We start from the raw sequence: 53049 nt of genomic DNA on the forward strand, positions 1-53049 counted from the left end.
GTTTCCTCTCTAAGACTATATGTCAACATTACCAAATGTTTGACATCCAAAAGCTGATGATTAATAAATCAATGTGCTCTAGTGATGTTAAACAAAACTAACTTTATGATCGTTTTGTTATTCAGTATTTGTGTGTAGCCATGGTCAAAATCAAGGCCACAAGTTTAGAAGTCAAACTAAAACTATTGGCCAAATTCTCATTTGTCACAGAATAACAAATGTGGATGAATAACAAAATGTCAGCGGTTAAAATGCCAACGGTTTAAATGTCAATGGTCAAAATGTCTGGAAAAAACCCATCAACAGTCAAAATGTCAACTACATGTATTTCCCCACGATAACCCACATACACGCGTACAGGTTTACATTTTGACCCAGATACCACGTTGATGGTACAAACATTTTGTCCATTGACATTTTGTTCCACAACATATTGACCAATGACATTTTGTCCATTGAGATTCTGTCTGCACACCAACAAATATACATGTCGGAGGAAAAATCATTGTCGGACAAGGACGTGAAAGTGAAACTAAGGTAGCAGTATGCAGTTAGCTCCCCTGTACAGCCCGATAAATCGATCCCAAGTAGAATTGTGGTTTTGTCTGACCAGCCAATGTCAGAACATTTATTGTTAGGACCAAGAATGGTTTGCATAACTAAAATATTATGTTGTTGTTGGGGATTCACTGGATGGATATGTGACTGGGTGCGAAGATCGAGGCGCGTCCTTCAACTATGTAAATTTACTCATGATCATATGTTTACTTCCTGGAAAAAATACTTCCTTATCAGGCTTATGGGGCTTATCAGTTTTGTGGCATGTGAAACTGAAACTGAAAGAAGGTAGTAATTCTTTTTAAGTTGCCATATTGTGAAAACGTGAGTAGCTAAACACATGTTGAAATTGTGTGTTTGTTTTTATTATTATTATTATTATTATTATCATTATTTTAAGGTTTAGACGCTTAATACCTAAAATTTTAGGTATATATGTGTCATTTACCACAACTCTCGGTCGAGGATGACAAAAAGGTTGTGTTGAAATAACTATTATTATTATGTCCTGTTGGTCATTGATTTTAGACACAGTATTCTATTATTAGTCCCTTACCGGTCCAAATGGAGTGGACTAGTCTTGCCCCCATCCTGTCTGCCATATATATAATTATATATATATATATATATTTTTTATTTTTTTTCCCGGACTTTAAATTTCACAATGCGACCAGATATTGAGCTGAAATGTTTTATACATAGCTTTACCATATACTGTTACAGATCAAGTTTGACTTATGTGGCAATTTACCAATTTGTGAGAGAATTATGGCCCTTCAATTTAAGAGATATGAAAATTAGTTTTCTGAACTTTTTTTTTCCGCAATGCCTAAACATATTGAGCTGAAATTTGGTCTATAGGTTTATCATACTGTTACAGATTAAGTTTGACCTTCAAGGCTATTTACTAATTTTCACAGAGTTATGGCCTTTAAGCTTAGGAGATGTCAAACTCTGTTGACTCTAAAGATACCTGAACCTCTTTTGGATATAGGCATGTTAATAAAGTAACAGTAACAGTTGGCCCCAGTAGTGGACATGTACGTATTGCTTGAGGGTTTTCACTGTATAATATTAGGACAAGAAAAAGTATGTTTTAGCTTCAAGTATAGTTCACCAAGGTAAACATCTACGGTCCGTTTTTTAACATTTCAGCAAGAAACACCACAATAATAACACTGGCATAGGAAACGGGGAGGGGGTCACTTTTCAGATATTTTGCTTTATATTTGCTTTATAATAGTGTAAAAGTGTAAATATAAAAGTGTGCTCCCCCCCCCCCCCCCCACACACACTTTTTGGCACCTTCCTGAATAAATATCGTGCCGAAGCCATTTATCTTAATGAACTAGCTTCAAGTAGTGAGGCACAGACCTGCCCCCACCCCACCAGCTAGCACATCAGTTCCTAAAGTCGTGAGAATCCCTAGTATGTATATGTAATTACAGTATCAAACCTGATCAGGAAATGTAATTCATATAAAAGTCACTTGACCCATGATAAAAACTACATGAATTAACTCCCTGTGTTCTGCAATGTGCATTTACCCCAAAAAGTGTGTATTTAATGAAATAAGCACAGTTGATGAATTTATCAGGATACTTCTTTAAATAGAATATGTTTGAAATATCGCAGGTTTTAAGTGACAGATTTCAAACCAATACAATGAAAATTTATACATCTTATATTTGCTGTGTGAATGTTTTCAAAGATTCAATTAAAACACATTGCATTATAGTGTTATGATGTTATGATGAAGGAAGGAAGGAAATATTTTATTTAACGTCGCACTCAACACATTTTATTTATGGTTATATGGTGTCAGACATGTGGTTAAGGACCACACAAATATTGAGAGAGGAAACCCAGTCGCCACTTCATGAGCTACTCTTTCCGATTAGCAGCAAGGGATCTTTTATATGCACCATCCCACAGACAGGATAGTACATACCACAGCCTTTGTTACACCAGTTGTGGAGCACTGGCTGGAACGAGAAATAGCCCAGTGGGCCCACCGACAGGGATCGATCCTAGATCAATCGCACATCAGGTGAGCGCTGTACCACTGAGCTACATCCCACCCATGATGTTATGATGATGTCACTTTACATCAGTTTGAGTGTGAATGAAACGATGTTATGATGATGTCACTTTACATCAGTTTGAGTGTGAATGAAACGATGTTATGATGATGTCACTTTACATCAGTTTGAGTGTGAATGAAACGATGTTATGATGATGTCACTTTACATCAGTTTGAGTGTGAATGAAACGATGTTATGATGATGTCACTTTACATCAACTTGAGTGTGAATGAAACGATGTTATGATGATGTCACTTTACATCAGTTTGAGTGTGAATGAAACGATGTTATGATGATGTCACTTTACATCAGTTTGAGTGTGAATGAAACGATGTTATGATGATGTCACGTTATATCAGTTTGAGTGTGAATGAAACGATGTTATGATGACGTCACGTTATATCAGTTTGAGTGTGAATGAAACGATGTTATGATGGTGTCACTTTATATCAGTTTGAGTGTGAATGAAACGATGTTATGATGGTGTCACTTTATATCAGTTTGAGTGTGAATGAAACGATGTTAAGATGATGTCACTTTATATCAGTTTGAGTGTGAATGAAACGATGTTATGATGATGTCACTTTATATCAGTTTGAGTGTGAATGAAATGATGTTAAAATGCATTGCATTACCACCATTCAATTTTAATGCCATAGGAGCAGGACATAGCCCAGTGGTAAACTGCTTCCTGCGTGGTCGGTTTGGGATCGATCCCCATCGGTGGGCCCATTTGGCTATTTCTCATTCCAGCCAGTGCACCACAACTGGTATATCAAAGGCTGTGGTATGTGCTACCCTATCTATGGGATGGTGCATATAAAAGATTCCTTGCTACTAATGAAAAAATATAGGGGGTTTCCTCTATCAGATTATATATGTCAAAATTACCAAATGTTTGACATCCAATAGCCGATGATTAATAAATCAATTTGCTCTAGTGGTGTCATTACACAAAACAAACTTTATTTTTAACCAAATGTTTGACATCCAATAGCTAATAATTAATAATCAATGTGCTGTAGTGGTGTTGTTAAACAAAACAAACTTTTAAGTGCCATTAACACTGATTTCCTTACACAGATATAAGGAAATCAGTGTCAGGTTGTTTTCAGTGGGAACAAAGCTTAAGATGAAATATAACCCTGAAGATCTTTTCCTTTTGTAGAAAAAAGTAATCTTTCAAAGACACAAAGACAAGGATGACTAAATAACTGCATGTGGCTACAAGATGGAAGTTGACAATGACGATGTCGATCATCCGTTTATTGGAAGGGCATATTTCCTAAATTCATTACGCGATGCTTGGAGGAAATACCGAGTGTTTGGAATCTTTGGTCAGAAGTCTGTTGGCAAGTCGAGGACGGTGAATGAATTCTTGAAGAGACTTCAGTCTGATGTTGGAGATGGAGATGGAGATGTTGGCAGTCTGATGATCAGCTCTGTTGACCTGCAGGGTGTCACGTCCATGGAGACTCTTCGCTTGAAGATTTTACTTCTGCTAGGTTTCATCAATGAGGTCAGGAATGATGCCGATGACTGGGTCTTACAGATGTGTAACAAAATTAACACTGACATTACTCATGCCTACATACTGTCATTTGACAATGCTGAAGATTGCTTGAACCACACAACAATGAAGAGTGAATTTGTAGCAACTTGCAGTATGATTATAAAGAATTGTCAAAATACTAGAATAATTTTTTCATCAACAACCAAAATTGCCCATGGCTTTCCTTTTTTCTTCTGGCAAGAGTTACCTCCCATGAACATTACAGATGGGTCAAAGCTTGTCAAGTCCATTGCACCTGATGCTGATTTTGGAGAATATCTTGAAAAAATTGTTGAACTGTGTTGTGGACTTCCATTAGTATTAACTATTGCAGGTTTGTATAGCTTGTAAATCTGTGTGTCTGCACTCGGTAATGTTGATGAGAGGATAACCCTCCTGGGCTAATTTGAGAAAAGAATTATGCATATATAATTTTCTGTCTGTATCTCTGGTCTCTAACATTGTTTATGTTTATCTGAATCTGTGTCTGTCTCTCAAGCTGTGTTTATTTCTATCAACATTCTCCCTCTTTTGCACTATCTATACATGTATATATCTTTGTCTGCTAAATATGTCTGTCTTAATTCTGTTTGTCTGTGTGTGTTTTTAACATTTTGGCTGCCCTCTATTGCTTTGTTTGTATATATGTCACTCTATCTGCAAATTCTGTCTCTGTCTCTGTCTCTCTCTCTGGGGTTGTCTCTCTCTTACTTGCTATGTTTGTCAATATATATATCTACAAATTGTGTCTTGTCTTTATAATTGATCACTTTTTCTCTCAGGATGTGAGCTGGGCCAGCCAGAAGGAATATCGTTCACTCCAGCAGAGATGGTTGACATCCTCAGTCAGTGTAGACTTAGAGCACTCAGTTCAGAAAGCTATGCTTCAGAGGAACAAGTTGGTATGGTATCATTAGAATTATGTGAAAACATGGCACTCAGTTTCATATGAACTGCTCTGTTTGCAAACCTAAATTGACATTAACCACCATTAGTTTACCTGCTGAACCACTAAAGGTTGCAAAGTGTTTCAAATTATTTTCAAAAATAATTCTGAATACTTGAGAAATACAATATCATTTGCAAATCAACTTGTGTCATGATTATGTTACCAGTTATCCAATTATAATTCACTATTGGTTACCTACTGCAGTGAGGCGTATAATCATTGGCATGCAAAATAGGTGGCAGTGTCTAATGTGAACCCAACATAACATTAAAGGGCAGCCCTATATAGCAACCTCAAATATCATTACCAAATGTAAAATGTTAACCGATATACATTAGCATCAAGTTCAGCCAGTGATCGAATGTTACTCTAATGTTCATAAACTATTTGATTGGTTTCTGACGTGGCCATTTAGTTTACAGTGATGCATATAAACCAGTCTAGTGATCTGGCTGAACTGGACCTGGATGATTGGAGCAAAATTATTTGTTGCTACAGAGCTTCATTCTTTTCTCCATTCTGTCATCTTTTTACTTTTTGTCAGAACTTTAAATTAAAAAAATAAATTTATTAGCCAAATAATAACAATTAACTCAGAACTGTAATGTTGTCTTGGGTAACATTAATATGTAATAAATTATGTTCATTATGGAAATAATTGGGTTTTTTAACAGGATCTGTTTACAGGAAGTTTATTGAACGGCTAACGAGTGAATTCCAGCAGAGACTTGCAGTGTTGGGATACATTCCAGGATCCTTCACAGACGTGGAGGCCAGTCAACTACTGGGTATGTAATGTGTTGATCAACTACTGGGTATGTAATGTGTTGATCAACTACTGGGTATGTAATGTGTTGATCAGCTACTGGGTATGTAACGTGTTGATAAACTACTGGGTATGTAACGTGTTGATCAACTACCGGGTATGTAGTGTGTTGATCAACTACTGGGTATGTAATGTGTTGATAAACTACTGGGTATGTAATGTGTTGACCAACTACTGGGTATGTAATGTGTTGATCAACTACTGGGTATGTACTGTGTTGACCAACTTCTTGGTATGTAATGTGTTGATCACCTACTGGGTATGTGATGTGTTGACCAACTTCTCGGTATGTAATGTGGTGATCAACTACTGGGTATGTAATGTGTTGATCAACTACTAGGTATGTAATGTGTTGATCAAGTACTGGGTATGTAATGTGTTGATCAACTACTAGGTATGTAATGTGTTATCAGCTACTGGGTATGTAATGTGTTGATCAACTACTGGGTATGTAATGTGTTATTAGCTACTGGGTATGTAATGTGTTGATCATCTACAGGGTATGTAATGTGTTGATCAACGACTGATTATGTAATGTGTTAATCAACTACTGGGTGTGTAATGTGTTGACAAACTACTGGGTATGTAATGTGTTGATCAACTACTGGGTATGTAATTTGTTGATCAACTACTGGGTGTGTAATGTGTTGATCAACTACTGATTATGTAATATGTTGATCAACTACTGGGTATGTAATGAGTTGACCAACTACTGGGTATGTAATGTGTTGATCAACTACTGATTATGTAATGTGTTGATCAACTACTGTGTATGGTGTTTATCAACTACTGGGTATGTAATGTGTTGACCAACTACTGTGTATGTAATGTGTTGATCAACTACTGTGTCTGTATGGTGTTGATCAACTACTGGGTATGTAATGTGTTGACCAACTACTGGGTATGTAATGTGTTGATCAACTACTGTGTTTGTATGGTGTTGATCAACTACTGGGTATGTAATGAGTTGACCAACTACTGGGTATGTAATGTGTTGATCAACTACTGATTATGTAATGTGTTGATCAACTACTGTGTATGGTGTTTATCAACTACTGGGTATGTAATGTGTTGATCAACTACTGTGTTTGTATGGTGTTGACCAACTACTGTGTATGTAATGTGTTGATCAACTACTGTGTTTGTATGGTGTTGATCAACTACTGTGTATGTAATGTGTTGATCAACTACTGTGTTTGTATGGTGTTGATCAACTACTGGGTATGTAATGTGTTGACCAACTACTGGGTATGTAATGTGTTGATCAACTACTGGGTATGTAATGTGTTGATCAACTACTCTGTATGTAATGTGTTGATCAGCTACTGGGAATGTAATGTGTTGATCAACTACTGTGTTTGTATAGTGTTGATCAACTAATGGGTATGTAATGTGTTGATCAACTACTGTGTTTGTATGGTGTTGATCAACTACTGGGTATGTAATGAGTTGACCAACTACTGGGTATGTAATGTGTTGATCAACTACTGATTATGTAATGTGTTGATCAACTACTGTGTATGGTGTTTATCAACTACTGGGTATGTAATGTGTTGATCAACTACTGTGTTTGTATGGTGTTGACCAACTACTGTGTATGTAATGTGTTGATCAACTACTGTGTTTGTATGGTGTTGATCAACTACTGTGTATGTAATGTGTTGATCAACTACTGTGTTTGTATGGTGTTGATCAACTACTGGGTATGTAATGTGTTGACCAACTACTGGGTATGTAATGTGTTGATCAACTACTGGGTATGTAATGTGTTGATCAACTACTCTGTATGTAATGTGTTGATCAGCTACTGGGAATGTAATGTGTTGATCAACTACTGTGTTTGTATAGTGTTGATCAACTAATGGGTATGTAATGTGTTGACCAACTACTGGGAATGTAATGTGTTGATCATCTACTGTGTTTGTATGGTGTTGATCAACCACTGGGGTATGTGTTAGTTAGTTACTGGGTATGTGTTAGTCCGTTACTGGATATGTGCTAGTCAGTTACTGGGTATGTGTTAGTTAGTTACTGGGTATGTGTTAGTCCGTTACTGGATATATGCTAGTCAGTTACTGGGTATGTGTTAGTTAGTTACTGGGTATGTGTTAGTCAGTTACTGGGTATGTGTTAGTTACTGGGTATGTGTGTGTTAGTTACTGGGTATGTGTTAGTCCGTTACTGGGAATGTGTTAGTCCGTTACTGGGTATGTGTTAGTTACTGGGTAAGTGTTAGTCCGTTACTGGGTATGTGTTAGTTACTGGATATGTGTTAGTTACTGGGTAAGTGTTAGTCCGTTACTGGGTATGTGTTAGTTACTGGGTATGTGTTAGTTACTGGGTAAGTGTTAGTCCGTTACTGGGTATGTTTTAGTTACTGGGTAAGTGTTAGTCCGTTACTGGGTATGTGTTAGTTAGTTACTGGGTATGTGTTAGTTACTGGGTATGTGTTAGTTACTGTGTATGCGTTAGTTACTGGGTATGTGTTAGTTACTGGGTAAGTGTTAGTCCGTTACTGGGTATGTGTTAGTCAGTTACTGGGTATGTGTTAGTTACTGGGTATGTGTTAGTCAGTTACTGGGTAAGTGTTAGTCCGTTACTGGGTATGTGTTAGTTACTGGGTATGTGTTAGTCCGTTACTGGGTATGTGTTAGTTACTGGGTATGTGTTAGTCCATTACTGGGTATGTGTCAGTTGCTGGGTATGTGTTAGTTACTGAGTATGTGTTAATTACTGGGTATGTGTTAGTTAGTTAGTTACTGGGTAAGTGTTAGTTACTGGGTAAGTGTTAGTCCGTTACTGGGTATGTGTTAGTTACTGTGTATGTGTTAGTTACTGGGTAAGTGTTAGTTACTGGGTAAGTGTTAGTCAGTTACTGGGTATGTGTCAGTTACTGAGTATGTGTTAGTTACTGGGTATGTGTTAGTTAGTTAGTTACTGGGTATGTGTTAGTTACTGGGTAAATGTTAGTCTGTTACTGTGTATGTGTTAGTTACTGGGTATGTGTTAGTCTGTTACTGTGTATGTGTTAGTTACTGTGTATGTGTTAGTTACTGGGTAAGTGTTAGTCAGTTACTGGGTATGTGTTAGTTACTGGGTATGTGTTAGTCCGTTACTGGGTATGTGTTAGTTACTGGATGTTTGTTAAACAGTTACTAACCAATGCTATGTTGTCAGTAGTAAGGAGGCCTATATAGCATCATGACCTACTTTCTCATGACATTGACATACTTTTCCATGACTTTGACATTGGTGCAAGCCAGAGTCTGGTCCTTGGCATCAGGTGCACATTACTTTGAAGAGGACAGCCCTATAGCCCACTGATTACCTGTCTTCTGGCCTGGTAGCCCAATACTCTGCCGTGCGAGGGCTAGATGGACATTTGTACACTTATGGTTGCTTTCTACTGCCAGAGAAATCTCTACAGTGAAAACAGTGAAAACAGGGAATGGCTGACTACCACACAGTAGACAAAGATTCCTGCTCTAATACAAAAAAAATTCTAAGTTTAATGCTAAATACCATGACATTGATCATTTTAGAGTACACTGATAACAAATATTTTTCATAGTAACCACTAATACACACACGACAGGAAGAAAACTGTCAACAACACCTACATATTTAACTGTAGCATTATTAAACGGGGTGTGTTCCATACCAGGCATACCCACCTATGAAAGTGACTATGAAGAAGATGAAGAGATAGAACCTTTTCTGAAATAAGTAAGAAAGATGGAGCTTTGTGATACATGTAGTCTGATCTTTTAAAGTCAGGAGCAACTTGCAGAGACATTTGTGTTTTAAAACATGTGATGATGAAAAAGAAGAGCTTTTTCCCAATCTGGGCCTCCTTACTACTGTCATCATCCCAGTGAATTTGAATGGTCCATGGTATAATTTCCACACTACTATCTTAATTTATCTCATGCCACTGATTTCCTATTCAAGATAATCAAGTTTGACTCTATGTTTTCCCATGCAGCTCATCATACTACTAATGAAACCCGCAAGGAGACATTAAGACCCCTGCTGAGACGTTACATGATAGAGTTTCAACCTAAAACCAGGAGATACAACATCCATGGTATTCTACAAGACTGCCTTGAAGTTTATTTCAACATTGAGAACCTTGCTGGTAAGAAAGATTAAGCCTATAGCTACATGTATAACACCACTGCACACATCCAGAAGAATTGCTACATATAACAGGTGCATGTGCAGGAATTTATGCAGAGGGGGGTCTAGATGGTGGCAAGCAGAGAGAATCAAGACATCCTGACTGGAAAATACATTTAAAAAAGAAAATTCATTTGACCAAAAAACAAATGCAAATCGGGGAAGAATATTTCAAAATCTTAGGTAACTGGAATGTGGTTCAGTTGATGTTGACCACAAATTGATTGTTTGTTTGTACAAATTATATTTGCATTGTTTGGATGATCTTGAATTTTTAAACTTAATTATATAGAATATGAAGGTTCACCACAGGGAAGGAAGGAAGGAAATGTTTTGTTTAACGACTCTCAAAACATTTTATTTACGGTTATATGGCGTCGGACATATGGTTAAGGACCACACACATATTACGAGAGGAAACCCGCTGTCGCCACACCATGGGTACTCCTTTTGATTAGCAGCAAGGGCTCTTTTATATGCACCATCTCACATACAGGGTAGTACATACCACGGCCTTTGATATACCAGTTGTGGTGCACTGGCTGGAACGAGAAATGCATATAAAAGATCCCTTGCTACGAATGTAAAAATTAGCGGGTTTCCTCTATAAGACTATTTGTCAAAATTACCAAATGTTTGACATCCAATAGCTGATGATTAATAAATCAATGTGCTCTAGTGGTGTTGTTAAATAAAAACAAACTTTAATCTTTAAAGATCGGACTCTAAATGTTTTATAAGCATGGGCCCTGGAGTACCTGCAGTCCGGTCCTCAGTGTGATTGCTATAATCTGTAAATGTTTTATAAGCATGGGCCCTGGAGTACCTTCAGTCCAGTCCTCAGTATGATTGCTATAATCTGTAAATGTTTTATAAGCATGGGCCCTGGAGTACCTTCAGTCCAGTCCTCAGTATGATTGCTATAATCTGTAAATGTTTTATAAGCATGGGCCCTGGAGTACCTTCAGTCCGGTCCTCAGTATGATTGCTATAATCTGTAAATGTTTTATAAGCATGGGCCCTGGAGTACCTTCAGTCCGGTCCTCAGTATGATTGCTATAATCTGTAAATGTTTTATAAGCATGGGCCCTGGAGTACCTGCAGTCCGGTCCTCAGTGTGATTGCTATAATCTGTAAATGTTTTATAAGCATGGGCCCTGGAGTACCTGCAGTCCGGTCCTCAGTATGACTGCTATAATCTGTAAATGTTTTATAAGCATGGGCCCTGGAGTACCTTCAGTCCGGTCCTCAGTGTGACTGCTATAATCTGTAAATGTTTTATAAGCATGGGCCCTGGAGTACCTTCAGTCCGGTCCTCAGTGTGACTGCTATAATCTGTAAATGTTTTATAAGCATGGGCCCTGGAGTACCTTCAGTCCAGTCCTCAGTATGATTGCTATAATCTGTAAATGTTTTATAAGCATGGGCCCTGGAGTACCTTCAGTCCGGTCCTCAGTATGATTGCTATAATCTGTAAATGTTTTATAAGCATGGGCCCTGGAGTACCTTCAGTCCGGTCCTCAGTAGGATTGCTATAATCTGTAAATGTTTTATAAGCATGGGCCCTGGAGTACCTTCAGTCCGGTCCTCAGTATGATTGCTATAATCTGTAAATGTTTTATAAGCATGGGCCCTGGAGTACCTTCAGTCCGGTCCTCAGTATGATTGCTATAATCTGTAAATGTTTTATAAGCATGGGCCCTGGAGTACCTGCAGTCCGGTCCTCAGTGTGATTGCTATAATCTGTAAATGTTTTATAAGCATGGGCCCTGGAGTACCTGCAGTCCGGTCCTCAGTATGATTGCTATAATCTGTAAATGTTTTATAAGCATGGGCCCTGGAGTACCTTCAGTCCGGTCCTCAGTATGATTGCTATAATCTGTAAATGTTTTATAAGCATGGGCCCTGGAGTACCTTCAGTCCGGTCCTCAGTGTGATTGCTATAATCTGTAAATGTTTTATAAGCATGGGCCCTGGAGTACCTTCAGTCCAGTCCTCAGTATGATTGCTATAATCTGTAAATGTTTTATAAGCATGGGCCCTGGAGTACCTGCAGTCCGGTCCTCAGTGTGATTGCTATAATCTGTAAATGTTTTATAAGCATGGGCCCTGGAGTACCTGCAGTCCGGTCCTCAGTATGATTGCTATAATCTGTAAATGTTTTATAAGCATGGGCCCTGGAGTACCTGCAGTCCGATCCTCAGTATGATTGCTATAATCTGTAAATGTTTTATAAGCATGGGCCCTGGAGTACCTTCAGTCCAGTCCTCAGTATGATTGCTATAATCTGTAAATGTTTTATAAGCATGGGCCCTGGAGTACCTTCAGTCCGGTCCTCAGTGTGATTGCTATAATCTGTAAATGTTTTATAAGCATGGGCCCTGGAGTACCTTCAGTCCAGTCCTCAGTATGATTGCTATAATCTGTAAATGTTTTATAAGCATGGGCCCTGGAGTACCTTCAGTCCGGTCCTCAGTGTGATTGCTATAATCTGTAAATGTTTTATAAGCATGGGCCCTGGAGTACCTGCAGTCCGGTCCTCAGTATGATTGCTATAATCTGTAAATGTTTTATAAGCATGGGCCCTGGAGTACCTGCAGTCCGGTCCTCAGTATGATTGCTATAATCTGTAAATGTTTTATAAGCATGGGCCCTGGAGTACCTTCAGTCCAGTCCTCAGTATGATTGCTATAATCTGTAAATGTTTTATAAGCATGGGCCCTGGAGTACCTTCAGTCCGGTCCTCAGTATGATTGCTATAATCTGTAAATGTTTTATAAGCATGGGCCCTGGAGTACCTGCAGTCCGGTCCTCAGTGTGATTGCTATAATCTGTAAATGTTTTATAAGCATGGGCCCTGGAGTACCTGCAGTCCGGTCCTCAGTGTGATTGCTATAATCTGTAAATGTTTTATAAGCATGGGCCCTGGAGTACCTGCAGTCCGGTCCTCAGTATGATTGCTATAATCTGTAAATGTTTTATAAGCATGGGCCCTGGAGTACCTTCAGTCCGGTCCTCAGTATGATTGCTATAATCTGTAAATGTTTTATAAGCATGGGCCCTGGATTACCTGCAGTCCGGTCCTCAGTATGATTGCTATAATCTGTTTTTTTAATTGTGATGTGTAGAAATATACGCTAATGCTACTGTTGTATGTTCATTCCTGACTTAATTATCATTGCTATGTAGTCTCTCTTTTTTTTGCTTTTTTTTTTTGCTATGTAGTCTCTTTCCTTGAGATGTGTAAAAGTATGCAAGCACTACTGCCGTACATTCAATCTTGCCTTAGTATCATTGCTGTACAATCTCTTTCCTTATGATGTGTAAAAATATACAAGTACTACTGCTGTACATTCAATCTTGCCTTAGTATCATTGCTGTACAATCTCTTTCCTTATGATATGTAAAAATATACAAGTACTACTGCTGTACATTCAATCTTGCCTTAGTATCATTGCTATGCAGACTTCTTTCCTTATGATGTGTAAAAATATACAAGTACTACTGCTGTACATTCAATCTTGCCTTAGTATCATTGCTATGCAGACTTCTTTCCTTATGATGTGTAAAAATATACAAGTACTACTGCTGTACATTCAATCTTGCCTTAGTATCATTGCTGTACAATCTCTTTTCTTATGATGTGTAAAAATATACAAGTACTACTGCTGTACATTCAATCTTGCCTTAGTATCATTGCTGTACAATCTCTTTCCTTATAATGTGTAAAAATATACAAGTACTACTGCTGTACATTCAATCTTGCCTTAGTATCATTGCTGTACAATCTCTTTCCTTATGATATGTAAAAATATACAAGTACTACTGCTGTACATTCAATCTTGCCTTAGTATCATTGCTGTACAATCTCTTTCCTTATGATGTGTAAAAATATACAAGTACTACTGCTGTACATTCAATCTTGCCTTAGTATCATTGCTATGCAGACTTCTTTCCTTATGTGTAAAAATATACAAGTACTACTGCTGTACATTCAATCTTGCCTTAGTATCATTGCTATGCAGACTTCTTTCCTTATGATGTGTAAAAATATACAAGTACTACTGCTGTACATTCAATCTTGCCTTAGTATCATTGCTATGCAGACTTCTTTCCTTATGATGTGTAAAAATATACAAGTACTACTGCTGTACATTCAATCTTGCCTTAGTATCATTGCTGTACAATCTCTTTCCTTATGATGTGTAAAAATATACAAGTACTACTGCTGTACATTCAATCTTGCCTTAGTATCATTGCTGTACAATCTCTTTCCTTATGATGTGTAAAAATATGCAAGCACTACTGCTGTACATTCAATCTTGCCTTAGTATCATTGCTGTACAATCTCTTTCCTTATGATGTGTAAAAATATGCAAGCACTACTGCTGTACATTCAATCTTGCCTTAGTATCATTGCTGTACAATCTCTTTCCTTATGATGTGTAAAAATATGCAAGCACTACTGCTGTACATTCAATCTTGCCTTAGTATCATTGCTGTACAATCTCTTTCCTTATGATATGTAAAAATATGCAAGCACTACTGCTGTACATTCAATCTTGCCTTAGTATCATTGCTGTACAATCTCTTTCCTTATAATGTGTAAAAATATGCAAGTACTACTGCTGTATGTTCAATCCATCTTAGTATCATTGCTATAATTTCTTTTCTTGTGATGTGTAGAAGTACAAAAACATTACAGCTATACGCCCAGCTAGTCCTGCCTTTATTAGTATGATTGCTATGATATCTTTCCCTGTGGTGTGTAGAAGTACGAAAGCGTTACTGCATTACGTTCAGTCGGATTCTTCGTGAACTGAGTAGCCACAGTGAGACAGCGGAATACATGAAGGCATATGCTGTGTTCATCCAGGAATATCCCAACCTCCAGAAACTTCTGACCGATGTGATGCACTCAACAGAGGAGATGTTTCCATTCTACATCGAAATGGCGGCCACCTCCTCTAATCTCATCATCGAGTTCTTTGGCAGTGAGTAGATTTTAATACAGTACAACACTGAACACTGGAATGTCATTCAGTGGTAGTAGAATCTTTATCTTCATATGTACTCAGGTCTAAAGCTGTCATTTATGAGGTTACCATATATGATTTGGAAGTTAATAGAGTAGGTAGGAATGATCAAGATAATTTGTGGCCCTAGAAATGATCTCAGCTTGCCATATATAGTTTTGTAGATATATGTCTGGTAGTCAATAATATGCTGGCTTTTTGTTGTCAACTACTTTGGTAAAAAATGGTATGAAGTCTTAAACAAGTTGGGGTAGGTAAGTATGTGAAAATAATTTTTAATTTGAGAAATGAAGAAAAAGAAATCAATCCAAACATCACAATCGACAGGTACATTTGCATATTTATGTAATAGAAAACAAAGTACAATGGTTAAAGGTTTGAAAATGAATATGAATAGTTTCTAAGTACAGGTGCAAGGTTTAAAATTGATAAAAAAAACAACCCAACAGAAACTTGATGTCATGAATGGCATTTGATGCACAATGATGTGCTGTATTAAAAGCTGGGTTCTTCTCCAACTTGGACTATTTAGACTTCAGCTTTAATTGTATTTTTCTATTTTGTAGATGAAAGCATCCTGTTTTTCACCAAATGTTTTGAGCTAGCACAGTTGTATGGGAAGCAGAAAGACCGGGCTCTGGCGATGACACACTATGGTCGAACTCTGACCAATGTCAAGGTGAGATGGGTCATGTGACTAGCATTGAGTAGTTATGGTAATAAAAATATTTTGTCTCTTAATATTGAAATCAATTTCAGTTACAGGATTAATTTTTGTGAATGGTATGGCTCCAAGTTGGAGCCTCCAACATCTAAGTGAGCACAGTGGAGAATCTAATCAGAAGTCTTTAAGTCAGTCTCCACCATGTATGATATGAATCAGCATGTCTCACACAGATGTTGCTGTTCCTCACACTTCTCTTCTAAATATTGGAGAACCTAGTGACATTTCATCATGGTTGTTTGGAGAACCTTTTAGTATATTACCAAGGGTTCGAAACTTGCTAAAAAATATGGTGGCCCAAAAAATAATGATTCTTGGGAAATTATGGTAAGCGAACCACGCGCAAGATTTTAATGTGGAATACAAATATTAATAGTAGCTCATATATTATAGCTCTAAAGAAGATAATATTATTTGGGCGACTAATGTCATTATTTTTTAAATATTTAAGTTTCGAGCCCTGATTACCTAATGACATTTCATCATGATTGTTTGGAGAACCTTTCAATTTATTACATGGTGACATTTCATCATGGTTGTTTGGAGAACCTTTCAGTTTATTACATGGTGACATTTCATCATGGTTGTTTGGAGAACCTTTCAGTTTATTACATGGTGACATTTCATCATGGTTGTTTGGAGAACCTTTTAGTATATTACCTAGTGACATTGCATCATGACTGGAGAACCTTTTAGTACATTACCTAGTGACATTGCATCATGACTGTTTGGAGAACCTTTTAGTATATTACCTAGTGACATTTCATCATGATTGTTTGGAGAACCTTTCAATTTATTACATGGTGACATATCATCATGATTGTTTGGAGAACCTTTTAATATATTACCTAATGACATTTCATCGTGATTGTTTTGGAGAACCTTTTAGTATATTACCTAGTGACATTTCATCATGATTGTTTGGAGAACCTTTCAATTTATTACATGGTGACATATCATGATTGTTTGGAGAACCTTTTAGTATATTACCTAGTGACCTTTCATCATGACTGTTTGGAGAACCGTTTAATATATTACCTAATGACATTTCATCATGACTGTTTGGAGAACCTTTCAATTTATTACATGGTGACATTTCATCATGGTTGTTTGGAGAACCGTTTAATATATTACCTAGTGACATTTCATCATGATTGTTTGGAGAACCGTTTAGTATATTACCTAGTGACATTTCATCATGATTGTTTGGAGAACCGTTTAGTATATTACCTAGTGACATTTCATCATGATTGTTTGGAGAACCGTTTAATATATTACCTAGTGACATTTCATCATGATTGTTTGGAGAACCGTTTAATATATTACCTAGTGACATTTCATCATGACTGTTTGGAGAACCTTTCAATTTATTACATGGTGACATTTCATCATGGTTGTTTGGAGAACCTTTTAATATATTACCTAGTGACATTTCATCATGACTGTTTGGAGAACCTTTCAATTTATTACATGGTGACATTTCATCATGACTGTTTGGATAACCTTTTAGTATATTACCTAGTGACATTTCATCATGACTGTTTGGAGAACCTTTCAATTTATTACATGGTGACATTTCATCATGATTGTTTGGAGAACCTTTTAATATATTACCTAGTGACCTTTCATCATGACTGTTTGGAGAACCGTTTAATATATTACCTAGTGACATTTCATCATGACTGTTTGGAGAACCTTTTAGTACATTACCTAGTGACATTGCATCATGACTGTTTGGAGAACCTTTTAGTATATTACCTTGTGACATTTCATCATGATTGTTTGGAGAACCTTTCAATTTATTACATGGTGACATATCATCATGATTGTTTTGGAGAACCTTTTAGTATATTACCTAGTGACATTTCATCATGATTGTTTGGAGAACCTTTCAATTTATTACCTAGTGACATTTCATCGTGATTGTTTTGGAGAACCTTTTAGTATATTACCTAGTGACATTTCATCATGATTGTTTGGAGAACCTTTCAATTTATTACATGGTGACATATCATGATTGTTTGGAGAACCTTTTAGTATATTACCTAGTGACCTTTCATCATGACTGTTTGGAGAACCGTTTAATATATTACCTAGTGACATTTCATCATGATTGTTTGGAGAACAGTTTAATATATTACCTAGTGACATTTCATCATGATTGTTTGGAGAACCTTTTAGTATATTACCTAGTGACATTTCATCATGATTGTTTGGAGAACCGTTTAGTATATTACCTAGTGACATTTCATCATTATTGTTTGGAGAACCATTTAATATATTACCTAGTGACATTTCATAATGACTGTTTGGAGAACCTTTCAATTTATTACATGGTGACATTTCATCATGGTTGTTTGGAGAACCTTTTAGTATATTACCTAGTGACATTTCATCATGACTGTTTGGAGAACCTTTCAATTTATTACATGGCGACATTTCATCATGGTTGTTTGGAGAACCTTTTAATATATTACCTAGTGACATTTCATCATGACTGTTTGGAGAACCTTTCAATTTATTACATGGTGACATTTCATCATGACTGTTTGGAGAACCTTTCAATTTATTACATGGTGACATTTCATCATGGTTGTTTGGAGAACCTTTTAATATATTACCTAGTGACATTTCATCATGACTGTTTGGAGAACCTTTCAATTTATTACATGGAGACATTTCATCATGGTTGTTTGGAGAACCTTTTAATATATTACCTAGTGACATTTCATCATGACCGTTTGGAGAACCTTTTAGTATATTATCTAGTGACATTTTATCATGGTTGTTGGAGAACCTTTTAGTATATTACCTGGTGATATTTCATCATGATTGTTTGGAGAACCTTACAATTTATTACCTAGTGACATTGCATCATGATTGTTTGGAGAACCTTTTAGTATATTACCTAGTGACATTTCATCATGACTTTTTGGAGAACCTTTTAGTATATTACCTAGTAACATTTCATCATGATTGTTTGGAGAACCTTTCAATTTATTACATGGTGACATTTCATCATGGTTGTTTGGAGAACCTTTCAATTTATTACCTAGTGACATTTCATCATGAAACCTTTCAATTTATTACCTAGTGACATTTCATCGTGGGTTTTACTAGACTCTTTCAGGTAGTACTAAACCAAATAACTTCCGGCTGGGTCAAAGTTTTGATAGAGAAGTGAACACCACAAGTTCTGTGATTGGTTATAAATGTGAGTGTGTTGGTTGTAAAAAATAATAGTTTCATCTGGGTAAAAAAAATTTGCAATTTTATTTCATCTAGTACCAATGTGTCAAGTAGCCTTGTGCTTGAAACATGTATGGGGTACCTGTAAAAAAAAAGTACTCGAATTTTGTGCGAAACTAGGGTAGTCATAGACGCTACCCGTTATCTCAGAAACGAGCAGCTTGACCCCCACTTTAAGTGTAAGGGGTGGTAGTATTTATATCCGTGGCGTTTGTCGGTTGATACGTTGCAGGTAGGAGTTTTAGCCACATATGTTACTATTGGATTTGATTTGGTAGTATACACCCTATATTCAGTGTATTACCTAGTGACATGGTTGTAGAATATATATATTTTTTTGTTCTTGACAGTCTGATTTTGTGGGAGGAAGAAAAATGTTAACAGAGGCAGTAAACATCCTGGAGTTGTCTCCCCCTACAGAGTCTCTGGCAACTGTTCTGCTTAGTTTGGGTTGGACAGTTTATCTCCAGGGCGACATTCCACAAGCTATTAAGTAAGTACAACTCTTTAAAACAGTACCTTTTTCAACTTTACCGAAGCACAGACTAATTTGTCACAGAAATTGTAGACACCAGGGACCTTGTCTGAAAAGATAGCTTAAAATAATAGTAACTATTTTCTTGCCAAGATTACACAACTTTCAGTAAATTATTAAATAAAATACAGATCAGTTGTTAACATCATTTATCCTGCAACCACTGTTTCTATTGGTAGATTATGATGACTGATTAAAGTAAAGTAATATATCACTTGTCAAGTGATTTATAAAACTATATACATGTACATTAACTTACACTGGTTTTCATTATATATGATTTTTAATAAACAAGCTAACTTCCCAGTATCTGACTGAATGAAAATGAAATCAGATACAAGGGAAGTTCACACGGTTTGTAAAAATAATGACATCTTAATGATAATAAGTGTAGTATTTTATTTATTACTCAAGCACTTTCAGTATGTAAACATTTTGGATCAATGAATGAATGAATGTTTAACGACACCCCAGACACCTCAGCACAAAAATACACAACGGCTATTGGGTGTCACAAATGGTAAGTATATTTATGTAAAACCACATGGGGGGGGGGGGGGGGGGGAGAGAGTATAATACAATATATAAAATCAAGGTAAGTATATTTTAAAACTTTGTATAAAAGTCAAAGTGTTTTAAAAAGTTTACAATTAATTCTGGATGGAATTTAAAAGATTCCAAAACATTTCTGTTGCCAAATATATCATTTCTCATCGGCTTGAGATGATCACACTCCACCAAAATGTGGTGCACAGTCAGTGTACACTGACAATGTTCACACTGAGGAGGAGGGTCCTTCTTTAAAATAAATGAATGCATCAAATATGTATGGCCAATGCGGCACGGCACAAGACTACTTCATCCTTCCTGCATCGCCTGTAGGATGACTGCCACTCTCCCAGGACTGCCTTGACAGAATGAAGCTTGTTCGCAACTGCACTGTCCCAATCGTCTTGCCAAGTCAAAACATTTTGGATCAAGGCAGAATATATCACAAGCCTTTGCTCCGCTGTTTTGAGAATTGAGTTCACTGGTTTGCAAAATAGTTTGTTATACTAATGTAAGAGTGACAATACAATTATCAACTAATAGGCCCAATAATATTTGTCAACCAAATAATCTAAATAACAATTTAATCATGCAATATTGGGTTTTTGCTGTGCATCAGGTAAGTGACCGAGTGTGTAAAATGGAGAAAACTTGAGTGTTTTCTCTTTTATAGATACATCACCTGTCCTCAAACTAGTGTATATTTCCCTAAGGATAGTAGTCTGGTTCGAACATCCCAACAGCCAATGGGATGGCCTAAAATTCTTCTACTGCGCACCCCTTCCTGTTCCGGTCATGTGACTGTAACTTCATTCTTTTCTCTGAGCGGATTGCACAAACTGGAAGTGGGGAGGCTGGGTGGGTATCATCTCTTGAGGACAGGTGATGTATGTAAAAAAAAAAGAGAAAAAAACACTCCAAATTTTCTCCATTTCTGTCCGCAAACTAGTGCAGCATTCAACAGTAGGCAATGGGTTCCATACCCCGAAGATGCACACGTCTTCTCCCCATGGACCGGTAGGAATCTGACACAGTGGGAAAAAAGGCCAGCCTTGGTTAGCCCATCCTCCATAGGATGCCCGTGCTGTTAGTATTGACAGTGGTAATGGTGGCATCCGTCAGTTGTGTGGAGGAAAAACGAAGCCGTGTAGTACATATAGACTCGCAATTTCGTCCTCCAACAATTGGGTTGTGACAGGGTGGGTAAGTGTAACCTCCCACGCCATTCTTGTGTTAGTAACTGCAACAATATTGTGGGTGCATCGATCAGAACATTGAACCAAACAAACAACAGTTTTTTCTAACTAGTAAACAGTGAATTGTTAGTTCAGTTGGGTGGAAACAGTTCGTCAGTGTGCAGTACAGTAGACTGACTAGTGTTATCCTAGCAAAAGCCTTGTCACCAACCAGTGCAAAAGTCACCAACTGTTGATTCGCTGGACATCTCGGGGTGTTAACGAGAGCTTGTGATGCGACCACAGGACCCAGATGATGGAATCCCTCGACATCTTCGTTGGATACATCTCACAGATAGTAGTTGGCGAAGAATGGAGTCTGTGGCTCAAAAACACCCTGTTAAGATACTGTTAACAGGCTGTTGCAGTGCAGTGACATTGTGACATCATGACTGCAAGTGCACGTAGTTCATGCGGGTTAGCTGCCGACAGTGGAAGGAATCCCTCAGCTTGATATGAGCACAGGATCGTAGACCAAATCCAGGTAGACACTGTGTTCTGAGTGATGTCTTTCAAGTGGCTCTGGTTACATGAGAGGAATAGGCACTTTATATGTTTGCAAAAAGACTTAGTTCTCTTGATGTAATGCTTGAGGGCTTGGTCAGGACATAATGACAAGTCCTTGACATCATGGAAACCACAATGGAATAGAGTGTTTGGACAGGGTAGGTGCGAGGTGCTTGAGCAGGCATCTGGTTGTGATCACTATTTTGCTTGTTTTGTTTATAATGTAGTTTTTTGGGGGACATGAAAAGGTGCAACACAAAGGTATATAGTTTTAATAAGCAAAATTGTTTTCTTTTTTAAATGTTAAATCTTAACTTTCTGAAAACCCAAATATTGGATGGAGTGAGTTGTAGTTGTTAGCCCCTATTTTAAGTATATCAGTATCATGTTTGTTGTTTGTTTCTATTTCACTGATTGGGCATACATGTAGGACTAGACGTATAGGAAAATTGTTATTTGCAAAATGAATTTTTAATCATACAAACGACATACAGAATACAGATGTTATGGAAACAAAGCCATATTTTTTCTAACTGCTGATTATGATTTCACTGATTCAGGCATTTCAGCAGAGGACTCGAGGTTGTAAAGGAAGCAGAATGTGGAGACAGTCTTGTCCTTTATAGACATCTCAACTGTCTTGGTATTTCTCACAACTTAGAGGGTAAGAGGTTGTGCATTTTAAAGTGTGTTTGATGTTTGTTTAGTTTTTTAAATTAAAATAGGATTGGGGGTCTGACTCGGGATAGGGATAACCTAACAAATATGGTCAATTTTGAAATTTTTAATATTAACACCAAAAGTATAAAAAAAGGGGAAAATTGGGGTTAATAAATTTTGACTGAGCCCTTAAAGAGAAATATTAACATTTCTAACCTATATAAATTATTAATATAATATAATTTCGGGGCAAATTTAGATAGGCTGCTCTAAAATTAATAATAATTATTGAACAGTATTCATTAAGCCCATGGGAGGTTAGGAGGAAAACTACCCTGCCACCCCCCCAAAAAAAATAAAAATTAAATTAATTTTGGAAAAGGGGCTGCCAATCATATTCTAAACATTAGTGTGACCAGGTGAAGGTCAGGAGGGAGGCCCTCCACAAAACCTAAGGCCAAACCGCCTACCCCTATGGTCCCAAAGAATGCCGTAACGCCCAGCATCCCATCACCCCCCCCCCACCCCCCACTGTGTCCAACCGCAATTCAGTCCAATCCTGGCAGCTTGGTGGTTGTTTAAAAAGTTAGAACTTCCTAAACAGTTATGAATTTCATCGTTTGTGCCACTAGGAGAGTGACACAAAAGATCCAGCGATAGTTAATTTAGTGCTGGTCTGTCTGACAACTTCAAGTGAGTAAGAGGTTGCAGGTTTTAAAATGTGTTTGATCTTGGTTTGTCTGGCAACTTGGAGGGTCAGAGATTTCACATTTTAAAATGTATTTGAGGGTAAGAGACTACACATTCTAACATGTTTTTGACCTTGGACTGGTAACATCTTTGACTGTAGGAGACTGCACATTTTAAAATGTTTTTGATCTTGGACTGGTAAAATCTTAGAAGGTAGGACACTCTATATTTCAAAATGTATTTAACTGTGCCTGGTAACATCCTAGAGGGTAAGAGTGCACATTTAAAAATGTATTTGACCTTGATCTGATAACATCTATAGTGTCTTCTCTAGCTGGACAATAAAGTCAATTCTTGTATTTTTCTGATGGCGAACAAATGATATCTTGCCCCCATACCAATAGTTATGTCCATGTATACTCCTATTATAGCTGGATAAAAGCACAAAGTAGTTTTGAACATCATCTATTACACCGTATTTGGTCAACATTCACCTTGAATACTTGGTAGATAATCTCCCCTTTGTAAGGAATCTTGGAAACTAGAGATGGAAGAAAACTCATTCATTTCAGTGATGACATATGTTTAATCTGTTACTAACAGTGAAATTAACGTTAACTTGATCAATTTAATGATAAATCGTTTTGACAAATTCATTACAAGGGCAAAATTTATATGACAAAGTGACCCAAGGTTGTCGGTGGTCATTGTAATGAAGTGTAACTTTATATATACATGTATATTATACATCTCTCTATCTGTTCCAATTAAACTTCTTCATTTATATCATTTAGATACATTTTAAAACAACTAGTTGTAAGATAATATAAATGGTATCTGTAATGCCCACTCTCTCTCTCTATATATATACCATGTAAATGGTCTTGAGTGAATAAAGAATTGATTTCAGTGACAGGGGTACTTGTATGATTGATTTCAGTGACAGGGGTACTTGTATGATTGATTTCAGTGACAGGGGTACTTGTATGATTGATTTCAGTGACAGGGGTACTTGTATGATTGATTTCCCTCTAAAAATCCAGTTTCTATGTGTTGCTTATTATTACTATTATTATTATTTATTATTAATAATGTTGTTACATGTATTAGCAAATGATATTTTATTAGTATTTGATGAGCTATATTTTTTTCTGCTATGAATTGGTATAATTACATGTATAGTTTGTTAGTTTTAGAATTCTGATATTTTATGTTACTAACGAGCGAACATAGTTGTAATACAATGCATGTGTAACAGCGTTATTAGAATCTGATAGCTGTAGTAAACTATTATCAACACTGTTTCTGTTGCAGTTATTAACTATGGACTCCTGGTTATTATGCACCATCTAACCAGCTTCGTTTTATTTAAAGCTGCAAAATAAGTTTAATGCTATAAAATAAGTTAAAGCACTAGAACATTTGTAACTACCACATATCAAGCAAAAATATATTTTTGTTTCTCACTTAAAAAAATGTGTTGGGGAGGCCTTTATTCTTGGGACACAAATAAAATGTAGGATTTATTTTATCATATTTAGAAATTGCTGTTAAGACAAATCGATGTATGCACTATCAGTGGAGGAACATGAAACTGAATGATCTCTTGTTAATGCTTAAATATTAAAAACATAAATGAGATTGTATATTTAAGACTGTTTTAATTTGTTTTAATTGCTTTTTGCGAATTGGTGTTAGCGTTATGAAAGTTTCTTGGCAATTTTCTGTATAAACGCATGATAGCAGAAAATAGCTTTGAATGTTAAACCTTCCATATTGTTCATCCCTCTCATATATCTGTCTATCCACCTGCCCACCAACCAAAAACCATCCATTCGTCCGTCCATCCATCCATCCACATCTATCTATTCATTGATCCATCGGTCTCTTCCTGCATGTACCTGTATGTATACATGTTAAGAGACAAAAGAAGCTGGGTATCATCATGCAGATAAAATGCTGACTAACCAATCAAAATGATACACTTCACAATGAATTCTGTTCCAAGATGTCCTTCTTCACAAAGCAAGTTCTGCAAGGTTTGTACATTACTAATTTTATTAATCCATTAAAGTAATCTGATTATAACTGTATTTGCTGTAAACTTGCTTCAGTTGTGACTGCTGTGTAATATCCCTGCAAAATGTTTAAGATTTTAATGCTCAAGTATGCAGCCAACTTCCCACATGTTTGCGACCAGCTTTCTGCGAGCTTGTTAATTTGCATTAAGCTAGTATTTAGAACTCTTTACAAACTTGCGACCAGCTTCTTGCCAGTGTACAACCAGCCTCTTGCAAGTTTGCAACCATGCAGCCTGTTGTATGCTTGCGACCAACTTCCTGCCAGCTTGTTTGCTTTAAGCTAGTATTTGGAACTGTTTCCCTTTTTACAACAACCGGACAGCTTCTTGTATGCTTGCAACCAACTTTCTGCAAGCTTGTTCACTTTAAGTTAGCATTCGGAACCTTTTTACATCCATGCTGCATGCTTGCGACCAGCTTGCTGCCAAACAAATTCTGGAAATATTTATGACATTGTTAACATATGAACAATGATGTCTGGGCTCATTTCACGATAAAAAATATTATAGTAATACATGAACAAATGAACAGATAATAACCTGTACATACTTTTAAAATAGTGTATATTTCACACTGTTTACATCATCTCATCTATTTTCTTTCTGGTTTTGGAATGTTCTCTGCATTTCATCCAAAATCCAAATAGAAACTGAAAAACAAATTAATTCAAAATTAATCAAACTTTGTACAAATCATTTATTCATGAAATTAAAGTTAAAATTATTTAGTTTATGACACCACTGTTAATGATTCATTGATCATCAGATCATTTGTTTTTATTCTTAGTCTTAGAGGGCACCTGCTACATTGTTCCATTAGCAGACATGGCTGCACATACCACAACCTTTGGTATACCAATTACAATGCACTGTTTGGGATGGGGGAAAATGCAGTAAGAGAATATGTCCACTGATGTGGTTTGGTCATGAAATGAAAAGCAGTCAAATAGTAGTTTGCTACTAATGGAAAAAATGTAGCAGGTTTTCTCTAAGAATATAGATGTCAGTTATCAAATGTTTCACATTCAATAGCCAATGATTAATAAATCAATGTGGTGTCGTTAAACATATATATTATTTTATTTCATTATTCTTTTTAATTTATTTATTTTAAACTTAAAATTTCACTTAATTTTTAAAATGTATTTATTTTATCATTTAATTAAAATTAATTAAATTAATATCATTACTTTATTATTTGTAGCAGTGGGTGTGGGTGGTACCTGTAAAATTTTGCCATCCCCCCAGAGGGTGGTTGCAAATGATTGAATTCTGTATCTTAATAAAAAAAATAAAACGCAATCCAAACTGTAATTAACATTGGGATGGGGTCACCTCTCCGTTTTTACAGATCTTTATTGTGACAATCTACGTAATGGTGAGTGGGGGAGGTCTGTTGGAAGTGAGGAGGTAGGGTGGGATAATTACAAGATGATTCTGTTTTAATCATATTACATATTATGTGTATATTAATATTAATAATTGTTTTAATTATTGTTAGTACTATCTAAATCTATTATAAATATATTTGGTTGTTTAGCCACTGTTTCTATTGAGGTTGATAAATCTCATGATTAGTTATAAACTTTTAAAAATGATTATGAAATTATTTGGATAGATATTTTATTTGTGCGGTGTTGTTTTTGTTGTTGCAAAATGACCAACTTCAAACTGAACAAACTAAGAAATTTTTCTGGAACATTGCGTAAGCTTGCACAAATAAAGACATGCTTGCTGCAAACATGCTCAAGTTTCCACAAGTGAAGCCATGCATGCAGGAAGCTTGCATACTTGACGATATGCAAGCAGCAATCTTGCACAAATGCAGACAAACTTGCTGCAAGCTTGTGTAACTGAAGATGCTTGCATACTTGAAGATATGCATGCAACAACTTGTCGCAAGCTTGTACAAATGAAGACATGCTTGCAGCAAGTTTGCAGAATTGCCCACTAGCTTATGTAAATATTAGCTTGCAGATAGCTTGTATTACCATGTAACAAGCTTGTAACTACCTACGACAACTTAGCTGCAAGCATGCATTATTGTTTTAGAATTGACCAAAAATCAATGATTGAAGCAAACAAAAATTAAAGATTAAAGCAAAATGTAAGTGATGTGTAATTTAATAGTAAAAACAAAACAAAACAACAGTAATATCTTGTAACTATTATACTATCTAGTAAGTGAGGGTCTCTGGCATCTCGCATGTTTCTTCATTTGTCATTCTTATAGCACACTGTCTATATTGGTTATGCTTGCCTATGATATGTTTCACTTTGTGTGGCATTTGTTGGGATTTGTACCACAAATGTGTAACAGAGACACAGATGTTTTTGTTTGATTGAAACCTGTTTTATTGATTTTGTTTTTAAAAAAAATAAACAAATGGATTAGGCACAAGTTATACAACTTTCTAGGCCTTCTCCACAATACGTACAGGTACATGTCACAACAATAATGTATTTATGCAGTTTAAATTTGAACAGAAATAAATATTGAAAGAAATAAAGAATGAATGAATGAATGTTTAACGACACCCCAGCACGAAAAATACATCGGCTATTGGGTGTCAAACTGGTAATGCAAACAAATAAGGTGATGATCAACATCAATATATAAATTGAAGATTTAAAATAAAAACAGTGCAAAGAACTGTACAAAAATACAAATATCACAAATAGATACTGACTTTTACTCAAAATTTTAATTTGTGCTGTATTGGCCATTCTCAAAGAGAATGTTACACCCCTGCACCATGGTGATGTTACAGCACGCGCAGGGGAGAAATAAAGAATGCAGAAAAGAAAGAAAAGAAGCAATAAAGTGCTCTATGTTTTGATAAGCAGACAACAGGTTTGCTCAAAAACACAAAACACAAACAAGCCATCACATTAATGCTTATGTAAAGGCTATACAAAAACGTTGATTCATTATTGACTAATTAAGAGACATGTACATTATTTTTTATTGTCTTGTTTACTTCTTACCATTTAAAATCAGTTGCAAATTTAGTGGCTGAAATCTTTACAATGAATTTCAGAGAATGCATCTTTGCCTTTCATATAAAATGCATTCACAGAATTTTTTTTTTTTAAATTGTTTTCGAAATGATTTCCAGTTACACCAGGAATCGGTGTTGAGGACAACTCTATATATGTCTGCTTTTAAATAACTACACCTGTATCTACCTTGGTATGCAATACATTTGCCAAATGAATAGTATAGTGCAATGCTAGCTTGGGACATCGGGTCTTATATTGCTTTTTAAAATGTTTAAGACAACTTCAAATTTTAGCTCATAGGTAATTGTTCCAAAGTTTTATTGTCAAATGGATAAATGATGGTTGACATAAACTAGTTCTAGCAGAGGGTAAAGAAATATCATTACAATTTCTCAGCATGTAAGGGACTCTTTCTTCAACTGTGTTTGTGATACTGTGCATCATAAAATCATCAGGATCCATACCTTTCATTATTTTGAACATTGTGGACGACTTGTTGGATGTATATGCTAGGACATCACACACATTTATATAGATGATCCACAATGAGATGAACTGTGAAGCAGCAGTACGTACACCTACCCATTGAGTTTAGAGATGCACTGGTTCTGGGTTTGAGCTGGTACTGGAATGAAACATCCCAAGTTGCCTAATATCATCTTAATGCACAAAACTGAATCATTATGGTAATTGTGTTTATCATATGAAAGACTTAACATTATCTAAACTGATTTAGCATGACAGTATTGGGGTTTTTTTTCATAACAAACAAACATTATCTAATGCACAATACATGTTTGCTTTTAAATGGCATTGCATTTGTAGTTTAATAACATTGGAATGAAACCTCAAGTTGCCTAACATTACTAATGCACAAAACTGAATCAATATGGCAATTGTTTTTGAACTATAAAAGACTTAACATTATCTAAACTGATTCAGCATGACAGTATTGTTTTTTTCATAACAAACAAACATTATCTAATGCACAATACATGTTTGCTATTTCTGCTTTTAAATCGGATTGCATTTGTAGTTTAATAACTTTAATACATATAACTTAAGACCTCACATCATTTGTGAGCAGTATTAACCAAACCAATGTCCATTGTTAATTCTCTTGTACTATTTTGTAGGAAATCTGCAAATAGCTGAGGAATATATGTTTGCAGCATTGAAAGGATATATAAGGAAGCTTGGTCATGACCATCCCTTACTAGGATCGATAAACAACAACATTGGATTGATAATGGCAAGCAAACGTGACTCTGAGAGGGCAAGGGAATATTTTGAACGAGGACTAGAAATAAAGCAGAAAACCAATGCACCACTAAAAGCAATCATTGCTTCACAAAACACAGTTGCAGACACATACATCCAACTAGGGAATCATCAGGAAGCAAAGATTATGTTGGAAGCAGCTTTAGCATCACTAGACTTTGCACCAGAACTATACAGTCATGAAAGAGGGCTTACTCTTGACACTTTGGGTAAGGTATACTTGAACCAAAAAAATTATGAAGATGCTATAGTTTCATTCCAAAAGGCAGTGAACATTAGAAAGATAACTAATAAAGGATGCATTTTACACGTTGAAAGCCTCATCAACTTAGGATGTGCTTATAAAGGTGCTGGTGCACAAACGGAAGCTTTGAAATTATTTGAGGAAGCAGTTACCTTTGAGTCCAAAGTTTACAAGTTCAAAACTGATGGTCTCAGAATGTATACGTGTTACAGAGAGATGATAGACATTTTTACCAACTTGGGTGATGTCCAGAAAGTCAGAGAAGCTTATGGAAAGGCTTCTGTACAGCTTACAGCTATGATAGATTTGTACCAAGCCAACGACCTTCCACAGCCGGTCAAGATGTGTCAAAAACATCTTGCTCAGCTCAAAGAAAGTGAACAAGCCAATGTTTTGTTGCACAATCTGAATGACCCAGCATCTCCTGCGAGATTGCAGTCAAGTCCATGTGATGACATTTGGTTACTGCTCTGTCATTAACTCATTGACCACCCAGATAGTTACAGTCCTTGTGTCTTTAATAGATAATGCAAACTTCATTTTATTTCCTAATGTATATATACCCTGTATATATCTTTTACAAAATCGTCAGGATGACCAGAAACATACTGAATATACGGACACTGATAAATCTAAACAGGAACGTTTTAGTCCTTAAGGGACTATTAGTCAGGAAGGAAGGAAGGAATTGGTTTATTTAACGATGCACTCAACACATTTTATTTACGGTTATATTGCGTCGGACATATGGTTAAGGACCACACAGATATTGAGGGAGGAAACCCGCTGTCGCCACTTCATGAGCTACTCTATTTCGATTAGCAGCCAGGGATCTTTAATATGCACCACCCCATAGACAGGATACCACAGCCTTTGATGTACCAGTCATGGTGCACTGGCTAGAACGAGAAACAGCCCAATAGGCCCACTGACAGGGATCGATCCTAGACCGACCGCACATCAAGCAGGCATTTTCCTACTGGGCTATTAGTCAGAACCATTTTACAAAGGCAACAAACTCAGAGCAGTTTCTATTAAAGGCGCAAATGGTAATCTATTATTCCAAGAAATGAAATATCCAAAACCTTTGTATCTGCTACACTGTATTGTAGGAAGTAAAATATCTGAAATGTATATTTTTAATATTATATTATTCCAAGAAAACGTTGTACTAATATTTACAACAATGCATTCCATGAATGAAATATCTAAAATTGGATATCTTTAATATTATATTAATTCAAGAAAACGTCGTATTTACAACAATGTATTCCAAAAGTGAAATAACTAAACTTGGATATCTTTAATATTATATTATTCCAAGAAAACTTTGAATTAATTATAACAATGCATTCCAACAATGAAATATCTAAACTTTGTTATCTTAAATGTTTTATTATGACAACATTGTATTCCAAGAAAGGTAATGTGCAGAATAACTATCTTTAAAATTATATTATTCAAAGAAACCCTTTCATTACATACCTATTCAGTCTTACTATAGTGATAAAGACATTTTGAAACAGTGCGATAAATTTATTTTATATCGCACATATGTGCGATCTGGACAAGAACTTTTGGGGGAATTCCCTTTTTCTTTTTACTGCAGTTAGCACCTGTTATTTACTGACGTTATATGATTTACAAATGGCATCACATTGTATTTGAAACATTACACAAGGCTGCCACAGAGTATGATTCTTAATGTTAAATAAATCCATGAAAGGAGTTTTGATCATAGATTTAACAAAGTGTTCTTATGACGTTAAATTAAAAACCTTTTTTGAAAAACATAAAAGAAGGTATGTAATAAATACAGAACTTCACATACGTTGTTTTCGCTTCCTATTTATTGCACTCGTTTATTTTGCGAAATATAACCCATTATTCCAAGAATTGAAATATCCAAAAATTAATAATAAAATGTTTTTTAAAAATAAAATTATTTATGCATGCATTTACTGACATCTCTGTATGAGATTTGTTAACAGACGTGTCATTGTGTACATATATAAATAAGATTAACCAGTGTATGTTCTATTTGTGTATGAAAATATATCCTTGATGTGATATTTTGTACATACATAAGTTTAACCAATGTATGTTCTACTCTTGTATGAAAAATATCCTAGATGTGATGTTGTGTACATTTTACTTATGTAAGGAGAATATTCTTGATATGATGGTGTGTATATATTAATAAGATTAACCAGTTTGTGTTCTACCCATGTATGGAAAATATCCTTCTTGTTATGGTCTGTACATATTAATAAGATTAACCAGTTTGTGTTCTACCCATGTATGGAAAATATCCTTCTTGTTATGGTCTGTACAAATTAATAAGATTAACCAGTTATGTTCTACCCATGTATGGAAAATATCCTTCTTGTTATGGTCTGTACATATTAATAAGATTAACCAGTTTGTGTTCTACCCATGTATGGAAAATATCCTTCTTGTTATGGTCTGTACATACATGTATTAATGAGATTAATGAGTGCATATGTTCTAATGCAGGCTGTGGTATCTATGAGAAAATGCATATAAAAGACCCCTTGCTGCATTAGGAAAACTGTAGTGGGTTTCGTGTTAGACATGTTTGACATCTAATAGCCGATGATGAATAAATCAATGTCCTCTAGTGGTGTCGTTAAATAAAACAAACTTTTTTTATGTTCTATTATTCTACTCATGTATGGAGAATATCTTTGATGTGTTGGTGTGTACATAATAATTAGATTATCCAGTATATGTTCTACTAGTGTATGGAGAATGTCCTTAATGTATGTTTGTACCAAATGGTATGTGGTTCTTTTGTATTTATTACAAACCAATTTTGTGTATTATGATTAATAAAATTTGAATTAAATAACACCACTTAATTCGTCTGGAAAGTTAGTTGAATTTTGTGGACATGACAGCATTCGAGTGAATAAGTTAACTATGCATGAGAGATTTTGTATTACACATACATGTATGTATATGTTCAATGAAAGATTTTTTGTATTGCAGAGTCAGAATGGTCTTTATTGGTAAAGTTAAGATTAAAAGGGTATGTAATAAAAAAATAAAAACATTCATACATGTGTTCTTTTTAATTTCATTATTTTGTTGCATTTTAGATTCTTTGGTACTTACATTGTTAATATGGACGATTCTTTACAATATATACCTAGTTTTGTGCATGATCAATGGAAACATGTATGATAATTCAAACTGTTAGTCAGTTGTGTGTTTGTGTGTGTATATACTCACATTTACGCCAAGGAACACGTCCGTCCAAAAAGCTTACAAACATTAAAGATGTCAAACATTACCTCAGAGTGGTGTCCGTCTCAAGTGATGGTTTACTCGTGGTCAAAAGACACAAACCACTTCATCCAACTCACGACTGTATTATAGTCCCACGTCAGTTCCTGGAAGGGCTACTCACTGCTCTTCACCTACAGTTAGACCACCCAACTCGCCATCAGTTGAAATTGGTATTTCACCGGTATTTTCATGCCCTAGACAGTAATAAGGCTTTGATCTTATGTCTACAAGCTACCACCAATGCACTTCACTTACAAAGATCACTCCAACTATCAAAGCCGCTGATGTTATAAAACACAACCAAGAACTAATCTTTGTCCTCGGAGAAACTGTAACCTCATATACAGCTACCATACTAATTGAAAGTGAACGACATGAATCATTACGAGAGGCTTTAAGTCGATTATGTGTTGATCTTCGACCACTCAATGGACCACCAGCTCTTGTGCAGACAGATCCAGCTCCCGGCTTTCAAGCTCTTGTCACTGACAAACTCCTAACTAAAGAAAGAATCAGCTTGGAGGTGGGAAGGATAAAGAATCCTTACAAGAATCCTAACAAAAATCCTGTTGCTGAAAACGCTGTCCAGGAGTTAGAAGAAGAACTCTTACGACATAATCCTCTCATCAGTTACATTTCTGCTATGTCTTTAGCTGTTGTTACAGCAAGGCTGAATTCTCGAATTCGCTCACGTGGACTATCTGCAAGAGAGATGTGGACACATAGAGATCAGTTCCCGCACGAACAAATTCCAGTTGACGACCAACAGTTAATCAATGATCAGCATGGCACAAACATAGTGAAAGGTCTAAGACTCCGTCCAACATCTTTCATCACTCTCCCGAGATATCAGTGGGTGAATATAGTGTACCTTTCTAGTTCACATTAGACGACTCACGGTAGACCTCAGTACTTGGTAACTCACATAGATGGCACATGGGTTAATGTGGCCAAGTTCAATGGCAGTCATTTACATAGTATCACTTACAGAGTACGAGACAGCGAGTGTTTCAAGGTTCCTAGCTATGTTATTTCCAAAAATAATCATGTTTGTACACCTAGTGACGAGTTATTGGAGGATGAAGAAGCTGAGAGTGTTGACCAACCAACCCCTTTACCATCTGTTCCCAGACCGTTCTCAGCCATTGATGTCCAAACGGACAACATTCCACTCCATACTATAGTTCCAGACATTGCACCAACTGATACTCATGACTTATATGATAAGTCTTCAGACCCTACCCCTTCTAACAATGTTGAGATATCTCATCGGCCTGCTCGTCATCATACCAAACCCAAATACCTTGATGACTATGAAACAGTTTTTACACAAGGCAGAATAATCTTGTGGTCCGGAGGTAAGTCTACCCGATGATGGTTCCATTGTGTCAAATTATTTTACATGTGTACAACTTGATACCTTTTAAATTTTAACACAGTTACATCATATTCATATGGTTTGTTTATATGCAGTTTACCAGTTGTTTTGGTGACAAGAGGTTTTGTATTTATGTTAATTAAAGTTGAATGGATCTTAATAAAAAATATTGTAGTGACAATAATTAGTCATCTATCCATCATTCGTTTTATCGATTAATGAAGTCAATTTTGTTCAGTATTTAGTAGTTAGTTTTTGTATAGCCTTCCAGTTTATACGTTTATTTTCAAAATGCTGTTTAACATGAATGAGAGAACAATGATCATGAAAAGAAAGAAAAGACAATCACGCCAATAGGTTCTGTTGACCGCAATTGGATCGTTAGTTTGAGTTCGGTTTTTAGTACTGACATTTGTGGTAATAAAGTCACTTCCGGTTACTGTTCCGCCAAAACTTGTCTTGTGTTATTTTAGATCGGGTATTTGTGCAAAACTTAACTTACTGGCTCACAACCTTTTATGCTTCAAAAGTGCACGTGCTGCATGTTTTAAGCGGTTTAAGTACAAATTGACAGACTTGTGAAGGAAATAAACACAATTGGTGAATTGAGACATCACAACACATGTTCATGATTGACAATAGTAGTAGGTAGGGCACTTGAGCCTGATGTGTACTCGTTGACCCCGGGTCACGTGGGGATGCTGACGTGTGTGTGGAGCTAATGTCACGGTGTGGGGACCCTGGACCCATATTCACAAAAAGGTGTAAATTTACGTCTACGACTAGCATTTACGTCTGCTGTAGATTTACGTTTACGTGCAAGAAGCACCTTATTCTCAAAGACGGTCGTAAATGTAAACATAACTTAGTTGGACGTAAATCCATGATTTAACACCCTCACCGGAGAAATTTAAAAAACAAAAATTAGAAACGATGGCTACCGGGTAAATAACAAATGCGCAAAGCGCAATTTCATTTGTCTTCTGCTAACAATAACATCGCGAATGGCGAACCATGACATTTTGGTATTGGTGAGGATCCGCGTTTTGCTACGAACTTGAGGATATTTCTTAAAAAGGAAAAGATAACGCAGGAGAAATTGGCGAGTCGAAAACATCCGTTCGATCAAACTGCTTCAATTATTGGGGGGGGGGGGGGGGGGGGGGGGTCCTTTGATGTACAGGAAACAGATGAAATGGAAATTGTTAATGATCTGTAGAGTGGCTTCGGTTTACGGAGGAGTTATCTACCTTTCGCAGCTGTTGTTTTGATGTACAAGAGACAGTTGAGGTGGAAGTCATTACTGACTCGTAGAGGGGATATCTGGTCACGTAAAAAGAGGCAGGTATACGCGTGGGAAGCCGCTTTTATGTCACAAAAACAAATGTCGGCCTATCAGATGACAAGATAGCATGGGGGCGCAGACCTACCTGTGTCAGGATGCTGACCTCTAAGTGTGGTAACTGGGTTAATGACTTTTGCAGCTGTGGGTTACATACCAAGTAGTTGATCAACACATTACATACCTAGTAATTGATCAACACATTAAAAACCCAGTAGTTGATCAACACATTACATACCTAGTAGTTGATCAACACATTACAAACCCTGTAGTTGATAAACACGATTACATACCCAGTAGCTGATCAACACATTACATACCCAGTAATTGATAAACACATTACACACCCAGTAATTAATCAACACAATACATACCTTGTAGCTGATCAACACATTTCATACCTTGTAGCTGTTCAACACATTACATACCCAGTAGTTGATCAACACATTACATACCCAATAGTTTATCAACACATTACATACCCAGCAGTTGATCAACACGTTACATACCCAGTAATTGATCAACACATTACACACCCAGTAGTTGATTAACACATTACAAACACAGTAGTTGATCAACACATTACATACCCAGTAGTTGATCAACACATTACATACCCAGTAGTTGACTGGCCTCGACATCTGTGAAGGATCCTGGAATGTATCCCAACACAGCAAGTCTCTGCTGGAATTCCCTCGTTAGCTGCTTAATAAACTTCCTGTAAACAGATCCTGTTAAAAAAACGTATTTCCATAATTAACATAATTTATTACATATTAATGTTACCCAAGACAACATTACAGTTCTGAGTTAATTGATATTTGGCTAATAAATATATTTTTTTAATTACAAAAAGTAAAAAGATGACAGAATGGCGAAAAGAATGAAGCTCTGTAGCAACAAATAATTTTGCTCCAATCATCCAGGTCCAGTTCAGCCAGATCACTACACTGATTTATATCACAGTAAACCAAGTGGCCACATCAGGAACCAATCAAATAGTTTGTGAACATCAGCGAAACATTCACTGACTGAACTTGAGGCTAATGTATATCGGGTATACCTTTATCTTTGCAAGTCTTTTAGCATTGCACTGCAAGATAGCACAAAATTTGAGCACTTTTTTTACAGGTACCCCATACATGTTTCATGCACAAGGCTACTAGATGAAATAAAATTGCATACATTTTTTTGCGCAGATGAAACTAACACACTCATATTTATCACCAACCACAGGAATTATAGTGTTAACTTCTCTATCAAAAGTTGGGAACACCTCAGACTTTGACCCAGACAGAAGGTATTTTGTTTAGTAAGCAGTGGCGTATCTACGGAAAAATGGCACCTATGGCAAGCACTGAAATTGTGCCCCTGTCCAAACATCTGACACTCATCTTTTAAATAACGTCTGACTTTAATAGAAACTGCTCAGTGGCGCTTCCCCTTCAAGTGGCTCCCAGGGCACATACCATACCTGCCATACCCTAGGTACTGTTAGCAAGTACTCCAGCCAGTGCACCATGACTGGTATATCAAAGATCATGGTATGTGCTACCCTGTCTGTGGGATGGTGCATATAAAAGATCCCTTGCTGCTAATCAAAACGAGTAGACCATGAAGTGGTGACAGCAGGTTTCCTCCCTCAAGATCTGTGTGGTCCTTAACCATATGTCTGATGCCATATAACAGTAAATAAAACGTGTTGAGTGCATTGTTAAATAAAACATTTCTTTCCTTCCTTGTTAGCAAGTACCTGCTTGTTGATACAGAAGATAAAACGCTTGTGTCAGTCACAATGGCTGCCCAGATTTTATTCCATAGTTGTGACGTACAACAGTGTTCAAGCTCTATTTAACATATAGTTCACTACATAACACTGCTCCCAAAGATAGTGAACACACTGCATGCATTAATGACCGCTAATGTGACTTGACAACATCAGAGAGCAGACGTAGAAACCTCTCATGTACATCATCGCAAGTGTATCTAAGGTTACCCATGAGGACATATTGGATGTTTGGGGGAAAGATCTAAGATCCACAAAGATCTAAGTCTATATTGATGACAAAATAATTAAAATGCACACGTAAATTTGTAATGGAAGTTTTCACAGGAGACTTCAATTAAAAAATATTAGGTAAGCAATAGTGAATTATAATTGGATAACTGGTAACATAATCATGACACAAGTTGATTTGCAAATGATATTGTATTTCTCAAGTATCCAAAATAATTTTTGAAAATATTTTGAAACACTTTGCAACTTTTAGCGGTTCAGCAGGTAAACTAATGGCGGTTAAAGTGAATTTAGATTTGCAAACGGAACAGTTCATGTGAAACTGAGTGCCGTGTTTTCACATAATTCTAATGATACCATACCAACTTGTTCCTCTGAAGCATAGCTTTCTTAACTGACTGAGGATGTCACTGCACTGCGAGATCGCAAAGTTGCGAGAGTTTAGTAAATTAGGCCCCTGGGGCCTAATTCACAAAGGTCTCTTAGGCTCTGCTAGACAACAAAGCATCCAAACTTTGTGATCTCGCAGTGCAATGCTAAAAAACTTGCAAAGAGGATGCTTTGTTGTCTAGCAGAACCTAAGAGACCTTTGTGAATCGGCGTGAAATGATCAGATTTTGGCGAATGCTCGTAAAAGATTGGGGTAGTGATGGGTATTTAAAGGGAGAGTAAACTAAAACATGAGCCTTATGTGTTGGAAAGATGCATACCCAGACCACCAACATATACTGACACTATACCAAATGAAAAACGCGCAACTTTAGTGTTAATAAAAAAACGTGATTATTCCTGCTAACTGGGGGCAGCCATTTTCTTTTCTTTTCGAGGCGTCCGGGACAGCTGGCTTGGGGCGAAGTGACGTCAGCTCCTGACCATCTCCTATATGTACAGTGTAAACAAAAGCAGTAATTTTCGACAAGGCACTTCTCTTCTGATCAACCTGACTTAAATAACGTGATAATATAATAAACTTTTGAACTAAATATATTTCATGTTGCATTAAGGGAACAAAATGGGGTTATAGTATTTTCTCTGTTAAATAATCCAAAGGAAAAATGTACACTATTAGGCCTATTGATACGCTACGTTGGAGAAAAAACAACAACCCATGATACCCAAGTGATAATGGTTTTTTCTTTGGGACCGTAATTGGTCAGTTCTGTGGTTTTAGACAGAAAAGTCTACTTAATCAATAGTTTTACAGAACTATTTACAGTAATAAACCATGTCCATTACCATTTTAGGGGCGACAGGTAATATTACACAATACCGGTATGTATTTTTGTGTCTAAACAGCGTCAATTAATTGGCTCGTCTGGTTACCAATCAGGAATCACAGGTAGAAGCATCTAACAGCATAGACCAATTAACTAAGAAAACACTCTGTGTATCATTTCAGTACGTAGGTTAATGCATGGACAACATATTGTTAATTATTACGACTTGTTGTGTATCCACTTTGACAATGGTGTTTTATTTTATATTGAAAAATAATATAATATTGCTGGATATACTTATTGCTGGCTTACTGGGATGTATATTAGTACAGAACATTGCACTGTATGACTATTTATCATCCCGCAAAAAAAAGGTAGTTTGTCTTTCTCTAGTTCTAAGGCTCATTTCTGACGTATGCGTTAAGTATTACATAACCATCAGTTCGCCAGAGGGCGTATTCACTGGAATGGAACAAAATGGCTGCATAAATGGCTGTTATATCTAATAGCTGTCATATTTGACCTTTTTATTAATTAAATATAATAATATATTTGTTGATATTAAGCAATAATGTGCATTATATATCTTTGAATATGTATACCCGTCGAAAAGCCTTGCTTAAGCATCACTTTAAAGCTACAATCCTCGCACTAATGCCTCATTTCCATTTCGACATAGACGAGTTACAAGATGCGAAGACTAAGCCTGCCGAATCGAAACATTGCAATAGGGCACCTCCAGTTAGGTGAATCGCAGTCAGCAATCACACACCACATGAACGTCCATCAGAGCACCATTTCACGTCTCTGGGACAGGTACCAGCAGTTTCAATCAGCTGAAGACCGGCCCAGAAGTGGAAAACCTCGCATGATAAGATCGCTACATCCGGGTTCTGCACTTGCATCACCAAACTGCCACAGCAACGAACACTGCTGGACGCATACCTGGTTTGAGAAAGGTGTCTGCACAAACCATTCGGAACTGACTTCGAGAAGCTGGTTTACGGGCTACGTCAACATCGACATTTACGTGTTCGCTGGTGCACAAATGTACAGTGGTGGAACTTGGGAATCTGGCGGCGAGTATGGTTCAGCGACGAGTCACGTTTTCTTTTACAGAAGATCATCGGCAGAAGTGAACTTGTGTTCGTACAAGGCAACCTGACAGCTGTATGCTACCAGGATGAAATTCTTTGCCGTCACATGCTTCCCATTTTGGATCGGCAGAGAGAAACTCTTTCAGCAGGACAATGCCAGGCTGCATAAGGCACGTGTAACAATGGCTTTCCTACAGAATAAGAACATTAATGTGCTGCCATGGCCATCAGGATCGCCAGATCTCAACCCCATTGAACATCTATGGGACGAACTGGATAGACGTGTATGCCAGCGAGACCTCGAGTCTCAGACACTTCCGCAACTGTCACATGCACTGCAGGAAGAATGGGCTAAAAACATGTGCGTGTGCGTGTATACTATATCGAACTAATTATTAGGAAACCACTTTTACATTCAGTGGCAACACTTTACTATTTAGAAATTCTAGTTAATAATAATAATAATAAAATCTTTATTTATAGAAGCTAGCTCAGTTAGTTTAGACTATTCTCCCCTGAGGCCTTCTTACTAATTATAACAATAATAATAACAATAATCATATTAATTATTAAACATAAAAACTAACAAAACCATACATGTCTGTACAATATATACAACCATAAAACATATCAAGACATAATTATGTAGAAGAGCAATCATGTTTCTAAGAAGTGTTTGTAACATTTTTTCTTAAATATTTTTAAACTAGTAAATTTTTTAACATCATTAGGTAAACTCTTCCAGATACCAACTCAAGAAAATTTAAAGCTTTTCTTGTAGTGCTCTATTTTTGGTCGGGAAACTAACATATTTCCATCATCAATGGAGCGAAGTTCATAAATTGATGATATTGGATTTGAACAGGTCTCTGATGTATTGAGGAGGAAGTCTGTTTAGTGTTTTATGTACAAGAATGGCTTTTTGATATTCGACTCTTTAAGTTTATTTTTAGCCACTTTAGTTCATGAAAAAGTAAATCAGTTGGATCATCAGGTGATTTGTCAAAAATAATACGTGCTGTTCTTTTTTGTAATTTATTTATTCTTTCCAAGTCTAATTTAGAACAATTTCCCCATATAGTCAAGCAGTAATCGAATAATGGTTGAATATAAGCACTAAAATAAAGTATTGTAATGTTTAGAGGAAGATACTTCTTTATTTTTGCTAGCACAGTGATTTTTGAAGTTCGTGTTTTGCATACCTTGTCTACTTGTGTATCCCATTGAAGGAAACTTGTCTATATAGGTACAAGTATATACCCTAAGGAGCTTATGACTTGATACTTGCTCTTAAAGGGACATTCCTGAGTTTGCTGCAATGTTTAAGGTGTTATCGACTAACAGAGACTTTTTAACGATTGTAATTAAATATCAAATATATTTTTCGGCATAAAATATTCATGGCTGTGTATTAAACATGTTTCTGATCGTTCTAATATTTGTATTGGGTTAAATTTCATTTTATTTCCTAAAATAATTTTTTTTCGTACGTACAAAATTATTTAAAGACGAAATCCAGTTTGGGCTTCTTACAAATATTAAGATGACCAGAAACACATTGAATATACAGACACCGATATTCTAAACAAGAAAATATATTTAATATGTAAGTTTAATCGTAGAAATATTTAGAAGTCGGAAACATCTTACAATGCAGCAAACTCAGGAATGTCCCTTTAACTCTATATCGTTTTGTTTTATATGAGATAATTTTTGGGCAGTAGTTATTAAAGTGCTTTTTGTTTTGTTCTCATTCAGAAACATGTTGTTGTTTTTACACCAAGCTTCAGTGCGTTTCATATCTTTATTTAATTTATCTTTTATAATGTTTATTGATGGGCCTGAAACATGTATTGTTGTATTATCTGCAAACATATCTACATGTGATTCAGTAATAGCTAATGGAAGGTCATTTATGAATATAAGAGAGTAAGGGTCCAAGTACTGACCCCTGTGGTACACCTGTTCTTACATTTAAATAAGATGATTGAGTGTTCCCTATGTATACTTGCTGTTTTCTGTTGTGAAAATAGAACTTTATTAACTTTATGGAACCTTCATCAAAATTGTAGCATTTCAGTTTAGAAACAAGAATTTTATGGTCGACCAAATCTAATGGGGGTTTTTAAATCAAGAAAAATTACTCCTGTTAAATTTCCATTATTCATTTCTTTTAACCAAAGGTCTGTGAATTTTGTAAAAGTTGACTGACATGAGTGAGATCTTCGAAAACCAGATTGTTCATTGTGAATGAGGTCATTATCATTTAGGTATGAGGATATATTAGGTATATGTCCTATATGCCTTTCAAATACTTTTGATAATGTTGGTCTATTGGTCTATAATTGCTAGAGTCATCTTTTGCACCATGTTTAAAAATAGCTGTTACTTTTCCACATTTTAGAAGGTCTGGATAAGAATTTGTTTTGATACTTATATTAATAATATGGGTTACTGACCACGTAATAACAGATGCAGTAATCTTTAATAATTTGAGACCAGTATTATCAACACCTGCTGCTTTTTTCACATTTAAATTCAACACTATTAAGAACCTCTGCGTCTGATATAGCCCTCAAAGTAAATGGAGGCACATCCGATAATTTTTATAAAGGTACTCATGCATTCAGTATTTTAGGATTAAACGTGATATCTTCTGTCTGTAGTTTGTCAGCTAGCTCAATAAAATATTTGTTAAAAACACTGACAATTTCTTTAGCAGATGTTGCCGTTCTGTTGTCATGTTTTATTTGATTTGGAGGTGGTGAGGACTTTTAAGAATGTAATTCATTTATGTGTTTCCATACTTGACTTGTAGACTGGTTTTCATTTATGGCTTGCTTGTAGTAATTTTCTTTTTCCTTTTGAATCAGCAATGTAACTTTATTTCTCAAGTGTTTATATGTTTTCCAATCCCTTTTTTGTGAGCTTTGTCACGTAAGTGCCTAGCATCATTTATTTCTGGAGTTAGACACAGACTATGTGTGGAATCAATAAATATAAAGTTACTGATCACAAATAAATTAAAATATTAAAATATGTCACTTGCACCTTGTTCAGGTCCCTATAGTCATGGGGGGCTGCCACAGCCACAGTTACCCCCATGTTATATGTCTTCAGCTTTAGAATAATTACTTTTTTCAGTGGTGCTATCATCTCATAGTCATACATGTAGCTTGTGATAATTATTCTTGTGTCACTAGTCATTTGTACGTGTACACTAGTCACAAGGTAACCGCCTTGCCCTCCCCCCACCCCACCCCTTGTAGTCATGGGTTTTACCTTGAATTTTTTTAATGGGGTTCATATTTGTACAGGTCGTCCAGTATGAGTATCATTGAACGTCAGTTGCAGCTTTGTTTGAATAAACTTCAACAATGGGCAACTGACAATGGATTTCGATTCTCAAAGTCAAAAACCGTCTGTATGCATATCTGCCAGAAACGAGGTCACCATTTAGATCCTCAGCTGTTTCTGGACAAAACTTCGGTTCCAGTTGTGGAGGAGACCAAATTTCAGGGGGTTATTTTTGACAGGAGGCTATCTTTTGTTCCTCATTTACAGTATGTGAAAAAGAAGGGTTTAAAGGCCCTCAATATCTTAAAGGTTATTAGCAAGACTGAATGGGGAGCAGATCGAAAGGTTATGCTCTGACTTTATAGATCTTTAGTTCGGTCTAAGCTTGATTATGGGTGCATTGTGTATGGGTCAGCACGTAAGTCTTACTTGCAAATGCTAGATCCTATACACAACCAGGGACTTAGGCTTTGTCTTGGTGCTTTCAAAACACCTCCTGTGGAGAGCTTGTACATCGATGTACACGAACCTAGTTTGGGTGCTAGACGTGCAAAGCTTTCTCTGCAGTATGCAACAAAGATTAAATCAATGCCAAAACATCCTGCACACAATGCGGTGTTTGATGATAAATATATGAAGTTATTTGATGCGAAACCGAATGCGATTCGAACATTTGGTCTTCGCATTAAGCAGTTTTTTATCAGTTTCCAACATTGATTTAACAGACATTTTGGAAATGCCTTCATATTTTATTTTGCCACCTTGGTGTATCAAACCACCAAAAATTGTATTCGATCTTGTGCATCTAAAGAGCGCTACTGTGATTACATTCCTGTTTACAGACGGATCACGGGATGGGAATTCTGTGGCTTGTGCTACAGTGTTTCCATCAGACGCAATAATTTCCATGTGTTTGCCCCATTCAGCATCAATCTTTACTGCTGAAATTTGGGCAATTATTAAAGCCCTGGAACAGATTACGGATTCATGTGCATCCAAGTATATGATTTTTACAGACTCGCTTTCGTGTCTCCAAGCTCTACAATACATGAAATTGGAGCATCCCTTAGTTGGGATAGTGATACGAAAGTGTGTCTTTTTATCAATTGCCAATAAAGATGTTATATTTTGTTGGGTACCCAGCCATGTTGACATTAAGGGTAACGAAAAGGCAGATGTTGCTGCCAAGTCTGCTTTGAACTTGCCCCGTGTCCATGTTGGTGTCCCCTACAGTGATTTTAAATTTCATATTAACCAATATATCTTTTCGACTTGGCAAGACGATTGGGACGGTACGGTTGCGAACAAGCTTCATTCTGTCAAGGCAGTCCTGGGAGAGTGGCAGTCATCCTACAGGCGATGCAGGAAGGATGAAGTAGTCTTGTGCCGTGCCCATATCGGCCATACATATTTGACGCATTCATTTATTTTAAAGAAGGACCCTCCCCCTCAATGTGAACATTTGTCAGTGTACACTGACTGTGCGCCACATTTTGGTGGAGTGTGATCATCTCAAGCCAACGAGAAATGATATATTTGGCAACAGAAATGTTTTGGAATCTTTTAAATTCCACCCAGTGTAAAGTTTTTAAAACACTTTGACTTCTATACAAAGTTTTAAAATGTACTTACCTTGATTTTATGTATTGTATTATACTTTTCACCTACAGCTCCTTACACTGTAGTTTTACATAAATATATATATGTGGTATTTTCATATACTTACCATTTGTGACACCCAATGGCTGATGTGTGCTGGGGTGTCGTTAAACATTCATTCATTCATTCATGTTTGTACTGAACTAGTAAAGTGTTTGGCTAATATTTAAGGTCAAATTAGGGGTGATCAGTGATCACAAATACAGGGTTGGGGTAGGGGAGTTCGAACCCCCTCCAACTTTAGACAAGATGCCCTTTTGCCTGGTTTTTTTAACACAAGTGTATAATTAGATCAACCTCTTCACCATATTCGTGGCGAATGAACAAGAAAGCGCCTGAGATATATAGAGGATAATAAACGAGATACGAGCTATTATCATAATTATGTCCCGAATCAAATAATTTTTTGTTGTCGCGAACTTTAGCGAGAGACAAATGAAAAGTATTTTACTCGGGACATACATTGATAATAACTGGTACTGATTTTGCTATTCTATTTATTACCCCAGCTATGTTTTCTCTAAACGCCTTTATTTTAGGCGCACATGCACGTACATGTAGGCTATAGAAACAATGTAAACCACTTTACACAATGTTCTGGGTATTGCTATAACTTTGCATTTTAATCACGTTCACAGATAATTTTCAAAAACATCGTTATTCTGCTAAAAATATAAATAATGATTTGCGTTAAAATTACATTTTGTTATAAATTTAATATTAAAACAGTCATGAACGCAAACTCATTAAAGTACATGACGTCATTTTGTGTGTTTGCTAAATCGCGATGATGTTATATTTAGTTCCGACAATTTTTTAAATATATTATTTATTTATTTATTTAATGACGGACTCAACACATTTTATTTACAGTTATATGGCGTCAGACATATGGTTAAGAACCACACAGATATTGAGGAAACTCGCTGTCGCCACTTCATGGGCTACTCTTTTTTTGATTAGCAGCAAGGGATCTTTTACATGCACCATCCCACAGACAGGGTAGTACATACCACGGCCTTTGATATACCAGTTATGGTGCACTGGCTTAGTACCGACAAAGTCATTGGTTTGTAAGCGTCAAATCATCCAGTAATCTTGTACGTCACAACACTGCATAATATTTCTCATTGAGAAAATATGGAAAATAGTTTCCCTGTTATGAGTGGTCACTGGGGGTAATAAATATTGTTATTTATTAAATTAGTAAAAATAAACATTTTCTTCAAGGTGTATGAATTGCACGAAAACAGGAAGTACTAGTAATGAAAGTTGATCGGTTACCACCGGTATCAAAGCAATAAACGTCTATCATAGACTGCAGTCTTATAATGACACACATGTACTTTCATGTTTGTCTCATCTTAATAAAGGGGGAACAAGGCGGTACAGGCCCACAGTTTTGAAAATTTGACCATACGTTATCTCGGTGCCCTCAGGCGTACGCGTTCCATCTTTTGTTTTTTAATATTATGTTAGAATTAAATGGAAATGCCAATAACAAAACATTTATTCATATTTGCATTATTACCAACAGCTATGCAGGGTTCTGTAAGCATTTTTGCATTATTACCAACAGCTATGTAGGGTTCTGTAAGCATGTGACATGGATTATAAATAATATTGCGAGTAAAATGATGGAAATACATGGTGAAACGTTTTCAGGCCAGCCCATTTTCACAAATATGTCCATCATTTTTGACAGAATGTGAAGGTTCGCTCCACATTTGGGGGAGGGGGGGGGGGGGGGGGGGGGTAGGGGAGGAGGTAGCTAATCCTCCATCTCGAAGGCTAATGCTAATAATATACCGATAACGAGTTTCAACTACAAAGTGATGAAGTTTAAGCTATTCCTCGCTTATGTCCCTTTCCAAATCTGCGGGTAACCCATGTAAAAAGTGTGGTTTTAAAAACACAGGTAAATCACACACATGTGAAATACACCACGAGTGTATGTCTTGGTCAGGTTACGTAAACCAGTGTTAAACCTAGGTTTTGATATAACCTGGTGTTTCGAAACCCAGACATATGAAATCGGCCCATAAAGTTGTATTTCACATGAACACGTCCGACACCAAGCATGTTTATCTCTATTGTTTTAGTGTGTGATTAAAACACAAAGTTTTTACATCTAATATACAGATAAACATCTATCCTATAGGAATAGGACACAATATTTCTAATATGCCCTCACACATCACAGAAAGAAAGAAAGAAATGTTTTATTTAATGACACTCTCAACACATTTTATTTACGGTTATATGGTGTCAGACATATGGTTAAGGACCACACAGATTTTGAGAGGAAACCCCGTCGCCATTACATGGGCTACTCTTTCCGATTAGCAGCAAGGGATCTTTTATTTGCGCTTCCCACAGGCAGGATAGCACAAACCATGGCCTTTGTTGAACCAGTTATGGATCACTGGTCGGTGCAAGTGGTTTACACCTACCCATGTTGAGCCTTGCGGAGCACTCACTCAGGGTTTGGAGTCCGTATCTGGATTAAAAATCCCATGCCTCGACTGGGATACGAACCCAGTAGGCCTACTTACCAGCCTGTTGACCGATGGCCTAACCATCACACATCACAGAGAATTAGACATAACCATGTGTGGGCGAAGAATTGCAGTTTGTGTGCATAAATGTACGTCCGACACCATGCACATTTTCTCCTGTACACTTAAAGCAGTGTTTAAGCTAGACTTAAAACATTATTAGCAATTTGGCTAATTTGACCCAAAAATCTGTAGTCAAATTGTGGTTTCAATTAGCCAAAAAAAATGATGACAAAATTAAGGCTCTTTTTAAAGTATTTCATGGCTACATTAAAAAGAACTGCGGATCTTTTTCCACTTTTGACGATGTGACAATTTTGTCGAAGTTATCGAAAGTCTGGATAATTTTTGGAACAAACTAACTTTGTTCTCCAAGAGTCGTTCATATAGTCAGACCAGCGTTCGAAATAAGCACTTGTCCGTTTGTCATGACAGGTGAAAATTTACTCTTACAATCATAATTTACCGTAGTGGTTATCCGGTGGACAAAGCATTATCAGAATTTTTAGCAACTGTTGTGCTTCAAAAAAAAAAAAACAACAACAAACAAACAAACAAACAAACAAACAAAAACAAACAAAAAAACAACCCCAAAATCAGGGGTGGGTCATCGCAAACTGTTATACAATTTTACAAATATCGTGGTTCGAGAGTTAAATAAACATGGTCTTGATAACACAATACTGTGTCTCCACAATACTGTGTAAGGGTTTCGACCTCCAATACCCTCCCGCTGCACATGCACCCGATTCCTCTCTAAGATTATATGTCAAAGTTACCAAATGTTAGACATCCAACAGCAGATGGAAGGAAGGATAGGATATGTTTTATTTAACGACGCACTCAGCACATTTTATTTACAGTTGTATGGGGTCGGATGATTATTAAATCAATATGCTTTATCTCTGATGTCGTTAAACAATCCCCCCCCCCCTCCCCCAACTTTACCCTTTCCAAACGAAATAATATTTATTTGAATTTGTCGATTTTAACATGTAAAATTAAGAAGTGAAAACTTTCATTGTCTACTTTAGGTAGGTAGGTAAAGTATTTCACGTGCATATATGCCACGAAGGCTTCACGCACGCCTGTCACAGGCTTAATCTCTGACTTCCGCCAGTGACCAAGTCCGGGACAGGAGGGGGGTAAGTTTGAAGTGGGCGGAATTTGGAATAAAAAATTTAGTAAGGTAAATAAAGCCCAAGTCTACAAAGAATAATCTGCTTCCTAATCATGTCCGGACTAAGAAATTAAAACCAAAAGTATATTAGAGTGCTCGGCCTAAAAGGTTTTAAGGTGATTTGAGCAATTGAACGGGCGCCAAAGTAAAGTGCGTTGGACTATTTATAAAAAAAATAAACATAGAAATTTTGAGCCACAGCCAAAAAATTTAAAGTCCAACTAAGCCCAAAAAAGGAGGTTACCTGTCCTAGGTAAGGTTGGGTTCTACTTCGGGGAGGCTGGAGATTCCCGGAGTGACGGCACCAGATGTTGTCGTTGACGTAGAGTCCGAACTACAGTGGAATAGCCGGGGCCGCAGACTGCACTGATCATCTTGTGCATAGATCTGTTGTCGATCTTCGCAAACAAAATGCACTGCCTGAAGATCTGGTCCCTCTTGTGCGTGACGACTATTCCATGTATGCCGCTGAAGACTTGGTTATGTAGCTCGTAATGACTGCCGTCGTCCAATGGTCTCCAATCCACGTTGAGGAATCCTCCCCGAAGTAACTTCGGATCCAGCGTGTCCCCCTGCATGTACTGGTGCAGCTGTCTCCTGAGTCCGTTGATGGCCAGGACCCACTCGTCGTCCTCAGGGGGAGTGACTGGCGGTGGCGGCTTAGTCTTGGCTGGTTGGGTGGTCAGTGATGTTGCCTTCCGTTTAGCCGCCGCAACAACTTGTCACGGTGCCGACTCAACGGGAGCGGTCGGTATAATTGACCGCGTCACCGGAGTCGGGAGTCCGTGGCGTCGAGGGGGGTGGGACCGCCCTCGGAGCCTGGCACATCGCGATGTCCAGGCTCGAGTAGGTTTCATCCGGGGATGCAGGCGCCTCAGGCTGTTGCTTCCTCTTCGGTGAAGTCCGTGGGGGCGGCGACGCAGAAGGACCGCTTTGGATCCCCCCGAGCCGCCCCTGGCGTAAGTCTCTTCTTCCCTCCTCTTCTGGTCTTCTTTACAAAGTCGCCGTACACTAAAGTCACGGTCGCCCGTGACCCCGTGTACGCGACTCGGTACTCCACCAGTGCCCCAAATGTCGCAATCATTCCCCCAAGGTGTGTGTGTGTGGGGGGGGGGGGGGGGGGGGGCAACTCGAGAGCGCAGAATTTCACGTCCTGTCTCATCGCAAGTCAGAGCAGAGTTTGTGTCTACTTTAGTATATTTTATTTTAGAAATATATACATGATTAATGTGTTACTAGTATACAAACTAAACTTTGAAAGTTCTACTAACACTTTATAAAATATCAATTCTGAAATAGGAAGGTACGACTGTAGATAGTAAGTTGTCAAGATCAAACCCGTTTTAACTAAAGACTCTAGTACCGTATCCTCAACCGAACGTTCTTCGTACAGCGCAAGATTTCTCTTTTAATTTTTTGAGATGAACCCTACAATTTGAAATCGGCAAACGCACGTGTCAACTGAAACTGACAACAGGCTGTCGTTTGTGCTTTGCTGAGCTATAGCGGCACAGGCGACGAATCAAGCGTATACGTTTGACGATATCCGTTCATAGCGAACACACACGACTTCTTTAAAAGTGCATTTGAGCTTGTATTTCACATTTGTACATGATGCTATAATATGGTAACCAGAGAATGTAACTTTAATTGTTACTAGAATGCCTTCGCTGAAAGCTGAAAACCAGTGACATGTTCTGAAGGGAATTGTTCTCCAGGACATTTTAACCGGTTTTCATTGAATCCTAAACAAAAACACAATTTTTTACGACTTTTTGTTTCACGCTGAAACTATATCGACTAAAACATTCTACAATTTGTTACAGTCACGAAATTACATGCAATCTGAAGTGAAGAGTAATAAGCGAATTGGTTTAAAAAGAAAAGCCAGGGGCTTTAACTTTTCCTTCTGCATCCACCTCCTGCCCTACGTATATGGACAAGTGGAAATATTGGCGGACAAGTAGATTTTGTGATATCAATTTAAGTAGTAGGGGCCGACCCCGCTTCCTATTTCTTCTTAGAGTGGGGCGGTCAATCTTCCAGTGCTGCTAGGACAAGCTCGGACATGTAGAGACTAAACGTGAACAACCGTGGCGTTCTGCAGAATGGCCGTCATACGAGAGACGAAAAAAACAAGTCAACATAGTCAGACGGAGAAATGACGTGGAGGCAAGGAATCTCGCTAAAAAAAGAATCCAACCTGGTGGTGCAGACTGTCGAAACGAGAAGCGTTCAAATGGCTGCATACATCCCAGTAGAAAACTTCACTTCGCTGACGAAAACAACGAAGTGAAGGATCCCCAAGTCGAGCCGCGAAAGCACGTGCAGTGTGCACAAGCGAAACAAACACGTCTTGCCGCGTCCAGCTCCAGACTGGGAATGAAGCACACGAAAGCGCGTACAAACACGTCTTACCGCATCGAGCTCCAGACTGGGATTTATTTAACGTCGTCTTGACATAAAGTGAAGAGTTTTCTTTATTAGTCTCCGAGCAACATTACATTTACGTTACACCCACCCACTCCTACCCCATCCATTAAAACATTAGATTCGCACCTGGGTCCAATTTCACAAAACATCGTAAAATAGTTTTGCACGTAAACGTAAATCTACGACTAAATCACAATTTGTATTACTATTATTGTACAACAAATATATAGTTAAAAGGACACGTATTTCATTTTCTTTTGTCCTTAAAATGCTCCATCTTCTGTAATGATGTAATTTTCCTCCTTAAATAGATGCCGAACACTTGTAAATGTATGCCCGGTATAACTGCTAGTCACAGACGTAAACTTACGATGTTTTGTGAAATAAGCCCCAGCGGCAGCGGTTCAATTACCGACAAAGGCCGGTTAAGTTTTTTAACAGTTTGGACGTTTTAAATAAGAAAAAAACAAATTATATCAATTAATATGTAATAATAATAATAATAATAATAATAATAATAATAATAATATGAATTAATGAATGTTTAACGACACCCCAGCACGACAAATACATCGGCTATTGGGTGTCACACTATGGTAAAAGCAAAACATTAAATGTTGAATCACATCAATATAAAAATTCAAGATTTAAATAAAAACACAGGGTAAAGTACTGTGCAAAAATACAAATATCACAGATAGATAAAATTAAAATTTAGAATAAAAGTCAGTATCACGTAAAAATTGCAATATAAGTTCTGGATGGAATTGAAATGATTCCATCACATTTCTCTGACCAAAAATATATTTTCTAGTTTCTTTGAGATGAGGACACTCCACCAAAATGTGGCATATCGTCAGAGTACACTGACAGCGCTCACACTGAGGTGGAGGATCCTTCTTCAAAATAAATGAATGGGTCAAGTAAGTATGACCGATGCGAGCACGACACAAGACTATTTCATCCTTCCTGCACTGTCTATAGGAGGATTGCCACTCTCCCAAGACTGGCTTGATAGCAAATAATAATAATAATAATAATATTAATAATACAATACCAGACTAGGCAAGGCTTAGCATTGTATCCGCCTCCATTTTAAATGTGTCATTTTGTTTGTTGTAGTTGGTTTTTTGGGTTTTTTTTTGTTCTTTTTGGAGGGGGAGATGGGGGAGTGTTTTGGGGTTGTTGGGGTGGGGGGTGGGTGGAGTGGGGGGGTGGGGGTGGAAATAACAAAAATGTTCTATGACATTGTTTATGTGCAGTTTGTGAACACAGTGATCTGTATATAAATCAAACAGCAGTATCCGCCCATAGTAAATAATGTCGTCTGCTCATGGGGTTTGAAATTATATTTTCCTGATTCGTTTACCCTGTAAACTCTGTTTAATTAATCTTTTGTTAATCTGTCTCTACCTAGTTGAGATCATTTTTGTATGTACGATAAATACATTTTTAAATATAAATTGATAGAATATGACTTCAAAAACGTCGTAAACCGATGACATTTTTCACTATTAATGTACAAGATAGGACCCAAATTGTTGAATATTGGTACCAAATTTTAGGAACATGTCGTCGTTCTTTTTTGGAAGTCCATCATCGGAACGAGAAACGCCCC

General features: G+C 36.8%; 1 protein-coding gene and 1 long non-coding RNA gene across 4 annotated transcripts; one reads left to right on the plus strand and one right to left on the minus strand.

Moving 5' to 3' along the window:
- The first annotated feature begins 582 nt into the window (after positions 1 to 582).
- On the plus strand, positions 583 to 30731 carry LOC121370282. Of its 2 annotated transcripts, none has more exons than XM_041495418.1 (10): positions 583 to 846; positions 3811 to 4528; positions 4977 to 5096; positions 5818 to 5931; positions 9955 to 10107; positions 14921 to 15142; positions 15751 to 15863; positions 19508 to 19650; positions 22544 to 22647; positions 29553 to 30731. In XM_041495418.1, the coding sequence occupies exons 2-10, from the start codon at positions 3874 to 3876 to the stop codon at positions 30419 to 30421; spliced, it is 2493 nt and encodes an 830-aa protein (XP_041351352.1). In that variant the 5' UTR covers positions 583 to 846; positions 3811 to 3873; the 3' UTR covers positions 30422 to 30731. The 2 variants fall into 2 exon arrangements, with proteins under 2 accessions (XP_041351352.1, XP_041351353.1); XM_041495419.1 differs by having other exon boundaries at positions 583 to 740.
- On the minus strand, positions 24988 to 37787 carry LOC121370283. 2 transcript variants are annotated; one of them, XR_005957660.1, is made up of 4 exons: positions 37727 to 37787; positions 36591 to 36704; positions 25964 to 26063; positions 24988 to 25849 (listed from the first exon to the last, which is right to left on the minus strand). It is a non-coding gene; the product is annotated as an uncharacterized LOC121370283 (long non-coding RNA). The 2 variants fall into 2 exon arrangements; XR_005957661.1 differs by lacking the exons at positions 24988 to 25849; positions 25964 to 26063 and adding exons at positions 28144 to 29041; positions 33259 to 33954.
- Positions 37788 to 53049: the final 15262 nt, after the last annotated feature.

The sequence above is a fragment of the Gigantopelta aegis genome, chromosome 4 (assembly GCF_016097555.1).
Source record: "Gigantopelta aegis isolate Gae_Host chromosome 4, Gae_host_genome, whole genome shotgun sequence".
NCBI lineage: Eukaryota > Metazoa > Mollusca > Gastropoda > Neomphalida > Peltospiridae > Gigantopelta > Gigantopelta aegis.

Coding starts and splice junctions, on each gene's coding strand:
- LOC121370282 (XM_041495418.1), top strand. CDS start 3,874: ATGGAAGTTGACAATGACGATGTCGATCATCCGTTTATTGGAAGGGCA. Junction 4,529..4,976: donor ATTAGTATTAACTATTGCAG/GTTTGTATAGCT, acceptor TTTTTCTCTCAG/GATGTGAGCTGGGCCAGCCA. Junction 5,097..5,817: donor TGCTTCAGAGGAACAAGTTG/GTATGGTATCAT, acceptor GTTTTTTAACAG/GATCTGTTTACAGGAAGTTT.